The 60,948-nt window shown below is 48.1% G+C and overlaps 2 protein-coding genes across 2 annotated transcripts in view; both read right to left on the bottom strand.

The window, feature by feature from the left end:
* Positions 1-442: 442 nt before the first annotated feature.
* On the bottom strand, positions 443-34,085 carry CFAP251 (cilia and flagella associated protein 251). Its single transcript, XM_056859095.1, has 21 exons — positions 33,822-34,085; positions 31,628-32,311; positions 30,000-30,140; positions 28,555-28,664; positions 26,761-26,869; positions 24,415-24,495; positions 23,350-23,427; positions 22,463-22,507; positions 19,872-20,089; positions 17,270-17,461; positions 16,150-16,397; positions 14,974-15,125; positions 13,783-13,956; positions 13,097-13,281; positions 11,681-11,795; positions 10,940-11,103; positions 6,875-6,965; positions 5,797-5,940; positions 1,901-2,129; positions 1,715-1,816; positions 443-597 (listed from the first exon to the last, which is right to left on the bottom strand). The coding sequence occupies exons 1-21, from the start codon at positions 34,083-34,085 to the stop codon at positions 443-445; spliced, it is 3,681 nt and encodes a 1,226-aa protein (XP_056715073.1).
* Positions 34,086-55,664: 21,579 nt separating this feature from the next.
* PSMD9 (proteasome 26S subunit, non-ATPase 9) overlaps positions 55,665-60,948 on the bottom strand; it is a 5,554-nt gene continuing 270 nt past the window's right edge. The window contains exons 2-6 of the mRNA XM_056859644.1: positions 59,619-59,721; positions 58,800-58,999; positions 58,568-58,669; positions 57,230-57,318; positions 55,665-55,732 (exon numbers count right to left, since the gene is read on the bottom strand). Of these exons, the coding sequence (XP_056715622.1) occupies positions 55,705-55,732; positions 57,230-57,318; positions 58,568-58,669; positions 58,800-58,999; positions 59,619-59,721 (522 nt within the window). The 3' untranslated portion in view covers positions 55,665-55,704. The remainder of the gene's footprint in view (positions 55,733-57,229; positions 57,319-58,567; positions 58,670-58,799; positions 59,000-59,618; positions 59,722-60,948) is intronic.

Below are 60,948 nucleotides of genomic sequence, written 5' to 3'. Positions count from 1 at the left end.
ATGGCTTCTTGAAATACACTAAAGCAAGTCCTAGAAACTCCAAATGCCCATTCCAGCCCCTTCCATTAGGAGAACTGTGTTCTTTCTGAGAACTGGAGTTTGTGGGAGTGCATACCAGAAATAGCCCCACTGGTCTGAACAAGAACCCAAATCCTCATCCAGAAGCAAGTTGCCTAACTGTTTAAATATCTGAAAGTATTCTGCATCTTGTGCCAACTGCCCTCGGGCTTCATGAGCAAAGACAGACAATGCAACCCAAAACAGACCCCCAGGGGTTCTTGGGTTGGACTAATCCACGAATCCTTTCTTGAGCATTAAGTACCATTAAGAGCTCATTATGGCTAAAGCATCACCTTTAATAAGACAATATAAGTTCTGAAGATGCTTCAGAGAAAATAGGTCATTAGAGCAAATATAAAGGCACGAGATGAGTCAGGAGCCATTAAGACTCGGATGTCAGGTCAGAGCTGCCGGTTTCGGATGTCTTTTCCACCCCTGCTAATGCTGATTCAGGAACGGGTAAGCCCAGAATTTCTGCCACAAAATGCATTGCCGTAATTTCCTCGGGAATTTCTTCCTCAATAAAGGCTTCTGCACCTGGAGCGGAAGGGAGGAGAAAAGCCAAAAGTAATTTATCTTAGAATTTGGTACAGCTTGGAAACAGTGGGGTGTGGAATGGAACGTCCACAAAGCAAAGTAGTTCCTTCAGTAGGAAGTTGGGTGGGTGTTCTTGACCCCTTCAGAACGGGCTGGGTCAGTGATGCAACACCTGCTTTGCATGCGGAAGGTCCCAGGTTCAGTTCCTGGTATCTTCAGTTCAATTATCTCATATAGCAGGTGCTGGGAAAGATCTTTCTCTGCCTGAAACTCAGTGAGACAACATGGTGTCTCTGGGCTCCAAGGTGCCCTCCAACACCTTTCCTGCTACCTGCCAAATGTTTTTACAAAGTATGTGTGGCCAGGTGGGGCTTTTGCCCATCAAGGCTTCTGATTAGCTGTGCAGATTTTTTAAAACATTACTTTGGCAACAGCTGCCACCACAGCAGAAGGATCTTCACTGTGTGACTGGAGGTAAGCTGTAGGGTTGCCAACATCCAGGTACTAGCTGGACATCTCCTGCTATTACAGCTGATCTCCAGCCAAGAGAGATCAGTTCACCTGGAGAAAATGGCTGCTTTGGCAACTGGACTCTATAGTACTGAAGTCCATCCCCTTCGTAAACCCTGCCCTCCTCAGGCTCCACCCCCAAAATCTCCCACCAGTGACAAAGAGGGACCTGGCAACCCTAGTAAGCTGAGGTAATAATTTTGTAGCTGGCTCCACCTCCTGCAGCAGCCATTTTATGTAGGGTTGCCAACCTCCAGGTACTAGCTGGAGATCTCCTGCTATTACAACTGGTCTCCAGCCTATAGAGATCAGTTGACCTGGAGAAAACAGCCGCTTTGTCAATTGGACTCTATGGCATTGAAGTCCCTCCCCTCCCCAAACCCTGCCCTCCTCAGGCTCCACCCAAAACCTCCGGCTGGTGGCAAAGAGGGTCCTGGAAACCCTATTTTTTTATGGCAGCCATTTTGTGGCTGTGCCCACCCCGCTATGCCAGAATTCCAAAGGTGCCTGCAGGCTTAAAAAGGTTTGGGACCTCTGGAGTGACCCCTGGAGTTTTCTGTACATGCTGGTTCCCTCTTTTCCTTTTTGTAAAACACTGCCAAGGTACCTGTGGAGTCGTAGGTGCCCACCTCCGAGCGCCCTCCCTCGGGGTTCATGCCCAGCAGCGTGGTGAGGCACTCTGCCATCTCCTCTTCTGTGAAATGCTCTCCTGTGACGAGGAAGATGGAGAGATGTTGGAGACTGGCTGTGTTGCCCTGCCCCCACCCTCCACCTGTTCTCAGGGCTCACCCACCTTTGTGCTGCAGCAAGAGCAGCAGGTCGCTCCTGTTCAAGCTGGCCTCTTGGTTCTCATTCTCATAACCCAGCACTTGGAAGGCAGCCTCGATTTCTTTGATGGACAGCCCAAAGGCTGGGCGGTGATTGATGTAGAGTTTGATGAAGTCCCCCAAGTTGATCTCAGTCGTTTGCTTTCCGGTCTCGAGATAGTCACCGAACTTGACTTCATTGAGCATGTTTTCAATCTGAAGGAATGAAGACGCAGCATCATAAACACAGCGGCCGAGACAACGGAACGCCCAGCAGTTCTGTTCTGTGCCAAGGCAATTCAGCAGCCACTCCGTGGCCATCAAAGGACACTTGATCAACAGAGATCGGAAAAAAATCTGGGGTAAAAGCTGGGTCAGAAGCTCTCTTAAAGAAAGAAGCAGGCTGAACATAGATTATTTCAACTCTCCAGGGCAGGGAAAAAATACAGTTATTTCACAAACCTAAAAAAAAGCAAGTGGGAGGGGCCTTCCACACATGGGTGGTTGCCAAACTCCATGTGGGGCCTGGAGATCTCCCAGACTTACAACACATCTCCAGAGATCCCCTGGAGAAAACGGCTGTTTGGAGGGTGAACCCTCTGGCATAATGCCCCACTGACTTTCCCCCCTCCCCCAGCTCCACCCATCCCAGGTTCTACCTCCTAAATCTCCAGGGATTTCCCAACCCAGAGTTGGCAACCCTACACACATGGGAGTTTTCTGTGCGAAGTGCATCTTTTTTCCTGACTTTTCCTTTCCACACTGACTCTTCATTTGCTCTCATGCGTCCGGGCATCAGGGTTGCCGTCATAACATCCCACCCGCTTTATTTTTTTGTACTTCATGCATGCATACAACAGTTTAACAATTCTATTGGCATTTGAAATAGATAAGTGGCAATCAGTGTTTACAGCACTGTAGCACTATAACACTATAGCAGTTATCTTCTTTTTTTTAATCCAAAAGCCATGCAACAGTATAACAATTCTGTTGGCATTTGAAATAGATAAGTGGCAATCAGTGTTTATAGGACTGTAGCACTATAACACTATAGCAGTTATCTTCTTTTCTTTTCTTTTTAATCCAAAAGCCATCTGGTGGCACAGCAGGAAAATGGTGCCGAGATCAGTGGGACCTTGGCAGGGCAGGAATATCATGCCTCAAAACTTTCAAGATGGCAGCTTGGACTGAGTTCTTCCCAAACAGCTTGGAGTGAAGCAGTTTCAGGGGGGAAATGTTCAGAAGAAGGGAAAACTGAACCAGGATAATTGCAGCATAATGTATGTGGGAGCTCCCCCCCCAAAAAAAGTGCTCCAGTTAGGAATCCAAGGTGAAGAGAAACATGCTGGTAGTAGGGTTGCCAACTTCCAGGTGGTAACTGAAGATCTCATGCTATTACAACTGATCTCCAGCTGATAGAGATCAGTTCACCTGGAGAAAATGGCCGCTTTGGCAATTGGATTCTATGGCATTGAAGTCCCTCCCCTCCTCAGGCTCCGCCCCCAAAACCTCCCGCCAGTGGCAAAGAGGGACCTGGCAACCCTAGCAGAGAAGTTATGTGGCTGGCTCGCCCAACATAGCCCACGAGGCTGTCGTCTTTTGCTGGTTTAACACATTTAGGGTGCGAATACAAAGCCAGGCCTATCTGGTTCCTTTCCTCCTGCTGGAGATGGATGGATGGCAAACAAGGAGATGAAGAGGGCACAGATCTCCCTCTCTCTCCCTCCTCGGTCCTCTTCTCACCCCCTCTGGCTCTTTCCTGCAAGGGGAACTGCGCTGACCCCCTGCTCCCCACTGTGTCTGCGCATCTCTGCTCAGTGGAGGAAACTAGGCCACGAATCTGCCCCGCTGCACAAGACTGAGCAGGGAACTGGGCTGCATATTCAGTCATCCTTGAAGAGCGGCTGGTGTTCTTCACACCAACCAGCACCTCCTCTCTAGTCTTTCTCTCACTCACTCACTCACACGCACACACAAACAAACACACACAGACAAACCCCTTAGGAGAAGGAAGGGGTTGTTTTAGCTGAGCTCTTGCAGTAACTCTCCATGACTCCCAAGTGCAAAGCCAAATGCTGCTAGTTTCTAGGCCCCGCACGCTCTTCCTCCACCCTCCCCACTGTGTGCCTGCCTTTCCCTCTCATTCCTTGGGTCATCGTTGGGTGTAGGATTGCCAACCTCCAGGTAGTAGCTGGAGATCTCCTGCTATTAAAACTGATCTCCAGCTGATAGAGATCAGTACAGCTGGAGAAAATGGCCGCTTTGGCAATTGGACTCTATGGCATTGAAGTCCCTCCCTTCCCCAAGCCCCGCCGTCCTCAGGCTCCGCCCCAAAAACCTCCTGCCGGTGGCAAAGAGGGACCTGGCAACCCTAACTGGGTGCCCTTGGGTGGCCAGTGCAGGCCAAACACGGCTGTCCCAGGGTAGCAGAATGCACGGACTTTAGAGGAAGTCAACGAGGGAACTTTGGGGACTCCCTTTACACTTTCTATCATAAACGTGATAATACCTGGCCCTATTTTACTGGCATTTTTGCTTCAGCTGCTTTCTAAGCGAAGAACCTAAACCAGCAAATTGTGCATTTCCAAACGCCGGCACAAGGTGAGACTGCATTCGCATAGGTCTTAATTGAAACCAGGATTTTCTCACCTATTACAGGCACTAAAATTAGCTTAGCGAAGCTAGGCAAATTGTGCTGTTAGCAATTACTGCTATTGGGAACAGCCACTGTGCTAATTTACAGAGAAATGTCACGGTCTGTGCACCTTTTGCATTTCATAGCTTGCATTCGGACATCACAAACAAACTTTGGCTTCTTCGTGATGAGAACGACTTGTTCCTTGGTTGAGAATCTTGTTTTGTGGGTAAGGGGGAAAAAGCAGTTTGTTAAAGTGGCAATTAGTTTTGAACCAGGAGATCTTTGTGCACCGGCACAAAAGGGAGAGATAGAAGATAGAGCGTGCAAACACGAGAATAAACCAAAATTGTTTTCTGAATGCAGCAATTGCTGTCCGACCACAACTTTCCCCCATTTCGCTATCTGCAGACACACACACATACATTTTATATGGGTATATATGGGCATGCCAACTGAGGATACACTTTATGAATCTGAGCAAACGGGCTCCACAAAAACTCACGCTGCAGCAAGCCTGCTAGGTCATTTATGCATGGGAGTTTTACCTGGGGTTCATTGCTCGCTGGACCCACACTTCCTGTTGGGAATCTATGCACCAGCAGTCTCCAAGTTCAAATCAAGACCCGCCCCTTTAAATGCTGCTTTGTGATAGGCTTACTTGTAGCGCTTACTGTGAGAGAAAAGTCCCCCCCAACCCAACTGCCCCATAAAAAAATTTTTTAAGAACAACAGTAACAAAAACGGAGCAATCTGATGGGAAAGGAGGTGGGGGAGAAATCCAAGCCTTGGTTTTAAAAACTTTTCTTTTGCTCAGAAAGATCTCTGAGGAAGCAGGAAGTATTTGAATCCCCGCCTCTGTCCATGCTGCTTTGTGACTGGCTGTGTGTAAAACTAAGCTTGTGTGCCCCGCACTTTGCCTTATGCATGGGGATTTCACCCGGGGTTTGCTCAGGGGAGAGGGAAGAGTCGGGTTAACAGAGGAATGGGAAGACCCGGACATTGCGAGGGCTGGCAGCAAGGTCATCTTTAATGGATGGAAAACTCATGCATAACTCCAAGGAACAACCGAGACAGACTGGGGGCGAACATGAGTGAAAGTACCCATGCATAAATGACGTTAGTCTCCTCTTCTTTGTTTTTTCCAGACTTAAATCAGCGTGGTTGCTCTACTTCGGTCATAGTGTGAGCGAGATCAGAATGTGTGAGCTTTGAACACATGCCGTTCGTGCTTTTTCTGCCTCTGACCTGCTCTTCCGATGGGTAGAATCCCATCGCTCGCATGACAAAAGGAATCTGCTCCAGGGGAATATGTGTCGACACCTTTCGTGGCTCCATAGTATCGATGCCTTGATGACGCAGCTGTGCATAGTAAAAATAGTCTTCCAATTCCTGGAAATACAATATACGGTAATACAAAACAGAAGTTTTGGGTTGAGAATGCAAACCTTTTGATGTGGAAAATCAGATTATTAGATACATTAGACAATTGATAGTAATTTCTTCAGCAGTTTGCATTCTGGCCCTAAAAACTTATTTATTTACGTCATTTGGTAGTCTGCCTTTTTCACTAAGACTCAGGTAGGGTTGCCAGCTCTTGACTGGGAAATACCTGGAGATTTTAGAGGTGGAGCCCAGAAACAACAGGGTTTAGGGAGGAGAGGGACGTCAGCAGGATATAATGCCAGAGTCCACCTTCCAAAGCGGCCATTTTCTCCAGGGGAACTGATCTTGGTCATCTGGAGATCGAGTATAATAAAGGGAGATCTCCAGGTGCCACCTAGGGGTTGGCAACCATAGACTCAAGGCAGATTTCACTTCCACTTCAGAGGTGAAATCCAATCCTGAGATCCAGCTTGCACCTTAGCTTTTAAATCTGGGAGACAAAAATTGCCCGAGTGTAAACAGTAAAATGTACAAGCAATGCAATCCCTTGTGCAGATTTAGTTGGTTGGGATTCCTATGGTGTCAGCTCCAGGATTTTAGGGACCTTAAAGGACCCAGTGGGACCTTTGACTCCCGAAAAAGTGAGATGTGGCAACCGAGAGTGCTTTTCTCTTTCTGACTTTGTACAGTGTAAGAATGACAAGTTGGGAGGAGGCAGAAAATGACTGACCTCACCACTCTGCACCTTCCTCCACAACTGAAGGTGAGGTATACATATTTCAATCAATAAATTCCCTGGCTTACAAACTGCCACTTGTCTCTGATGAGTCCAGTTCTCTTTGGGGCAAGTCAGGCAAGAAAATCTCCGTAAGCTGAAAGTCCATTTAGTATCTTCTTGTGGACGGATTTCATAAGCTGACAGAGCGCGGTCTGAACATACCCTGAAGAATTCGCCCTCTCTGCCACCATCCAGCAGGTTGTAGAATGGGACCAATTCCTTCCCTCCCAGGGAAACGGCCGCTTCCAAAACGCTAGAAGAAGTGGCAACACAAACAACACTCTTGTAAGGTGGGGTTACAGAGGTCCCTGAAATTCATTTCCTCATCATTGAAATTCTGAACCTCTGTACAAAGGCAGAGGGGTAGAATTCTAAACACTAAGATCGGAGATAAAAACAAGGGGAGGAGAAGATGTAAGAACACACATCCTGAATTCTTGATGCCACCAGCAGTACCTTCAGATCAACTTAATTTAAAATTAAGTGAATTAAATCCTTCAGCCTCCAACCCTGCCCCCGCATGAGCTGAGAGACACTTGCTTGGCTTGGCTTTGTTTCAGAGAGCAGCCGTGTTGGTCTACAGTAGAAAGCTAGATTTGTGTCCAGTAGCGCCTCAGAGACCAACAAGATTTTTGGGGTATGAGCTTTCGAGAATCAATGAGTGCTTTGACTCTTGAAAGCTTGTACACTTAAAATCTTGTTGGTCTCTAAGGCGCTACTGGACTCAAATCTAACTTGTTTGGCTTTGTTTCAGTTCCAGAGTTCACCCAATGAGTGAAAAGGTCATAAGCGGTCATTAGAGGCGCAGCCTGTGAAGTCTGAAAAGTGATTCTCACCTGACAAGGGCATCTGTGTAATTGGAAAGCTGGCATTCTTAACCTGGACGAAAGGGGATTGAATAAAAGATACTGGGAGTGTTACAAAGGTTTGACTACTAGAGCCTTCCATGGACGCACAAAGCTCCGTATATGCAGAGGCTTCTGTTCACAGGCTCCGGAATCTGCATATGAAGATCTGGGTGCACACTGGGTGGATTCTCTTCATGTGCACCAAAGTCGCAGAATAACAGTTCTACCTATTTCAGTATCAAATCAATTCTCAGGTGAGACAGCACCATTCTTGGGCTACCAATGTCACATGCTGAGAAGCCATTTTCTTTAGGAATTGTATTTATTTCCTTTTTACTCTGCCCTTCCTCCAAGGAGTCTGGGCACTCCACACGGTTCATCCTTCCTCTACTTTGTCCTTAAAACAACCCTGTGAAGTAGGGCTAAGCTGAGAGAGCACAAGTGGTCCAAGATCACCCCATGAGCTTCAAGGCAGGGGTCAGACATCTAGTCCATTACAGCCAAATGGCTCTCCGGTGCATATCAAGGGAAAGCAGGCGTCAAAGGACTCCTGTGGTTTCAAAAGGGAATTATCTCTGCAATCTGAAAGGCTACACGGTTTAAACTCTTTCAAGCCTCATTAACAGTGTGTGGGGGGGTTGTGCCTCAAGGGATCTTGGGAACTGCGTTTCTGTCAAACAGCTAAGGAGTCCTGAGCAACCTAGGGTACTTTTGAGGGAATATGCTGCAGCTGAATAGGGAGGGGGTAGAGGCTCAGTGATAAAGTGTCTAGTTTGCACCTCCAGTTATGATGATCAGGTAGGAGGAGATGTGAAAGATTCTCTGCTGGAGACCCCGGAGAACTGCTGTCAGTCAGAGTAGACAATACTGACCTTGCTAGACCAAGGGTCAGAATTGGCAGAAGCAAGCTTCATGCATGTTCATCTGCCTGTGTGTGTAAACGGATTTCAAACCAAACTAAATGTGTAGTGGAGATGCAGGATGTCACAGTGGCACTAGCCAATGGTAAGACATGGGTTATCCTACTCCCTCAAAAGACTACTGAAGCATGGTCAGTTAAAGGGATTTTATCGCTTCAAGCAAAGTCACCCATTCCTTCCTGAGGCCGCAGCACCACTGGGCTGATCTAAGCCAAGCCTATTGCTGCAAAGGGTTGCCAGCTCCAGGTTGGGAAATACTTGGAGATTTTGGGGGTGGAGCCTGAAGAGGGTGGGGTTTGGGGAGGGGAGGGACTTCAATGCCATAGAGTCCAATTGCCAAAGCGGCTGTTCTCTCCAGGGAAACTGATCTCTATTGGCTGGAGATCAGTTTTAATAGCGGGAGATCTCCAGCTACCACCTGGAGGTTGGAAACTCTACGTGACAATGCTGCAGGAACTTAGCTTTGGCCCCACCGGTGCAGACCCAGGAGGGGATGCCGGACCCCTTCCATGCCAGCGATGGCTGGGAGCAAGCCAGACTCTTGTGGTGCGTCAGCAGTGCCCTCCTCATTGTGCGACCCCCAACGGCCACTTCTGTGGCAAACCAGCCCTGCACAGGTCTGGGCACATGAGATTCTGTCCCCTCCCCAAACACTACATGCTTTTGTATATAATTAAGTTAGTCTTGGATGTTAAATATTGTGGAGACGCAGAGGCCACGGTGAAGTGCTAATTAGCTCATAAGGAGTCTTCCTTCATAAACAAATTACAGAGGCATTCGGTGCTGCCTGGACCCTGGCCAACAATTATGAAGAAAGGATTGTTTATATTCTACTGCTTTCATTTAAAGCTTGTGCAAACCAGACCTCCGACTGATTAAGCTGCATAAATCAAGGTGTGTGTCTGCGTGTGCATGAGAGAGAGACAGAGACAAAGAATTAACAAAATCAGGACTCTCCCACCGCACTCTCTTTTCCTCTGGAGGCATGGGGCTAGTTAGCTGGCGCCCTCACCGATACCCCACAAGTGGCAGGCCTTGTTAGGAAAACCCCAGGGAATGAGTGTGCCCATTTCAAACAGTGTCTGAAGCATCACAAAGTAGCCACCAAGGACACTACGGGGGGGGGGAGCAGACACCCCCCCCCCGCCATAAAATACGCAGTTCTGACAACCTTATTGGCCGCAGACGTCAGTAAGCCAGCAAAAGATTTCTTCTCTCCTAGGAAATGCAGAAAATCTGGTATGTTCCTTTTAACAGCAGAACACAAATATTTCAGCTTCTCCAAAATGCCGCAGCCAGCATTTCGCAAAAACAACAAGGGCACATTGTGCAATTTCTGTTCGACAACAAAAGAACTTCGAAGGGAGCTTTCTCTTCCCTTTCCGCACAATTAGAACCAAAGAGGCCAGCCCAGAGGATATAGGTTTCAGTCCTCAAAGACTGGCTGGGCAATTTTCCCTACCAGCAAAGAGAAGATGTTCAGGACTGATCCTCACGTTACAGAGTCACCGCATAAGAATATAAGAAAAGCCCTGCTGGATCAGACCAAGGTCCATCAAGTCCAGCAGTCTGTTCATGCAGTGGCCAACCAGGTGCCTCTAGGAAGCCCACAAACAAGACGACTGCAGCAGCACCATCCTGCCTGTGTTCCACACCACCTGATATAATGGGCATGCTCCTCTAATACTGGAGAGAATAAGTATGCATCATGACTAGTATCCACTTTAACTAGTAGCCATGGATAGCTCTCTCCTCCATGAACATGTCCACTCCCCTCTTAAAGCCTTCCAAGTTGGCAGCCATCACCACATCCTGGGGCAGCGAGTTCCATTATTTAACTACGGTATGCGATGTGTGAAGAAATACTTCCTTTTATCAGTTTTGAGTCTCTCACCCTCCAGCTTCAGCAGATGACCCTGTGTTCTAGTATTATGAGAGAGGGAGAAAAACTCTCTCCACACCATGCATAGTTTTATAGACCTCTATCATGTCTCCCCTTAGCCGCCTTCTTTCCAAGCTAAACAGCCCTAAGCGTCCTAACCGCTCCTCATAGGGCAGTTGCTCTAGTCCCCTGTCCATTTTGGTTGGGGTGGGGACACAAGGACAAGGAGTTTTGTGGCCCCCCTCAGATGCATAGCCCAGGGCTGACAGGGAGCAGCAGCTTCAGCCTTTCCCTCTGTGCTATCTTTGTGCCCATAATCAGTCCAGGGCAGCTGCTGTTTGTTCTGGCGCAACGATTACATTCCTTATATGGCTGCATGTAATTCTCATAATAATTTTACTCCGGCGTGCTAGCCAAGCTATCACCCCACACTAAAGAGGCTCTGCACCCACAAGAACCTGAGCCGTCGGGGTCTGGCTTTCTCTGCAGACCGGGATGGTGTCAGGCGAGGCTTGGCTTGGCAAGACGCCCTCAGCTGGCACGCCACCATTGCGGAGAAAGCTCTGCCATCACTTACTTTAAATTAACGTCCCATTTCATTACGCTGAAGTCGTCGCCCCCTGATGTGAAGATGTGGCAGCCGTCGCAGGAACAGACGAAGTCAGAGACGCCCGCTGGGTGGCAAATGAAGGCGGAGGATTTGTGAGGGTTCCCATCAATAGGCAAAATCTGCAGCCCGACCTAGGGAGAAAGATGGGGAGGGTGTCTCAGTCCACAGAGAGATTAATCTAAACCTGCTCCACAACCTGCAACGAGCCGGTCTCATCTCTGGAAGGCAAATCTCAGCTCCCGTTTCCTCTTGAAGATAAGACGAAGGAGAAATCACACAAGGCCTCTCTGAATAGGGTTGCCAGGTCCCTCTTCGCCACTGTCGGGAGGTTTTTTGGGGCGGAGCTTGAGGAGGGAGGGGTTTGGGGAGGGAAGGGACTTCAATGCCATAGAGTCCAATTGCCAAAGCGGCCACCTTCTCCAGGGCAACTGATCTCTAGCGGCTGGAGATCAGTAGTAATAACAGGAGATCTCCAGCTAGTACCTGGCAGTTGGCAACCCTATCTCTGAAGGATGTAACTGAGGCTAGTTCAGAGGCTTAGTGAGGGCAGTAGGCCAGGCAGAGTGACTCCCTTGCAGCTTCTCACGGCCCGATGTCTGTAGCCACCAAAGGCTAGTACCTGGAGGTTGGCAACTCTACCTTCCTCTCGGTCTTTGGGCCACGTGGCAGAAATTACTCCTCATGTCACCTTGGAGGGTCACCACCTACCTTGTCTGTGGTGATGTAGGCCAGATACCATTTCTCGGGATCACAGCCCTCTGCATGTGGAAGGACTTGAATCTTCTCCAGGGGGGAGCCGTACGTAGGTCCTAGAACAGTCTTTCTGAAAAGAGAGAGGGAGGAACAGACTGGCAGAGGAACTATATTAACACTGTCTTAGGATATAGAGATGGCCAGGGCTTCGATGACTTTAAACGGGGATTAGGCAAACCCCTGGAAGAGGACAGATCCATCAGTGGTTCTTAGCCACACTAGCTAAATAAACTTCCAGGTTCAGAGGCAGTATACCTTAGGCAGTTCATGAGAGAGAGGGCATCTTGGCATGGAGGGCATGGAGTAGCGGTCACAAGTTGTTAAGACTAGGATCAAAGTTTAAATCATTTTTATATGGGAAATGTATGGATTGAGGATTCTTGTGTACCATCTATGCTATATTTCTAAGAATATGCCGATAAAGGTCGATTGATTGATTGACTGACTGACTGATTGATTTAGCAGGGGTCACTAGGGGTGTAGGGGGGGAAATAGTTGTGAATTTCCTACATTGTGCAGGGGGTTGGACTTAGATGACCCTGGTGGTCCCTTCCAACTCTATGATTCTATACCTCAGAAAATGAGAAGCTGGGAGCAACACCAGGAGAGGCCTTGGCCTTCGTGCCCGGGGTTTTAAGCCTTTCAGGCACATCTGGTTGGCCACCGTGGGAAAACAGGATGCAGGACAAGATGCACGTTTGGCCCAGTTCCTCCAGTACCAAGGCAATGACAGCACTAGATAGGGTGGCCAACCTCCAGGTAGCAGCTGGAGATCTCCCGCTATTACAACTGATCTCCAGGCGACAGAGATCAGTCCTCCTGAAGAAAATGGCCGCTTTGGGCATTGGACTCTATGGCATTGAAGTCCCTCCCCTCCCCAAATTCCGCCCTCCTCAGGCTCCGCCCCAGAAAACTCCCACCGGTGGCGAAGAGGGACCTGGCAACCCTACCACTAGAGAGTGAGAAGCTGGGCTGCGATTGTTGCTCGTGCAAAGAAGAAGAGTTGGTTTTTATATGCCAACTTTCTCTACCACTTAAGGGAGACTCAAACAGGCTTACAATCGCCTTCCCTTCCCTTCCCCTCCCAGCAAAAGACACCCTGTGAGGGAACTAGGGCTGAGAGACCTGTGACTAGCCCAAGGTCACCCAGCTGGCTTTGTGTGGAGGAGTGGGGAAACAAATCCAGTTAACCAGATTAGCCTCTGCCACTCATGTGGAGGAGTGGGGGAATCAAACCCGGTTCTCCAGATCAGACTCCACTGCTCCACACCACCGCTGCTAACCACCACACCACGCTGGCACCTCCAACCCAAGGCCGCAGGGCCTCAGCCGCTGCCCAACAATGCCTGCTGCTCAAGCCTGCCCTGTTACCTGCACATCTTTGTGGTCACATTATAAAGCTTCATTTTGTATTGATCGTTGGCAGTCAGGAAAAAATATTCTGTCGTGACAGGAGGGTACTGGGTGATATATTTGGGGACCGCGCTCTGCTCAATGCGGTCCCTGCGGATAACCACCAGTTCATCTGTGACACTATTTTCCAAGTCATATTCCACCTGCAAAAAGACCAGCATTAACCCGACCACTGAACCATTTCACACAGGCTCGCAGCTCACCTGATTTCACTCCAGCTGAATGTGTGAATTGATTCCATTGCAAATAAACTGCATTACAGGTGATATGAAAGTTTTGTGTGTGGCTCTAGCTCCCCAGTGGCCCATTCACACAAGCAAATCATTCCTGTGTTTTGAATTCATCAGGTCATGATGAGCTTGGCTGGGTGACCCAGCCTGGTAACCACCAAAACACCAGCAAAGACCAGTTGATTTCTCCCCATTTACCTCTAACTGGCAATCTTCAACACAAAAATCTCCCTCTCCTTATGCCAAGAGCCATTGGTGTTACTAGAAACTTTCTTTGTTGGCCCTCCAGGAGAACTGGTTGGCCACTGCATGAAACATGATGGTGAATCATATGTTCCCCCTGGACTGACTTCCACATACTTTACTTTAACCAGTAAGTGCTCCAGTCCTTTGCATTTTGGACAAGTGACCTACCAAAAGCCGATCTTCTCCCAGAGTTAACAGCCGGGGCTTATCGCTGTCTATGTGCACTGCAAAGAGGATGGTGCGGATGGCCTTGTAGTGGGAGTGGAGCGCTGCTAGGCGCCCCCAGACTTCCTTCTCATCTTCAATTATTTTTTTATAAAGGGCTACTGACATGTTGTCATCCTGAAAGGGGAAAAAAATAAAAGTAACTTGGGCCATTTATGCAGGGTCAATTTTGAAACTCGCTTAAAGCTCTTTTTTAAAATGAGATCTTTAAAATGACTATTCACGGTCCTGACGCAAAAGGAGAAATTCCACACACACGCACCACTCGCCTGCTCCTTGTTTGCATAGCCAGCAATTGCCAGTTGCATAGCTAACGTGCAGCTGTGATTTTGCATGTTTCCTTGAGGGGATTCTTCGCCGCCACAGCCACAGAACAAACACAAAAGGTCGCATTAAAGGGGCTCTTAAGTAATGTGAAGCAGTATGCGCCAGCTTCGCAGTCGCTTCCCGAACGATAGTTAACCGTGAAAAACTCAAAAAAATATGTGGGGCAATTCAGCCTGGAATGCATTGCTAATTACCAAGTATAAATGGCCTTGGGGTCAATTAATTTGAGCCTTACTTCCAAACAAGTCCAGGGTATTCGTAATAGAAAAGAGCAAGAGTCCACTGGCACCTTAAAGACTTACAAAATTTCTGGCAGGAAATTTTGTGAGTCTTGCAAGGAAATCTGTGGGAAAATAGGATTTGAACATTGCCATCCTTCAGCCTCACCTCTGTTCATCTCTTGCCTTGAGAATAATGGGTTTAAATTGCGGGAGGAGAGGTACCGGCTGGATATCTGGAAACAGTTTTTTACAGTAAGAGTTGTTTGACAGAGGAATCAGCTACCTAGGGAGGCGTTGAGCTCCCCTTCACTGGTGGTCTTTAAGCAGAGGCTGGACAAGCACTTGTCAGGGATGCTCTAGGCTGATCCTGCATTGAGCAGGAGGTTGGACTAGACGGCCTGCGTGGCCACTTCCAGCTCTATGATTCTATGATTCTAGAAACCTACAGGATTGCCATAACTCAGCTGTAACCTCGCGTCGCTTTCCACCACTACACAATACCCACTGTCCTGCAGCAACAAAGAGCAGTGATTTACGTAGAATGGAAGGGACAGAAAAACAACAGCCACAAAAAACAGCCACTTACTGCAGTTGCAAGGTACTGGGAATCATGGGAGAAGCACATATGAATGACTTGGCCTTTTGAGTATCTGTAAGGTTCCAGAGTGTCGTCTTCCAAGGATATTGAATCCAGGATATAAACAGTTCCATCGGTAAACCCAACGGCCAGCAAGGATCCTAAAACGCACATAGGACGATAGTAGTTTTTCAAGCCTCCCTTCTTTGCAAGTTTTCATCATGCCATGTGTAGAAGCTGGAACAAACAAAATGACTGAAGGGGGGGGGGTCTTTTCTAGAATTATGCTGCTTTGGAACCCATGCCTCTTATGAACACGAGTCAGCAGTGTGATGCAGTAGCTAAAAAGGCAAATGCGGTCTTGGCCTGCATCAACAGAAGTATAGTGTCCAGATCACGTGAAGTGATGGTATTGCTTTACTCTGCTCGTTAGACCTCACCTAGGGTATTGTGTTCAGTTTTGGGCACTGCAATTTAAGAAGGATATAGACAAGCTGGAACGTGTCCAGAGGAGGGCAACAAAGATGGTGAGGGGTCTGGAGACCAAGTCCTATGAGGAAAGGTTGAAGGAGCTGGGTATGTTTAGCCTGGAGAGGAGAAGACTTCAGAGGTGATATGACAACAACCATCTTCAAGTACTTGAAGGGCTGTCATAGAGAGGATTGTGCCAAATTGTTTTCTGTTGCCCCAGAAGGTCGGACCAGAACCAATGGGTTGAAATTAAATCAAAACACTTTCTGTCTAGACATTAGGAAGAACTTTCTAACAGTTAGAGCGGTTCCTCAGTGGAACAGGCTTCCTTGGGAGGTGGCGAGAGCTCCTTCCCTGGGGTTTTTTAAGCGGTGGCTAGATGGCCATCTGTCAGCAATGCTGATTCTGTTACCTTAGGCAATTCATGAGAGGGGGGCATCTTGGCCATCTTCTGGGCATGGAGTGGGGGTCACTGGGGGTGTGAGGGGGAGGTAGTTGTGAATTTCCTGCATTACGCAGGGGGTTGGACTAGATGACCCTGGTGGTCCCTTCCAACTCTGATTCTATGTGTTTGCTGCTGCCCCCAAATTATGTCTGCTGGACCTGCACATGGCTACTGCAATGGAGCCAGTCAACCCCAGTGCTCTCTTTGCTCCAGTTGTTGCAGAAGAACCCCCTGAACTCCCCACAGTGAGGAGCAGTACGAGTCCATACCATCGTGGTTGTAGCAGATGCTCCGGATACTCTGTCCCTTAAAGATCCGGCTAACGAGGTACTTATCGATCTTGTAGTCCCACACTTTCAGGAGTCCGCAGATACTCCCCTTGGCCAGGAGAGGCTTGGTCGGGTGGCAGGCGATGGCGTGGACTGCACCATTGGGCTCCTCTAAGCACTTGGTCACTTTCATCCCCTCTGTCATGACGTGGACCACCACCCCGTCGGATGTAGAGAGGATAAAGTTCCTGCACCGTGGGGAGGAATCAGAATAGTCATGGTTCCGTGCAGAACTGGGCCTCTGCAAGCATGATAAATGCGTTTTCTAAAAAGTCTCATCTGGTTCAACCCATACCTGGAGATAGGGTTGCCAGCTCCAGGTTGGGAAATACCTGGAGATTTGGGGGTGGAGCCTGAGGAGGGCGGAGTTTGGAAAAGGGCAGGACTTCAATGCCATAGAGGCCAATTGCCAAAGCGGCCATTTTTCTCCAGGTGAACTGATTGCTATCGGCTGGAGATCAGTTGTAATAGTGGGAGATCTCCAGCCACCACCTGGAGGTTGGCAACCCTACCTGGAGATCTTATAGGGGGATCTTATATGAACCAATTTATCAGGTTGATACCAGCATGCACACTGTGTATGGGAGACTAATATAGCCCAACGTAGAACAACTAGCAGGTATTCCACCTTAGCGGGCTTTCAAATTTAAAAATTGATATACACCCCTACACACATACCTGGGCTTTTATAATTCTGTTTATATGTTGTGATACATTTGTATATTGTTTGTGTGTGCATTATATGGGGTTTTATCTGACCACTGATGAAGGCCAGTTGGCCGAAATGCATATGGTGTGTGGTTTAGGTTTATCGACCTTAATAGTTGCTATTGTGCTTTGTTTTATAATTTTTAATGGTTTTTACCCTGATATAAACACCTTACAATAAATATATTTCTACATAACATTATTTTACCTACCCTTTCTCCTCCCAACCTTTGGGTACCCAGCCAGTATTAGGTGTGCCAAATACCTGTCAAAAATACACCTTTGCATTTTGAAAACTATTTTTGGAAAGGCAAGAGTTACCCGCAATACTGGTGTTTTCATCAATTCTCACCTGACAATTAATGGCTGGCCTGTTAAGGTGGAAGAACTGGGGAACTGGGAGGCATTCAAAGGACACACTGGTTTCTTGGAGAAGGAAATGGACTGAATGGGCCCCAGTTTAAACTGGCTGTACCAATGCAGAAGCTGAAGGGATCCATCGTAGAATTTGATGTGGCCTTTGACGTCACACGTTACAATCTTTCTGGAAAAGAAGAACAAGCTCTTGTGGAGATCTAGTACAACGCTGGGCCCAAAGAATACTAATACCAAGTAACACAATGTTAGCATTGGGCCAAATTTCACCATGGAAAGTGTTTGCAAGCCTTTGGCTCCAACAGAGCTCTTCATCAAACAGATCAGAAAAATAGCTAAATAACTCCTCAGTATATATTAAGGTTGATGCAGATTCTTCAGGATGTTCCTGCCCTCTCTGTCTCTCTCTGACACTAGAGCGAGTAGCCCTTGCAGGAGGCTTCCTCTGGAAAGGGCATGCTACACACGTCTCCACATCAGAACAAAATTTTGGTCTTACAAATGTAAAAAGCCGCCTTACTGAGTCACATGACTGGTCCATCCAGCTCAGTATTGTCTACTCTGTCCAGCAACAGCTCTCCAGGGCCTCAGGCAGAGGGTTTTCCAGCACCTGCAGTCACAAAGCAGGGGCTCCATCTTTTCTCCCCCCCCTTCTTAGGCCGAGGTCTTGAACAATAAAACCATAAAACTTAAATAAGACCCATCTCTAAAAACACCTCCCTTCGTCTCTCCTCTGCAGCCTCCATAAAACGAGCAATAAAATAAGTACGCTGAGGGTTCAGAGTCCTCTAAGTAAGAGGAACTGAACCTTTTACTCCAAAGTTGCTCGAGAAGATGTTGTCCATTTGTTAAAACATGGTATAATCCATTTTAGCCTGAGTTGATATACGTAAGGACAGTGCAAAAGGATATGTACCAAGGAGTCCACTGACTGAAGAGGGCAGGGACACAGCCAGTCTGAAAAAGGGATCTTTAGCATACGGCTCAGCAAAACCATTGAAAAGGGGCAATTAAATCTTGAACGCATAAAGATTCTACATAACTTTGGACTAACCAGAGAATCCATATAGGACAGGGGCTCCATCACTGAACCATGCAAGGTAGGGATCTTGGCCAAGGAAATCCCATCCCTTTAAACACACACACACACACAATTCCCAGGGTAGAGGGTCTTATAGTACTTCCAAGCTAAATTTGTACTATAATCTCTATGAGAAGCACATTCAGTGGCTATTTTCCTGGCCCTGGAGGTGGGGGCCCAGTTCTGTGACACAGGATTTGCACAAGAGCAGTGCAACACTGGGGCACCCCGCTGCGATACCATCACCAGCAGTGTTGCCCCAACTTTACATTGAAAATGCAGCATGGGCCTGCTGCAATGCAAGATTAACCTTGTTACGGGATGCAAGCCATCAGATAGCGGTGCTCCCTTAATCCGTACAGTGGTGCCCTCTGCTGGTTTAAATGGGGAGAAATTATCTCAACATTTGCAAGGCGACAGCATGATTGATGGGGCTGACATGGGAGACCCTAGCATGACTCCCTGTGGTTCTTATTTTTGCTTTAATGACACCATGGGAGAGGGGAGGATTGGGAGAATACAGGTAGCCGTACCGGCTCACAGAAAAATTCCAAAAATGAAAATCACGTAGTACCTTTTATGGGGACCAACCAAAATATCCTAAAAGAGTGAGGGGGAGTGATCTCACCAAATGTAATCAGAGCAGCAGCACAGAGGGAGACGTGACTGAATCCTTTTCCCACAGGCTGGATTCCCAGTCAAAACTGAACATGACACATATCTGTGGGCACCACATTGGGGACCCCTGCATTAAGGTATTCAGTCACATCTCTTGCGTGGAACGTGTCATTTCATCCTCAAAATCCCCAGGTGACCTTAAAGCTGGTCACTCTCTCTCCTGCCATATTGAGATGTCATGACAAGTTGCAGCTGAAGTCTGATTGGCAAAAATTCAGCTTGTTTCATTTAATTAATTACTTGTTCACTTGCTTATTTTACAAACCGCATTTCTTGCTGAGTCTCAAAGCGGATAACAAAATTAGAAAACAAGGCAATAAGGGTTTAAGACACACTGTGATCCAATTGTTTATAAGAGTTATAAGACAACGCAGTAAAATCAAGACAACACATACAATAAACTACAACCCTATTAGACTTATAAAAAATGTCCTCCCAGACAATTTTATTTTACTCATTCTGCATCATGAAAAAGGCATGGAAGCCTTCCTAGCTCAGGCAGACCATTCCACCAGGTGGGAGCCACAACCCAACATGCTCATGCCCACCCTTCATTTGTCTCACCTCTTTTCAGGTACAAAGCCTGATGCAAAACATACAGGTTGGATCAAGCGCCCATACACCAAGACGTCTGAACGCAAATGCCCTGGTGACTTGGAGTTCATTTATTCCACACAAAGTGGGACTCTAGATTAGGATTAAGCCCAGGTGTAGAAGCAGGCCTCCAAGTTACCCTTCCAGGGCAGGAAACTACCCGCTCCTTAACCCCAAGGAATCCAGAAGTGGGAAAAGGGATGGTTCGGTAGGACCAACATCTTACTTGTCTATGACAGCCAGAGCCGTGATCCCGTCTTTCTGCAGGTGCACAAGTTTGATGGCTTTCATGTTGTAGGGCTTGACGTATGAGACAGCAGACTTGGAGGATGGGTTTATGGCATCCCAAACTACCAGTTTCCCTTCCAGTGTTCCTGTGACAGCTTGTTCAGTGCTAAAGTGGAAAAGGGATTGGCTAAAGAGTCCCACAACCTTGTTGAATGTCTGGAGAAGAACATAAAACAAAAGAACACAGCACGTTGTGATATCTAACGGTCAAGTGCCAGTCAGAAGCAGCAACACCAGGCCTTTAAGGCTTTAAGAGGGGAGTGGACATGTTTGTGGAGAAGAGGGGTAGTCATGGCTACTAGTCAAAATGGATACCAGTCATGATGCATACATATTATCTCCAGGATCAGAGGAGCATGCCGAATATATTAGGTGCTGTGAAACACAGGCAGGATGGTGCTGCTGCAGTCGCCTTGTTTGTGGGCTTCCTAGAGGCACCTGGTTGGCCACTGTGTGAACAGACTGCTGGACTTGATGGACTTTGGTCTGATCCAGCATGGCCTTTACGTTCTTATGTTCTCCTGCAGAGGATTTTGTATGCACAGGGATTTCCTCCGGCAGTCAGAAAAACATGGCCTTGTAACAGGGTTGCCAACTCAGGTTGGGAAATTCCTGGAGATTTGGAGGTGGGGCCGGGGAGAGCAAGCTGTGGGGAGAGAAGGGACCTCAGCAGGGTATAATGCCATACAGCCCACCCTCCACAGCAGCCGTTTTCTCCAGAGGACCTGATCTCTGTCGCCTGGGGATCGGCTGTAATACCAGAAGATCGGCAACCCAACTAAGCTGGTCAAAATAAATCCAAAGCGGCCTACTGAGGGCTGACTGTGCTCCAAGAGGTGTGGGATGCTGAAAGGAGCTGAGAGTCACTTAAAGAGAGAGAAATATACAGAGGGAGGTGGGGAAATCTGGCACTCTGCATTCTGGAGGAAGAGTTTGGGGTCTGGAACCACCACTCTGTTCTTCGCAGGCTCCCAGCTAAAGTTGACAACTGACCAGGGGGAAAAAAGTGTCCTCTTGAGCTTTTAATAGAGGTTGGATATGTGGAAATGAGCAGTTGCAGGCAGCCAGCATGGAGTAGTGGTTAAGAGCGGTGGTTTGGAGCGGTGGACTCTAATCTGGAGAACCGGGTTTGATTCCCCCACTCCTCCATGTGAGTGGCAGACTCTAATCTGGTGAACTGGGTTGGTTTCTCCACTCCTACACGTGAAGCCAGCTGGGTGACCTTGAGCTAGTCACAGCTCTCTTAGAGCTCTCTCAGCCCACCTACCTCACAAGGTGTCTGTTGTGGGGAGGGGAAGGGAAGGTGACTGTCAGCTGGTTTGAATCTCCCTTAAGGGGTAGAGAAAGTCGGCATATAAAAACCAACTCTTCTTCTTCTCATGGCATGGAGATCAAATTATTTAATTCCTGCAGATCAAACTGATGCTAGAGGGACAGCTATAGGGATTAGATTAAAAGTTGGCGACATTACTTCCAGCTGAAGAACGCTGGAGGGAAAACAACACAGAGAGGGGCATTAACCTGCCGGAGTAGAAGCTGCATCATTTTATGCATTTATTATTTATTGCTTCACTTACAGTCTGCCGTTCACACAAAGACTCGGGGGCTGGGATGAGGTGTGTCGCTACATCTAACTGTAAAGTGGCTGTCCCCAAAACAGCACAACCTGGCCAGCTGCACAGAAGCCAGGGGTCTGCACATGCTTGGGGGCCTCCCCACATACAGAAAGAAACCAGCTTTGTAAATTAACCATCTGCCATCCCCCTCCCCATCCGAAAATGGCCTGACGAGAACAGAATGTGCTCCAGGAAGTGTGGAATATTAAGAGCTGCCGACAGTTGATCAAGGGATACAAAGTGAGGGAGGGCAACTTCCACACAGAATCTTGAAGGAGGTTGGGGGGCAATGGGGTGGGATTTCCCAATTGCCCCCCCCTTTCCTGCGATTCCTTGTGTGCCCCCCAGCTTGTTTATATAACACAGAAATGAAAAAAAGAAAGAAAATGTTTCTTTCATGAGTCAGGAGATTTATGCATGGGGCAGGAGCATGGACGGGACGTCAGGTTACAAGTGTGAACTGGGCTCAGAAAAGTGGCGTCGGAGCTCCGGAGGGCGGCTGGCAGTGGGTGTGCCTCACCTGGGCCAGCAAAACTCCTCGATCCACCAGCTCTGCCTGCATGAGAAGTCTTTGCTAGCTCATGTCAGGGTTTTTTTTAATCAAGCACCACAGATTCCTGCTAGGGTTGCGAACCTCCAGGTACTAGCTGGAGATCTTCAGCTATTACAACTGATCTCCAGCCGACAGAGATCAGTTCCCCTGGAGAAAATGGCCGCTTTGGCCATTGGACTCTATGGCATTGAAGCCCCTCCTCTCCCCAAACCCCTCCCTCCTCAGGCTTCGCCCCAAAAACCTCCCCGCCGGTGGCAAAGAGGGTCCTGGCAACCCTAATTCCCGCACGGCAGAATCTCAGTACAAGGGAAGGATGTGCGATTCGGCCAGTCCCTACCCATGTTCCATGTTCATACTCACTCTGTCCGTCAGGAGGGGAGCGTGGCACTGCAAACTGCCGCCTTCCTAAGGAGCAATGGAGAAAAAGGTGTGACCGAAAGAGACACGGCCCCGAACACCTGTGCATGGTGCCACTCCCTCTTTTGGTAAGGGAGCAGAGAGAGAATTTGTGAACAATTATGAAAACGAATGATGAACAGAACTGAGGAAGAACAAGGATTACCATTGAACAGGGGTCCCCATCGTGGTGCCTGCGGGCTCCGTGGTGCCTGCTGACACAAGTATTTTTTAGAAAGGGGGCAGGTGGGGCTCTTGCCCACAGGGCTTCTGATTTGCCACTGGATATCTGATTGGCTCTGCAGGTTAAAATAACACTGTTTCAGTAGCAGCCGCCACCACAGTGTCAGTTATAATCTCATACCTCTTCCCGGTGAATTTTCAATTGTCCCTCTTCTCCCCTACACTTGGGCTTCCCCTGTGTGGTTGGCTCTGCCTCCTGCAATGGCCATTTTGAAGTTGCAGCCACCAACCCGTGTCAGAGTTTCAAAGGTCCCCACAGGCTCAAAACGCTCGGGGACCCTTGCCACAGAAGCATTTTGTTCCAGAGCAAAACCTAGCCCCCCTCCTGCTCTTTACTTTGCTGCGTCCTCTTGCTTGAAAGGAGTTTTCTCCCTGCCAGGCTCCAATGCCGGAAGCCATCCAGGGCTGGAAGGAAACACTGGACGCCCCAGAGCACAGGGAGGCACGCAAGGCAAGAAGCAGGACGGAGCCTCCCCTCACCTGCATCTTCCTACACAAAGAAACCCCCCCCCCCCGCCACTGTCCGGCCCTGCCTGCCTCTCTTCTGGATACACTATTGCGTAAAATTACCCTGCCAAATATCCCGGAGGTCATTCGTCTCAACTTACCCACATGTAGAATATGACTTGCGTGGTGCTGTTGCTGACCAACTCACAGTGGTTTCGGCAATTAAATGCAATGTAGTCCTGGAAGAACAACAAACAAAATGGTAGACACCATTAGCAATATACAAGCTTCATAGTCAGCTAAGATTTGCAATGGAGGCCCTGTTCTGTGGCAGTAAGGTGGGTAGAAACCACAGACGGGGACTTGCCTGTGGTGGTGCCCCAGCGGTTGGGCAAAACCCAACAGATCAGGTCTGCTAAAAGTGGCAGCTTCCCCCAGTGCAGGGAACTCTTTGAGCCCCAGGATGTGGTGATGGCTGCCAACTTGGAAGGCTTTAAGAGGGGAGTGGACATGTTCATGGAGGAGAGGGCTATCCATGGCTACTAGTCAAAATGGATACTGGTCATGATGCATACTTATTCTCTTCAGTATCAGAGGAGCATGCCTATTATCTTAGGTGCTATGGAACACAGGCAGGATAATGCTGCTGATGTGGTCTTGCTTGTGGGCTTCCTAGAGGCACCTGGTTGGCCACCATGTGAACAGACTGCTGGTCTTGATGGGCCTTGGTCTGATCCAGCATGGCTTTTCTTATGTTCTTATGTTGTGCAGGAGGAAAGGATCAACAGGAATGCCCTCCATTCAGTGATTTAACCTGGCAACATTGGCTTCATGGCAAAAATCATGTCATTTATGTGACCACACGCAAGTTTCCCAATGGAACCAAAAGCATCTCCATGGAGCAATCTGAGCATGTGAAAAGAGCAGGGGAATGGAGGCTACAGCCACTTCTCCCTGTGTGCTGTGGTTGCAAATGCAAAAACACTGGATTGTGCATGGGAGGCATAAAAATCCATTGTGTGCGTGATACAAAGTCCTTGTGTTGTTCCCCAACAGACTTTGTAATGTGTAATGTGTACAGGGACCCTGAGAGGCTGATCCCAGACAGAAAATAGGGAATCTCGTGACAATGTGAGGAGTGAGCTTTCACAGCGCAGGGCCCTCTGCCTTATCCCCAGCAGGGAGGTACACAATTGTCTCCCGTATAAATGATCGGAACGGCTCACCTGAAAACCATACTGAGGCAGGAGTTCTATGCTGCAAACAGGCTTTGTTTCAGATGAGGTCCACTTCCAAATGCCAACTTTCTGGTGTGAAGGAAAAACACTATTAAGGCTGTAAAATCGCACTCCCTTTTAAGCCTCCCAGACTTCCCACCTGCACTGCGCCCTGACATTTTATTAGGTGATTCCCCAGGGGTGTTTATCCCTGGTTCACAGATATCCCCGCATAAATGTACCTTCAGTCTCTCCCCGTCTCTTGCATCTCTGTGGCCATTTATGCATGGGAGTTTTACCTGAGGTTCGTTGCTGGCTGGACCCACACTTTCCTGTTGGGAATCTCTGCACCAGCAGTCTCCAAACTCAAATCAAGTCCCGCCCCTTTAAATGTTGCTTTGCAATTGGTTTTCTTTGTCATGCTCACTGTGAGAGAAAATTCCTCGCTCCCCCAAACCCAATTGCTGCATAAAATAGCATTTTAAGAACAAAAAAACAAAATTAGAGCAATCTAAGCCTTGGTTTTAAAAAGCTTAATGTCTGTTCTGGGTAAATTAGTGGAAAGCATTATTAAAGATAGAATTGTCAAGCATATAGAAGGGCAAGGTCTGCTGGGCAAAACCCAACATGGCTTCTGTAAAGGTAGGTCCTGTCTCACTAACCTATTAAAGTTTTTTGAAAGCGTCAATAAGCATGTGGACAGGAATGAGCCTGTGGATATTGTGTATTTGGATTTCCAAAAAGCTTTTGACAAAGTCCCCCACCAAAGACTGCTAAGCAAACTTCATAGTCATGGGATAAGAGGACAAGTCCTCTTATTGATTGAGAGCTGGCTGAAAAATAGGAAGCAGTGAGTAGGAATCAATGGTCAGTTCTCACAATGGCAGGATGTGAGCAGTGGGGTGCCTCAGGGATCTGTGTTGGGACCGGTGCTTTTCCACCTGTTCATCAATGACCTGGAGTTGGGGTTAAACAGTGAAGTAGCCAAGTTTGCAGATGACACCAAATTATTTAGGGTGGTTAAAACAAAATCGGACTGTGAAGAGCTCTAGAAGGATCTCTGCATACTGGAAGAATGGGCATTAAAATGGCAAATGAGATTCAATGTGAGTAAGTGTAAAGTGATGCATATTGGGACAAAAAATCCCAACTTCACATATACACTGATGGGATCTGTGCTGGCAGCAACAGACCAAGAAAGGGATCTTGGGGTGGTAGTGAATAGCTCAATGAAGATGTCAACCCAGTGTGCGGCTGCTGTAAAAAAGCCAAATTCCATGCTGGCCATAATTAGACGAGGAATAGAAAATAAAACTGCTGATATCATACTGCCCTTGTACAAATCTATGGTGAGACCACACTTGGAATACTGTGTACAGTTCTGGTCACCACACCTAAAATAGGATATTACAGAGCTTGAGAAGGTGCAGAAAAGAGCGACCAAAATTATTAGGGGACTAGAGCAACTGTCCTATGGAGAGCAGTTAAGACGCTTAGGGCTGTTTAGCTTGGAAAGAAGGCGGCTGAGGGGAGATATGATAGAGGTCTATAAAATTATGCATGGTTTGGAGAGAGTGGACAGGGAGAAGTTTTTCTCCCTGTCCCATAATACTAGAACATGGGGTCATCTGCTAAAGCTGGAGGATGAGAGATTCAAAACAGATAAAAGGAAGTATTTTTTCATACAACGCATAGTTACATTGTGGAACTCCCTGCCCCAGGATGTTGTGATGGCTGCCAGCTTGGAGGGCTTTAAGAGGGGAGTGGACATATTCATGGAGGAGAGGGGTATTCATGGCTGTTAGTTAGAATGGATACTAGTCATGTTGCATACCTATTCTCTCTAGTATCAGAGGAGCATGCACCGCATTTTGGGTGCGGTGGAACACAGGCAGGATGGTGCTGCTGCACTCGTCTTGTTAGTGGGCTTCCTAGAGGCACCTGGTTGGCCACTGTGTGAACAGACTGCTGGACTTGATGGGCCTTTGTCTGATCCAGCAGGGCCTTTCTTATGTTCTTAAGAGTCGGGTTAACAGAGGAATGGGAAGACCCAGAGATGGCGAGGGCTGGCGAGGTCATTTCTAATGGACGAAAAACTCATGCAGAACTCCAAGAAACAACCGAGTCAGATGGGGCGAGCATGAGTCCAAGCACCCATGCATAAATGACCAGTGTGTTTTTCTTGCACCCCTACTTTTGCAATGCACACTCTTCTGGTGTTACTTCACCTCCAGCCTGAGCCATCATTGTTTAGCCTGGAAGATGGCTTCCTACCTTGACTCAGCTGATCTGGCCACACTCATGTGCCCCTCCCCTAACTGAGAAACACTGATGTAGAATAAAAGATTCCTCTACCTGGACTTCCCCAGCACCAACGGTAGCCAAAAACCTGGAATCGTGGGAAAACGCAACGGCACAGACTCCACCTTCTGGGTGACTGTCAAATATTGTGTGCACGGGAACACTGAAGAAACAAGCCAATGAGAGTAGAAGTTATCCATTTAAGCACGTCTCCCGATGCGTCCCTGCAGAGAATGAACAGCAGTTACAGGTAAGTGCAACCCTGTTTTCTACTTAGGGCAAAGAGAAAAGTCTGGGACCCTCTCTGGCTTGGCAGATACCAAACATCCAGTTAACCAAAATAAAGGAGGGAATTCTACAGAACCAACCTAGAACAATTTATTCAGAGAGATGGAAGCAGAAACATTTGCAAATTAATTGTTCGGCTGTGTGCTATCTTTGTAGAAAATGTAACGATGACACAATATATTGAAGGAACTGGCACTAATCAAAATGGAACAAAAGAACATCGGAGAAGCTCCTTTAGAACTAGTCTTCCTAGTCTACCATTCTGTTTTAAACAGTGGCCAACCCGGTGCTTCTGGAAGGCCATGAGCAAGGCTTGTTGCTCCTCCCCTAGCAGGTAGCATTCCGAGATACAGTGCCTCTGGACAGGGAGGCTTCATGGCGCTAGTAGTACTAATTTATCTAATATAGAGTGTACTAATATATATATATAATTATAGTGCTAATGTATAATATATAGAGCCAGCCTGGTAAAATGGTTAAGAGTGTCAGACGAGGGTCTGGAAGAAAGAACTGGGTTCAAATCCCCAATCTGCCGTGGAAGTGTGATGAGTGCTCTTGGGCCAGTTATTATCTCTCAGCCTAATCTATCTCACAGGGTTGATGTGAAGATAAAACGGAGAAGGGGGGGAATGTTGTAAGCTATTTTGGTGCCCCACTGGGGAGAAAAGTGCAGTATAAATGAACAAATTAATTAAATAAATATTTAGTAGTAAACTGGCTGGCCCCACTGTAGATGACAAAATGGATTGCCAACCTCCAGGTGGTAGCTGGAGATCTCCCGCTATTACAACTGATCTCCAGGCAACAGAGATCAGTTCACCTGGAGAAAACAACCACTTTGGAAGGTGGACTCTATGGCTTTATACCACATTGAAATCCCTCCCCAAACCCTGCCCTCCTCAGGCTCCACTAGGGTTGCCAGGTCCCTCTTCGCCATAGGTGGGAGGTTTTTGGGGCGGAGCCTGAGGAGGGTGGGGTTTGGGGAGGGGAGGGACTTCAATGCCATAGAGTCCAATTGGCAAATTGGCCATTTTCTCCAGGTGAACTGATCTCTATTGGCTGGAGATCAGTTGTAATAGCAGGAGATCTTCTGCTATTACCTAGAGGTCGGCAACCCTAGGCTCCACCCCCAAAATCTCCAGGTATTTCCCAACTCGGAGCCAGCAGCCCTAACGGCAAAAGCAGCAAAACTAGGTAGGGGTCTCTGCCTACTTGGGAAACTTCACAGGTATGTAAAAAAAAAAATGACTTAACAAATTGACAACAACAACAAAAATAAATAGCCTAAGATGGACTGAGCATCCTCCAGGAGGGGAGGGGATATTGAGAGCGGGTGAATATCAATTCGAGGGGGAAAGGTAGATGGGGGGAAATGCCTGTTTCAGCCCCTGAGAGCTTAGAGAACACCAGAGGGAGATGTTTTAGAGAGTGGACGGGTGGGTTTTCTGGTGGTTTCTGCCCTCCCGGTGCCTCTTTGTGGGCCGCAGCTTACCCTTAAACGGGCAGACCTGTATTGCGTGAGCATTCCTGAATGAAAACAGCAGTGGCCCAAGTGCTTACGCAGAGTAGCCGTCCCAGACAATCACCAAGCTCTCGGGACCTCGGTCAGCTGTCGCTATCCATCTTCGGTCTTCACTCACACAGACACAAGATATGCAACTTGAGTGTCCCTAAGGAAAGAGGCCTTGCTGTGAATATCTGGGGTCATTTGATCAGAAATCGTCAGCAGGCCTCTGAGTCACACACTCTGCCAAGCATGGTCCCTCCTCCACCCCACCTTCAGGGGCAATCTGGTTGTATATTCTGTGCCAGACACTCCAGGGAAAGCTCACGAGCAGGGCCATCCCCAGTTCCTTGTCTCTGGGTTCAGGTACTTTGGGGTAAGGTTACCAACTTCCAGGTAGGGTCAGGAATCGTCCTAGAATTAGAAAAGAGCAAGAGTCCAGTAGCACCTTAAAGAGAACAAAATTTCTGGCCGGGTATGAGCTTTCGTGAGTCACAGCTCACTTCTTCAGATACCGCTAGAAGCACATTCTAGCTGTATCTGAAGAAGTGAGCTGTAGCTCACGGAAGCTCAAACCCTGCCAGAAATTTTGTTAGACTTTAAGGTGCTACTGGACTCTTGCTTGTTTCTACTGCTACAGACAGACTAATACGGCTACCCATCATGATATATGTCCTAGAATTACCATTGATCTCCATACTACAGAGTTTCATTCCCCAGGAGGGAATGATGATTTCAGAAGTTAGGCTGCATGGTATACCGGGGAGTCTAGGAGAAATGGTGACCTAGGGTGACATCAAATTCCCACTGCGCGACCTCCTATCCAGGCACCACCCCCAAATCTCCAGGAATTTCTCAATCCATCATTGGTGGCTGCCCTAGTACTGACTCTAAAAATTTGGCCTTCAGGTCTACCAACAGATTGATCCACCATAACTGTCTTGTCAAAGCTGTCTTGTCAAAGCTACCACCAAGATCTTGAAGCACTGAATCCCACAGGTTAACAATGCAGTGGGTGAAGAAGTATCTCCAGTGGGCTGTGGAGTCGGCACCTCCTTTTCCCAGGCTCTACTTAGTGTTGGAAGGCCAGTTTGGCTCAATGGCCATGGGCTATGAAAATGGAGCAGGTGTCTCGCCTCTTTATCTCTTCCTTCCCTTCAGGATCTCCTCTCCTTTAGGTTTTAGACTGTGAATTTCTAATGGCAGAGACCTGATCCTGTTGTTACTCTACAAAACACAGAAGATTCTGATGGTACCGTGCATTGGTCAGGATTCGCACTCTCCTTTGGGGTGTCTTCCCATATTACATTTTTAGGTTTACACCAGAGACCAGGAACGAAGAGGTCTCTGATTGGACCTCTGGAACATTTTGCAAATTGGCAATTCGTCGCTAGATGGGGTGCGGAGGGCTGTGATCAGGACCCCAGCAGAGGGAGCTCTTCACACCATTTTCCTGACCTCATATAGCTCCCCACAACCTTCTATTTATCGCACTGCATACCTGGAGGTGATACTGCTTATTCCTTTGGAGGTCATGGATCACAGCCGTGTGAGAGGAGACGTACAAAATAACCCTACATTCTTCATCCATTAGGTTGAAAACTGGGAGTCTGCTGTTATAGCCAAAGACCCACGATAAATTCTAAAAGGAGAACATTATTTTCAGAGTTGTGTATGCCCAGTGGTATTTTAAAAATAACCAAAACAGAAATTCTGTACTATGGCAAACTTTATGACTTGTAAAAATTATACTTTTTGAGCCAAACTGCATTATTTCTCTCATTCTGGATCATTTATCCTGCTTCTCTAGCAAGAGTGCCCCTATTTATGGCTCACCCCCTCTCCAAATTTATCCTTGCACCGGCAGCCTCTCTCTATTATTTAGAGATAAACAAATATAGGAGGGCTTTTACCTTGGCTAGGTGTGCAGCCTTCCCCTCTGCTATGTTAGAGGGGAAATTCAAGAAGATACCCAGGGCAGAGAGAATATGCTCCTGCAAATCCAGGAATTTAGAAATCACTGAACATGTTCTCCTGAACTGTAACTATTACACTATACCCCGTTCTAAGTTTATTGAGCCCCTCATACTGAGAATGGGACCTGTCAGGGAAAGAGAAAAGATAGAAAAGCTCCTACAAGGAGATAATCCCTCAATCACCTCTCAGGTAGCAAAATTTTGTATGGCTGCAATAACAATTCGTTGCCACAGAGTAGTCTCTTAGTCCAAATGGCAGATGTAACTTGGATGTTATTTATTTTATTATTTTTATTTTTTAAGTGACTTAAGACTCGGACTGTAAACCTTTGTCGGTAAAACCATTTTAGTCCATGTATCTTGTTTTATCTGGCCAAGGGCCACAAATAAACTATCTGAATCTAAATCTTATCCTGCTTCTACTAGTCATAGGAGGGGAGAAATTACAGGCTTTTCCTCGCAGCTGCGGGCGAAACGTCAGGAAAGAAAATACCAAGACCACGGTTACACAGCCCGGATAACCTACAAGAACCAGTATAAGGTATGTTTGTGTGTTTCTGGAGAGAGGTCCTTTTTTTCACCCTCTACCCCTTCGTTTGTTTTCAGCGTCTTGCAGTGTTTTGTTGTCCTTCTTGTGGCACCCAGATTGCCATTTTGCAGTATTTTAATTCCGATTTGGATAACAGGTTTGTTTGGTTCTTTTTTTTCCTGGATTGATTGAATTTTACTTGTGTGTTGGGTTTTATTGCTTTTTACATTCTGCCTTGGAAATGCAAGATGTGGCAAAAAATATTTTAAATAAATAAGGTGTGTGCATGCATTTTAAACAAAATCCTACTTTCCCTGACTTGTTTCTCTGCCCAGGGTTCCCATTTCTATGGGCACATGTTCTTTCTGAGTCAGGTTGCCAACCTCCAGGTGGACCCTGGAGATCTCCTAGAATTACAACTGATCTCCAGGTAAAGGAGATCAGTACACCTGGAAAAAAACCAGTCGCTTTGGAGGGTAGACTCTATGGCATTTTATCTGACTGAGGTCCTTCCCTTCTCCACACCCCACCCTCTGCAGACCCCACCCCCAAATCTCCAGGAATTTCCAAATCTTGAGCTGGCAACCCTAATTTCTGAGTCACAACAATCTACGCAATACTCACAAGTGGGTGTGTACAGACCTCCTTGCCCTTCTCTTCAAACATCATGCCTGGGAGGGCAGAAAACAGGACAGACCCTTTCTCATCAATTGGAGAGAGACCCTGGACAGGGGTGAGTGAGCTGGAGGGTTCTCCCTCCTGGGGGGACATTTCCACAATCATTGGCTTACTGAGGCTTTCTTCCTTGGCTGAGACAGCAAGGTCAGCTGCCCTGGCAGCATCTTCCGGATCAGTTCTGCTAATGGTGCCGTCTTTATGCGGAGAAGCCACCACTTCTTGTCTCGTTCCAGCAGGTTCCTGGCTTGCCTCACTCTCTAAAGGCTGCTCTAAAAGCCAATGGACCGTGGCTTCTGCTGGTCTCTCATCTTGGCTTAGTCCAGTGCCTGGTTTTTCAGTGAGGCCTCGCTCTTCATCAGGCCTTCTGTCCTCCACACTCTCTTCCTTAAGTTCTCTGGCTTCCTTTCCAGAGGTTTCTACTTTCACCACTTTTTCGTGGGAGTACCGCTGGTCTTTCACCCTTGAAGGTTTGCTTGTAACATCCTTTGACGTTTGACCCTCTTGCTTAACTTTCTGAGCTCTGCTGGTGGATTTTGACATTTTAACTGAGGACCTCTTTTTGGCCTGCAAGCCTGAGGAGACCCTCTGCTGCTTTCCTTCTTGTACTGGTCCTTCACCGACTGCAGTTTCCTTAGAGACAAACAAAGCCGTCAGGGGAGGGGCCATGGTAGAGCATCTGCTTGCATGCAGAAGGTTCCAAATTCAATCTGCAGCACCTCCAGTTAAAGGGACTAGGCAAGTAGGTGATGTGAAAGACCCCTGCCTGAGACCCTGGACAGCTGCTGCTGGTCTGAGTACACAATATGGATTTTGATGGACCAAGGGGCTGAGTCAGTATAAGGCAGAGTCATGCGTTCATATGTTCGGGTTCTCTAACAAGTTTCAACTTCTGGCCAATAGGGTTGGGGTGGGGGCAAATTTTGGGTGTTAATTGCCGGGGATGGGAATCACCACCCTACAACCTGTAGATCTGGGACAGGAGGAAATAAGTGTCACTCTGCCATGACTTTTCTGATTGTACCCCCTTCTCTTATTCCGCATACCGTATGTCAAAGGAGTAAATGCAGACAAGAGAAAAGACCAGGGTCTGTGGTAAGGCTGAGATGTCCTCTAAGGGAGGATGAAATATGCCTTAGAATAACACAGGCTTGTTTGAAAGATTGGGGGGGGGGGGAAATGAAATCCCAAAACTCATCCACGAAGGGGAAGAGGGACATGATGACAGATAGGCTAGGAATGGAACAGATTGTTGGGCTCATATTCCCACCATTTGGCTCACCGGCCAAAGGAGCCAACATGGACAAGTGTTAATTTCCCAACATGGTGCCCTAAAATCCTTATCCAAATTTTTTAGGTGGTTGGCCAAGAGCAGACTTGAGCAAAACTTTCAGCCTGCCCATCCCAAATCGGGTTGAGTTAATAAAGATCCTCCTAGGATGCAAGACAATTGATAAAACTTGTCAGACTGGAATTAGAGTCTGCATAGAGAGGGGATGGGGTGGGGGGGAGAGCGTGTCCACGCTTGGAGCTAGAAAGATTGTCTGCGTCCAGATTCTAACTCTTGTACCCATTCCTGGGAGAGGAATAATGAGGTTTCTTTTCGTAAGTATAGAATTCACTAGTAATACATCTTTTAGTTATTTTGCCTAGTGTTCTGTCTTCTGATTGTTCCGAGTTAACTGTGTTTTGCTAGGATTTATGCTTACCTATTAAAGATCTGTTCACCTTTGGAATACCTTTAATTAAGGCTCACCTGGCACCTACCTTACTCTCCTTTAGGTCAAAATGTTTCTTTTGACTTAGGCTTTTAACAGAAGGGCTCCACCTTTTTTAGCTTTTATGGTCTACTTCTAGCCCAAGGACTATTCGAATAAAATTTATTCTGCTCATTGTTTATTTTATGCTATTTTTATATTAAAAACCTTGTATTGAGACCCCTGGCTAGTTTTTAATAGCTTGTTGGACTCAAGCTGTAACTAAAGAGCTGGTTACTAAAGAGACGGAGATGGAATGCAAGTTTTCAAAACAAGATAGATGTTGGATTCTGTGGCTGGTTACAGAGAACCGAGCCATGGCTCTGATTTTGGGCTACTGGGACACTTTTATTGACCTCTGAGCACAGTTTTGTGCTAATACTTACAGTGGGTAAGCTGGTGTCTTTAGGAGGGCTCGTTGGCATCAGGGTATCTTTTGCTGGAAAGCGTTTATCTTCAGTTGCTTGTGTGAGCTCAGAAGTTCCCTGACTCGGTTCACTTGGCTCCTCGCCAGCCTGGCTGGGCAATTCTGTCTCATCGGGCACAATTTCTACACCCAGCACCTCTTCACTAGGCATTTCAGCATCACCTTCTGATAACGTCACCTCCTGAGAGGTTTCCATGGGAATATCACTGGGTTCATCTGACATCTTCTCTGTGAGTTTTTATAAATATATATCTGTAATCTGAGAAATAGAGTTTCCATAATATTGGTCAGAGGGCTGTCACGACATTTCCATGATGTGAGGAGAGGCCACAAGCCCCGTTTGCAGAGAGACCCGTATGCATGAGAGCTCAGCCTCAGTCCGTGGCATCTCAAAGAATCTCAGGAGGCTGAGCAAGGGAAAGACCTTGACTTAACAGGATCCTTTTTGCCAAAAAAAAGTCTGAAGTCCTAAGCAAGTTACTGGTGGTGGTGAAAAGTAGAACAATATACTTCATGAAAGATCTGTGACTGGATATAATTTAAAGTTAAAATATAGTTGGGGGGGGGCTTGAAACAGAGCCTTGGTGGCAGGGCAGGGGTAGGGTGTAGCTCTTTCCCCTTATACCATTTCTCCGTAATATAATAACCCGTCTGCCTTAGCTGCCATTGGCTCTAGTAGAGATCAAAGGTGAGTGTGTGATTTTTTGCTGTCAAGCAGCATCCAACTTAATGGCAACCCTGTAGAGTTGTAAAGGCAAGAGACAAACAGGTGGTTTGCATTGCCTGCCTCTGCAGTAGCAACCCAGGACTTCCTTGGCTGTCTTCATCTAAGTACTAACCAGGGGCAGCCCTGCTTAGCTTCCTCAGTTTGATGAGATCAGTCTGGCCAGTGGCATTCAGCTGCAAGCATGTTTGCTAGGGAGAAATAAATTGGTGGGACTTATTTCTGAGTAAAGGTCCTTATCAGGGTGTGAATGTAATCTCACCTTTTGATACTACTGCTCTCTCTACAACAAAGCCAGAAATAAGACCACCATCTGAACATCAAAATATTGGAAGAGTGACCATGCTAGCAAGGTCAAGGTCCATGTTTGCCTATGACCCTTCTCAAGTGTCTCAAAAATTTGTAAATGAAAGCTTCAAATCTAGAAGAGGTTAGGCATCATTCTCAAAAAACTAGGTCACCTTCTGGACTTTGCAGCTTGGTACCTCCATTCTAATCAGAAAATAAACTGATTATGTTCTGGTGAGATTGTTGTATCTTAAAAAAAAGGCAGACTTACAATTTCCCAAATGTCTTGGTTTCAACAGCAGTCTGCTATGCAGCATGGTGTGGGGGGGGTGAGAAACACATCCAGAACCCCACTGATGGCATGAAAATTATTCTTTGGACCTGGGGAGGCTTGCCAGCTTATCAGCCCCCCACTCCTTTGCCTTTAACATCAGACGTCAAGAGGTGATTGTGCTCATCTTTATGCTATGAAAACTTCACCTTCTGGTTTTGCTACTGTCGCTGCACTTAGGCACAGAAGTAGAGCAAGCCATTTCCCCGTCAGTTGGCGACCCAATACCTTAGCCTGACAGGCTAGCCAGTTACGTAGAAGACGCGACACATTAAAACAAAATAAAACCTCCCTGCCTGAAAAAAATTCAGGACTGAGTTGATTACTTTTTGGCTGTGCGTGATTTGCAGAGTTTGCTTCCGCAGAAATTAAGCCAGAACACTTTTATAATTTGGCAATGATGAAAATAGCCCCTTCCTGACTTTATTATTCTTGGTATGTTTTAATGAGTTAGATATTGCCTTTAGCAAAGAATTTTAATTTCGGTATTTGAAAAGGGGGCCATGCAGGCCTTGGTACCACATGTACTGTGGCAAACAATGGTGGCAGTGGGATGGGCAGCCACGCAGGAACTGGCCACGTAGACCCCTTTCCTCAGGCCTTGCCTCACTCCGTTCAACCTCTGGTATTTCTAAGGCCTGGCTGGGTTGCCAGCCTCCAGGTGGGGCCTAGCGATCGCCCAGAATTACAACAAATCTCCAGACTACAGAGGTTGGTCCCTGTGGAGAAAATGGCTGCTTTGGGGGGCAGACTCAATGGCATTATACCCTGCTGAGGTCTCTTTCCTCCCCAGACTCCACCCCCAGATATCCAGGAATTTCCCAACCTGGCGTTGGCAACCCTAGCTGCCCTCCGAGCCTCTTCCCGACCGGCCTTTTCCTTTTCCGTCTCCCCAAACTCACCTGGCCGGCTGCAGCCGAACCGCCCGGGAAGCCCTGGAGACTGTTTGCATCCCGACTCCCGTTCCCATAGCAACCTGCAGCTGCTAGAGAAGGCTGCAAAGAAACCGTGGCGGAGCGTCTAGACAGGACAGGCCTTTTCCTCCTAGGGATGACTTGGCTGCCCTGGCTGGTTTCCAGACAGCCCGTTTTCTTCCGTGGGTCTCTGGTGCCGTACTTGTATGGGCAATGCCCCACAACTGGGTGAAGAACAGCCAACTCCCACCCTCGCGTCTGTGCCCCGTGAAGTGCCCTTGCGCACTCGGTCCTGAAGACATGGACCCCTTCGCTCTTCTGCCCGTCATGCCCCTTCTCAGGACTCCCCCCCTTAAATGCCCTTTTCACTGTTTGGCAGCTCCTCGGTCGACAGGCCTGTGATGCCTGAGGTAGGGGGTCCCTGCTTTTCTGGCCCCTCCTCACATTGAGGTTCATTTTGCCTCCCCTGCGGTAAACGCAAATCCTCCCTCAGGTGCCCTTTTTATTCCCTGCATCACTTTTCATCACAGACAGGCCCAGTAATGACTTCTTTTTGGAAACGTGGACATGTTTAAACACCAGTTCCAGATTTCTTGACGTTGAACACATGAACACACGAAGCTGCCTTATACTGAATCAGACCCTTGGTCCATCCAAGTCAGTATTGCCTATTCAGACCGGCAGCTGCTCTCCAGGGTCTCAGGCTGAGGTATTTCACATCACCTACTTGCCTGGTCACTTTAACTGGAGATGCCAGGGATTGAACCGGGGACCTTCTGCATGCCAAGCGAAAACTTTACAAACTGAGCCACAGCCTGTTACTATTTACTATTACAAAGCATTGCTCATGAGACTGCCTTATGGTATGAAATGAAGCTCAGAAGTACCTCTTTGCTTGGTTGAAAGGAGTCATGGTGACTATACTTCTCTCCATTCCCCCTTCCCCAAGTGAAAATTCCTTTTTTTTTAAACTGTGAGGGCAGCAGGGCTCACGCCCTTTTCATAACTAAATACAGGAAGGAATTTCAGCCTCTACAGCTGTATACAAAGGTTGCTTCTGCCCAGGGTTGTCAAAAGCCTACAGAAAACACAACATGCCCCTTTAATAGAGGTTTAATGGGATGTTATTTACCAAGTGATATTATTTTCTCAGTGCCATGAAAAGCTTCAGCTGCCCACTTCTACCACATTAAGCCTTTATTGAAAAGACAGGGCATTTTTCTCCAGGTCTGTTGGCAACCCAACTTTTTACCTCCCCTGTGGCCCTCAGTCACTTAGGCCAAGGCATAGACAATGACCTTCCTTCTCTCTCCCCAAAACAGATGTCAGATGCCTGCCTACACACACAGCAGAATGGGCTAAAATGTGGCTGCTAATGGCAATATCCCATTTTTTCTATAAAACCTCCCTGCATATAGAAAAGTAGCACAGCAAGGACTTTTCTTCCTGAGGTGCTAGTTCTTTACTTGTGGGGAGTTTTTCATGGGAATATGGATCAAAGCACCATCTGCCACCCACATCCTAAAGCAATACAGGCTACCCAACCCCTTCAGGCTTCTATCACTTCCTTCTGCAGGCCAGAGTTAATTCCTTACATAGCTTAGCTCAAGGGTCTCTAACCTTTTTGAGCTTGTGGGCACCATTGGAATTCTGACATAATTATGGTGGGCACAGCACAAACTGGCTGCCGCGGCTAACCTTCAGTAGCACAGAGAACATCCTTGTGTTGTGGTGGCAGCTGCCGTCAAAGCAACATTTTTAGAAAACTGCACAACCAATCAAATCTCCAATGGCTAATCAGAAGCCTTGCTGGAAAAACCCAACCTGGCCGCACCCACTTTCTAAAAGCACTTGGACCATTTATGCATGGGACGTTTTGCCTTGGATTTGCCGCTCTCTAGATGCACATTTCCCCCATCCATGGACAAACGAAGGTTCCTTCTACTGAATCAGACCACTGGTCCATCACAGTCAGTATTGTCTATTCAGACCAACAGCAGCTCTCCAGGGTCTCAGGCAGAGGTCTTTCACATCACCTACTTGCCTAGTCCCTTCAACTGGAGATGCCGGGGATTGAATCTGGGACCTTCTGCATTCCAAGCAGATGCTCTACCACTGAGCCACAGCCCCTCCCTGAATGATCAGAACTCTGCATGGGGGCTTATTGTTGAATTTTGAGAATTTGGATGGGGAAAACGTGCATCTAGAGAGAGGCAAATCCAAGACAAAACCTCCCATGCATAAATTGCTTTTGTGTGCACCAGGAAAGTTATTGGTGGGTGTCACGGTGCCCACAGGCACGGCATTGGGGACCCCTGGCTTAGCGGGTCACTCCAATTTGCCTGGGGTCTTGGGGAGGCCTCTGAGGCTGTGCTGCAATTCATGTAAAGGTGGACATAGTTCTAGAGTTCTTGGCCCTGCCTTTGTGTGAGAGGACAGTAGATAAGGTACACCCTGAGAAATATGGGGCAAATTAGGGTCACATTGAGCCGCTGGATCAATAGTCACTATTCCAAATGGATAGCAGATTTGACAGTGTCCCTGATCCCATTTATTCATTTACAGTCCACCTATCTTTCTGGGACTCGAGGAGAGTTACACAGAAAAGGTCGACACTATCAGTAGGATGGCAACAGGATTTGACTCGCAGAAATCTGGAACCAACCAGATATCAAAAACAATGGTGAAGCAAAGCATGAGTATTCACATGACACATTAAACAATGCAAAAAAATTACACCGTAGGAAGCTATTGGTATATTCTATATATGGTGGAGTCCCCGTCTTTGGAGGTCTTTAAGCAGAGGCTTGATGGCCATCTGTCGGGAGTGCTTTGATTGTGGGATCCTGCATGGTGGGGGGAGGGTTGGGGTCACTGGGGATGTGGGGGGGAGGTAGTTGTTAATTTCCTGCTGATAGCATACGAGCCTGCCTACATCTCCAGGACTGGACCTGGCAACCCGGTATGCAAGCGCACAGACTGCTTTCTAGCCGCACGCCTGCCTCAAACGCTACTGGGCAGTCGCAGCGCGGCTCATTTGAAACTGACACAGCCGCTCTTGCCAGCCCGGGCAACCAGCTACTAGGAACCAGATGCAAAGGGCTGTCTCTTGTGAACCTGAGAGGAGCCATGTTCCTGTACATCTCTGTTTTAGAAGCAGCCATTTCGCAGAGAGCTGACAGCCACGTACCCACTGCGAGCTGCTCCCCCTCCCAACTTCCTCCGTTGCTCAATGAGTCGTTAGCAGTAATCCTGATATCCAGATGAGTCATCCCTCCTGTCCAGCTGCAGAGACCCCAGGACATTTGCACAGATCGCACCTATTGTTCCGGAATGTAAATCCCATCAGCAGAAAGATTCTTGACCATCTCGGGTTGTGAAAGCCATTGGAATTATAATAGATTTCCAAATTCTCACTACCCTGCCCCGGTAGACACAGCTTAATCCTTTTGTCCACCTTTTTGCCACCTGGGAACCTGGGAGGGGTCAAACCCCCTCTTCCCGCCCCCAGAAAACAGTATAAGTAGGATACCCCTGGCCCATTCAGGTCACCTTAGGTCTTTCCTGGCACCTTTGCCGTTACTCTGTTGGTTTGGTTTCGCGAGCCTTACCACGCTCCCTCCCGCCTTGCTGGTCAAGCCCACGGGAACCCCTACCCCCATCTCGGTTTTCCTTTTCAATCTGTTCATAGTCTGCGTGAGTTGGACAACACCTCATCTAGATAAGGTAAATATATTGAATCTACGATATCCTGCCAAATTGGCAACTGTCCCTGTACTACTGCCTTTAATTTACTAGCTTCTTGTATGCTTGTGATGCACCATTTGAATGCCTGAATACATAAACACTGTTTAATTTGGAACTCCTAGTCTCTGTCCTTATTCAAACGTCTCATTAAACGGATTCTGGTATAGTTGAGTGCGAGATCGCTATAAAAATACATAGTTACCGATTGCTCAGCTAATTTCCCCATATAAAGGAGCAATTCGGCTAACAGATTACTGGTGGAGAAGGCGGGCACTCCTGCACGTCTGAATACATGCGAGTCGACACGTGTGTATTTAGCGTGTTGACGTAGGAAAAAGTTTTTGAGACGCTTTGAATTTTGACCAGTTTTTCACAAAAAAATCAATTGTCACGTAAAACGACAGTGTGTGTGTGCCTGAGTGTGTGGCTCTAGTGAGCGCTATCTTGTGGGTTGGCTTCTCCCCCCTTCATTCTTTCAGCCCTAAGTCTAGCCGCCAGCTGAGCTATCTTCTCAGCAAAGCAAGGAGACTGAAAGGCTTTGCCCTGGGAACCACCTCTCTTCGGAGACTCCCCATTTGAACGGCTGTCTGGGTTGGGTGTTGCAGAGTAGGGTTGCACGTAGACATCTGCACCTACACGTAGGCCAATATAATATTCCCCCCCCCCTCGAGAAATCCCTCGAGAGGAAACGATCTCTCCTCTCCTCTCCCACATCACCATTACCAGGCTTTGCCTGCTGAATATTATTTCACTCACCCCGGACGCGGAGTGAGGTTATTGGGCGAGTAGAAGCGCCCCAGCATAGGGTTGAAATCACCCAGAAAGACCTAGGACGGAGGAGTGGCCACTCCCGCTAGGCTGGGATACGCAGTTTTCCCTTAGGAGTTCTGCCAGGAGTATCCCCAAGTGGAACGCGCACCAGTCCCTTAGGAGCGTGCCAGGAGCGTTGCCACTAATACAGGGTCCCCAAGTGGAACGTGCACCCGTCCTTTAGGAGTGTGCCAAGAGCGTTCCCACGACAGAAGGGTTCCCGAGTGGAGCGTGCACTCGTCCCTTAGGAGAGTGCCAGGAGCGCTGCCGCGACTGAAGGACATTCCTCTGATAAAGGTTGTCCCCATGTGCTGAGACGAGCCCGTTTCCCTTAGGAGCGAGCCTGAACCGTCTCCCGCAAGCACCAAGCAAATGTGCTGAGGCGAGCCCGCTTCCCTTGTGAAGCGAGCCGGAACCGTCTCCTGTAAGCACAGAAACGTGCTCTCCTTCCTTAAAGGAGCAGCCAAGAGCGTTTCCCGGTTCTAAAACAAGCAGGTTCCCTTAGGATACCTGCCAAGAGGTTAGGGTTAGGCCCACTATGACCACATTAGAAACAAGGTACAAGAAGCAGTCCGACCTTCCCAAACTTGAGAAGTGGCTGGCGAAGAAAGGGGAGTGTCCTTGGGAGGACGGAGCCTTTCAGGGAACCTCTGACCCCCTAACAATGCTCAGAGAATCAATCGAGGAGCATTGCCAGAAAAAGAAACCGTCATCCAAGCAAAAAGACCGCCACATAGCCTGGGGTCTATACTCCGCCATTAAAGATAGCCTTTCCCTTCAGAAAAAGGCACTAGAAAAGGTAGAAGACCTCAATAATAAATTAGCAGCCACCGAGGAAGCATATCTAGGCAGGATAAGGGAAGCAGAGGAAGACGTGCATTTCCTGGAGACGAGAACAACCGAACTCGCTCTGGAAAAAACGGATCTGACTCTGGAAAAGCGAGGTTTAGCCTCCTCCCTAGAAGAAGTAACAAGAAAAAATGAAGCCCTAGTGCTTCAAATAAAACATTTGGAAAAACAATTAGAGGCGGCAGTGGCACAATCCTCTAAGGCAACCCAAGCTGCACAGTACCTAGCTGAAAAGACTAAGAAAGAAATGGAAGCTGCATCCCATGATGCATGTCAGGCAGAAATTAACTCTTTAAAGCAACAGTTGGGGCTGCAACACGCACTCATCTCTACAGTCCACCCAGAGGCTGCAATTGAGTTGCCAGCTACCCCCGCCCCACTGTACCCAATATTAACCCAAGGGACCACTAAATGCCAAGAGACTGTAAATCAACCAGTTAACCCAGTCCTGGCTAAGGTTATAAACACCAGTGCTCGAGAAGGCACCGCCGACCCGGTGCTCACTCGGAAGGTGGTCAGTGAAAGCAGGAGCTGGCACCCAGATGAACTTAAAGCTATAGCGTCCCAAGTAGGTCCTTTTACAAGGGACACCGCTGTGTCCTGGATGGCCACTGTAGCTTTAACCCATCCCACGGCCACCGGAGCCGACCTAACAGCACTAGCCCTCCGCTGCGCTCCCCCAAGCGAGCAACTCAGTTTGAATGCCATTATGGCTTCAAGGAGACTTGCATATAAAACATGCAAGGATTGGATGGTGGAAATGCTGCAATACTTATGGGGAGGCCAGAGCGTCCAGACACTTTTTGTGCTGGAACAGCAAGGTCCAGGGGACGACCCCGACACCTATGTATCAAGGAAACAACTCCTAGCCCTGCTAGCAGGCATTGTCCAAGCAGGTGCTGTGACTCCCGAGGGAGTAGACCAGACCGACTATAATATCAGGGACTTTAAGGAACCTTTAGTGCGGGGACTCAACTCCCAAACAAAACTCGCTGCAGGGTTGATGGCTGCAGGCGACACCGAATGGGAAGACATTGAGCGGCGTATAAGAGAGGCGGCTAATGTCATGAGAGAAACCTTAGATGCAGGGCGAAACTCAAAGATGGGTAACAGAAAGGAGAGGGTCACACGGGAGCCAATTCAGCCGGTGACTTACTCTAACAATGGACCCCATTCCAAGCATGCACCTTACCAGGAGGGCACGCACTCCTCTAAGCAGGGGAATGGAAATGACTATCAACCCCGAGGCCATGACCGAGGTGGATTCCGAGGCTCGTTTAGGGGGCGAGGAGGGAGAGACACCATGCAAAGAAGTGGTTCCTTCTCTCAGCGACCTCTGAACGACCGACTGGAACACCACACGGCCCCCTCTGCCCCCCCCTTCTCCGAGATGGGACTCTCAGGCTCGAAAAACCACACGCCTCCCCCTCCACCAGGACAAGATCCTTTGAGATGGTACACCTGGGGAAAACTCAAGGAACTGGGAGCCAATATGGAGGAATTCCATAGGCAACCCACAAAGTTCCTAATGCAAGCCCTGGCAAACTGGGAAGCCCCGCAAGGGAAAGACCCACAGCCAAACTCCGCAAGCGCCATTTCCAAGGTGCAGCCCAAAGAAAGCCCAGCGGGCACCGGTGATCCGTCACCAGACCTGTGTTAGAGGTGCCCGGAGTCCATAGCACCCCCAGGGCAGATCATAGCCAAGTTGACTCCTGACTCATGGGGGAGGCCCACTGTAAAGGCGGACATTGGGACTCCGGGACACACAGAATCCGCCAAACTCCTTATAGACACGGGAGCAGCCCTTAACGTGCTGCATCCCAAGCTCGCCAGACAGGGACATAGCACTCCCCACGAGGTCTGCCTTGCAGGCTTTGCAGGAGGCAATCAGACTGCAAAAACTTGGACAGACATCCCCTGCCAAGTAGGATCCACTCGCTCTCTCCTCACTGCATGTGAGAACAGGGGGGAAGACGACGGGATCCTGGGGGTGCCTTTTCTGAAGGGGCTACAGATCACCATTGACCTCGCCAATGGCTTCCTGTGGCGTATCCCAGGAGGACCCGATTTTGTGAACGCAGTACACAGATGCGCTGCGCTGAAGGCTCCCTTGCCTCTGGCCCCTCTTAAGGAAGATTCCTGGGTTCAGGAGTTTCCCGAGGTGTGGGTCACAGACAAGGCAGAATGCGGCTTGGTCCATGGAGCCTGTGTGCTCATAGAAGGAAAAGACCCCCCACCCCAGAGACAATACAAATACCCCGCGGATGCGGAGGAAGGTATAGGGAAAACCATTAAGGGACTTTTGGAGTGGGATGTCATTCTCCCAATGCAGTCCATCTGCAATGCCCCCTTGTGGCCAGTCTTAAAAGCAGATGGAGTCACATGGAGAATGACGGTCGACTTCAGAGCCCTTAATGCAGTCACTCCCCCGGTAGCCCCAGTAGTGGCCAAATATAATGAGATCCTTGCCGCCATCGCGGCTGGATCAAAGTTCTACTCTGTTATTGACTTGGCCAATGCTTTTCACAGCATTGAGCTCCACCCGTCCTGTTGGTACAAGTTCGCTTTTACCTTCAGGGGCCAACAGTATGCGTTTAAACGCACGCCCCAAGGATTTCATTCTTCCCCGAGCATCTGCCATGCACACGTGGTTCAGATGTGGGAAAGACTCCAGCCTGACTCGCGTCCACACGTGCTGAGTTACGTGGACGACATCCTCGTACATTCTGAGTCAGCAGAAAAGACTGCCGACATCACAAAAGAAGTTCTGAGACTTATCGGAGAAACCGGCTTCAAGGCGAGCCGCGAGAAAGCTCAGCTAGTCAAAACCAGCGTCAAATACCTAGGACTAGCACTAGGACCTGACGGGAGAACACCAGACGGTCAGCGGGTGGAAGCAATTTCAAAACTCCCCGCTCCCACTGATGTTCCCTCCCTCAGAGCCTTGCTAGGGACCTTTAATTTCTCGCGCGACTTTATTGAGTCGTTCTCCGATAAGGCCAGACCCCTGTATGCCTTACTGAAAAAGAACGCCCCTTGGAAGTGGGACTCGGAACAACAGGAAGCCTTTGCTGCCCTGAAAACCAGTCTCATGCAAGCCCCTGCGCTGGCTCACCCAGACCCAGCAAAGCCTTTTCAAATTCAGCTTGCCACCTCAGAACGTAGCTTAGGTGCCACGCTGTCCCAAGAACATGCGGGTGCTCCCCGAGTAGTGGCTTATGCCTCCAGAAACCTGACCCCCGTAGAGATGCGCTTCAGCCCATGTGAAAAGATATGCCTGGCGCTGATTTGGAGCCTGACCCACTGGGAGTTTATAATCGGAGGATCCCGAGTGGTAGTTCACACCACCCATACTCCGCTTAAATACATCCTCTCTGGAAAGATCCAAGATGGACAAGTGTCCAACGCTCGGATCGCTCAATGGACCCTAGCCCTGGTAAACAAGGGAGTGGAGTTTCAGAGAGCATCCAGTGAGCCATCTTCCCCTTACGGCCTCATAGTTACAGGAGAGGAACATGAGTGCCCCCTCCCAGTAATTGATCACGATCCCTGGCCAGCAAGAGAGGGAGTCCCCCTAGCAGAAGCAGAAGCACTTGGCTTCGAGTGCTGGTTCTGCGACGGGTCCTCCTTCTACGTTGATGGCTCTCCTCGCACCGGTTTTGCGGCCGTCAGAGTTAGGGATCACCATGTCCTGAAAGGAATAACTCGCCCCCACTCCAGCCAAGCGGCGGAAATAGATGCGCTCCTAGCCGTATTAGACTGGGAAGACCCCAGGACCCCAATTGCCATATATTCAGACTCAGATTGGGCAGTCAGAGCTGCCACCATCTGGCTCCCAGTGTGGCAAAAGAACGACTGGAAAACGCAGGATGGCAAGGCAGTCACATACCAGCAACGCTGGATGGATGCTGCAGCCTTAATTCAGAGGCGCATAGCCATAACCCAGATAACACACGTAAAAGGGCATCAAAAAGATGACTCTGCCACTGCCTACTGGAATAATGCAGCAGACCAGGAAGCAAAAGCAGCAGCCGCTTATGACAAACCCTCCCCACCCCACTACATCAATGAGATCAGATCAGTAACTACCCGAAGGGCTGCTGCCCAAATGAAAACCTCAGAAGTCTTAGACTTGGCCACAATGCAAAGTTCAGACCAGACTATTCAAGAGCTGGCCCGAGCAGGCAAAGATGCCACAGGCAGATTCTCCATCCAAGAGAAAGACTCGATAATCTGGGCAGTAGACTCAGAGGGCGAGTTCCATTGGATTGTGCCCACTGATGTCAGAGGGGATCTTATTCAGTTTGTCCATGAACAGGGGCACCGGGGCAAAGAGCACACGCTCTCCCGGGTCCAGGAAGTTGGGTGGTGGCCACACATGCGCCAGGAAGTAGCTCAGTGGGTAGACAACTGTCTCTCCTGCGCTATGGTGAATGCGGACTCATCCGGCCCCAAAGCCCCCCTCCAGCACCAAAGAGTTAAAGGTCCCTGGGCACAAATCCAAATCGATTTTATCGGTCCTCTCCCAACCACTACCAGAGGAAATAAGCACTGCCTGACTGTCATAGACCCGTTCAGCAAGTGGGTCGAGGCTTTTCCATGTAAAAGGAACGATGCAGCCACCACAGCCCGCCTTTTATTTAATAATATTTTTAGCCGCTTTGGAATATGCGCAGTAGACAGCGACCTCGGGACACATTTCACTGGGCAGATCACCCAGGAGCTGTGCAAGGCGCTGGGCATAAAACAGAGATTCCACATCGCTGGCCACCCCCAGTCAGCGGGGACCATTGAAAGGACAAACCGAACCCTCAAGGAAGCACTTCGCAAAATGGTGAAGTCCTCAGGGAGAGATTGGGACGAGAAACTTCCTATCATACTAATGGCCCTCAGAGGCACCGTTGCCACCCACGGCTATACTCCCCATATGGTCATGACAGGCAGGAAAATGCGCCTCCCTGAATCCCTCTGGATTGACTCACAGCTACCCAATGACATGGAGACTGTAGTTATTAACGAGGAATGGGTCCGCAGCCTGGTCAAAACCATCTCAGAAGTACACCTTCAAGTGGCACGGAACCTAGGAGTCACCCAGCAAAAGATAGACAAAAAGCTAGGCTGGGTCAAAAACCCCCAACAGTGGGAAGAAGGACAGTTGGTCCTTTACAGAAAATTTTCCAAAGACGGACATCCCCTGTCCGTTAAATGGCAGGGACCTGTGTCCATCACTAAAAGAGTGAGCCCTGCCGTCTATCAGGTCGCCATCCCCCGACAGAAGGGAGACACCTGGTACAAATTCTTCCACTGCTCCCAGCTAAAGGAGTGGAAAGGCAAGCCGCCAGAAGTCCAGCCACAAATTCAACCAGCCGCGAGACCCCCCTCGCTGCCCCCAATCTCAGAAGTCAGAACTAAGCAGATCTCAGTCATGAGTATATCACACCTTCCAACAGTCTCTCTGGAAGGCACCTTCATGGAGATCTGAAACAGACTGTATATAGTTTCTATTAGTTTGCTTCTTCTGGGTTAAAAGCCCCAGAATAAGCAAGGGGAGGAAAGAGAAAGACAACCTCCTCACAAATTTTTTCTGTTGAAAACCCCCCCGCATATCCTGAATCCGATCCCTCTCTGTACTTGCAGGGTCCCCAAAATGGAATGGAAAATATGGATCAGGACCTTGTGCTTCCTCGTTACCCTGCAACTTAACAATGGCCAATCTTTGCACAATGCAATTCGCAGCATATCGGGAAAACCGCACTGGACATGTAAGGGCACAAGAGCAGAACATGAGCCCATGGTCTGTGACATTCTTAAGAGTGGTTATACACGCACAGAATATCCCTACTTTTCCCCAAGTAACAGATTTAGAAGTTGCGAAGAACAATGGGATGAAACCCCAAACTTGATTCTCATGTGTATAGAAGTTAAGACCAGCGCTCAGGTCCTCATGTGCTATTCCCATGAAGACAGACAAATTCCACTGGTTGAAGCTACTTGCATTTGGAAACAAGAGGGAGACCCCAATCTCAAAGACTGGTCCCAAGTAACTCTACCACAACCTAAGCTCAAAACCCAGTGTAAAAAGAAAACTACCCCAAAGCCAGTGACCACCTCTGTCCGTACCCCCACTCCTCCTCCTGTTACCGAGGATTGGGCTCCAGCTTGCGCAGTTTGCATGTTGTCGGCCGCAAGTTGGAAGGCAGGGGAACCCCTAAAAATTATTATCCTAATAGGCACCAGGACCAAAATGGAAGTGTCCACTAAATTAACCACCCCTACCGGGGAGGTCATCACAAACCAAGTGGGAAACTGGACAAATACCCCTTGGACAGTTAGCAACGAGGACTTGGCAAAGCAAGGACCTCCAGACTGGCTCATAAGGTCCACGGACCCCAAATGCCCCAGTCAAGCCCACTCTATCAGGTTTCACCACCTGGGAGTGATAGAAATCCGTTTGACTCATTCAGTGGGTCAATATCACTTAGAAGTGGAAGCAGGGGATTCCTTTAATTTAACATTTGACCCCCTAATTTCGGACCCACAAAAACTCATGGACAATTTTACTAAAGTCGCTGGCTCCCATGTGATCAAAACAGATATAAGGGAAACCGTTCTGATCCAGCCCCAAATGTCTCTAAAGGAAATCCGAGTTCAGCTCTCGGGTCTCAACACCACGAATAGATTACCCCAATGCGCCCCCTATCTAAAACCGGGCCAGGAAGGATGGAAAGCTTGGCTCAGGTTGTGGACAGACGCCTCTCCCTCTCCCAACAGAAGGAAAAGAGCAGCAGCCGATTGGATTGCCCCCGCAGCGGGAGGAGCAGCCCTTATAGATGCGGCAAATATAGAGGTCCTGGCTAATAAGTTTGCTTATGCCACTGCCACGATCTCAGACCTAGGCAAGCCCATCTCCAACTCCATGCAGTCCATGTCTGAAGTACAGCACTCCATCAGTGAAATCTTAGTGAATTGGGAAAGCCAAATTGAAAGAGACTTTGCTCTCCTCTTAAAAGGGACCCAGTCTCTACAAGCCAATCTGTCCATTGCCATAGCTTGTACCCAAGCCCATAGTTTAAACACAGCCGTGGCCATGGGAATAATTAAAGAAGCTTCAGCGGGGCACCTCCCCCTGGAAATCAGACACCTCATAGCCCCAAAATTAACAGCCACCGAGCTGCAGTTAGAATCATGGTGGACCTTAATGAATTCCACCTTCCACCCCCAATCTCAGGAACTTTTACTGTATTTACTAACGGCTAGCAGCCGAGAATCTTTTCCCATTTTTCCTATCGTTCCCCTAGGCTTGCAAGCAGGAGAGTCAGACGTGCTCTACGCTAACAACCCCTCCCACTGGGCACGACTCTCCTCTCAAGGCATAATTTTTCTGAATACCAAGGGTTGTGTTCACAGAGACCGCCTCGGTTTCATTTGTGAGGACTATGCGTTAGAACCTCACCACCCCTGTTTAACCCCCCAAATAGATCAGGTCAGCATCTGTAAATATGACCTGAAGCAGGAGAATGGATCTGCGCTGGTATATCTGGGGAAAGGATGTGCCTGTGTAAGATCCCCCTGCCCTTTTCTCATCCTGAATTCCTTTTTATTACAACCAATGCTCCCGTTTATGAACAGATGCTTTTGCAACCTCACATCTGTACAGGGGTGTGATTTCCAATACACCATCCCTGTATGGACCCGAGAAGAAATGATTTTGTCCCCAGAACTCTTCACCTACATTCAACCCCTCTTTTTAGGGATGGGCTTAGAAGCCATAAGTCAGCTGTTTAAACATCCCAAACTCCATTCAACCCTCCAGAAAATAAAGCAGTCCGGAGACACCAGCTCTCTAGTCGTCTCCCATAATAACAAGGAGATTGCAGATATCTCTGCCAAAATAAAGAAAGCAGGAGAGCACTCATGGTGGGAAACCCTTTTGGGATGGAGCCCCTCCGCCACCGGATTTTTGAATTTGATTCTCCACCCCATAGTTGTGATCCTGGCAGCACAAGCCTGCTTAACTGTGCTGATTATTTTTCTTGGGTGCTGGGTAAAACGGCAGCTCAGCAAGCTGGAGATTGTCAATCGCACCACCCAACTAGCCTATAAGCCCCTCTAAAAGAAAGGGAGGAGATGGAACCCTCCATTTCTCCACTCCCTCTCTCTCTCTCTCTCTCTCTCTCTCTCTCTCTCTCTTCTCTCTCTCTCTGGCTTGTCTAGCAATTTTATTATTATTATTGTGGCAAGTAAAAGTGTGTAACACAGATAAGCCACTCAAATGGAAAAAGGGATGAACTAGTTGTAGAGATTTTATTGTGGAAAGGCATAAATATGAATGACCATAATGCCTAGTGCCAAGTGCAGAGGCCTCTCCACCCCCAGCGGCATGCCACGATCAATGCAGGCTGCGCGCGCACACCTAAATGAATTTCATATTGTTGTATGCATTATGTGTATTTTTATGAATTGTTCTTAAGGTCAGAAAACCCCCCCAGCATTCCATAGCCCCCTCTAGTTGGGAAGGAGGGAACACTCCCCCTTCCATGAATTCAATATTTTTTTTTCTTTAACATCCAAAGTGGGGTTGTTATTGACCAAACCCCGGGCACAAAAATTAGAAGGTTTTTTTTTTCCTTCTCTCCGGAATTGAGTCCGCTGGTGGCGCGTCCTCACACCCACCGTAAAGGCGGGAGCCTCGGTGCAACGACCGATTTCAAGCTAATGAAGGACGCCCGTGCAAAGCGGACATATTGATTGCCGGAGAAGAAGGCCTTGCGGCGGTGGGGTGTGCAAACACTCGGGCCATCCTGGTTTTGGACGGCCCACCCACCAATGCAGGAGGGCCTCCACTGCCGCCGCATGGTCTCCTAAAGACACCCGCCTTGAAATCACAGGGGCCCCCTCCCACCGAAAAACAAACATTCCCCTGGAAAGCCAGCACCCTTCTCTGTGTCAAAAATCTGCAGCTGTCTCTTTAACGGACAGCACCTAGGCTGAATACCTGTCTGAACACCAGGAGCAGTCAGTTACCCATCAAGCCCCTGGTCTCAAAAATTTGCATAAGCCGGACCCTTTGGTGCAGACCGAGTCTGCGCAGTTTTAGCATGAAGTCCCCTCGCCCCCTCCCCTTGGAGCATACCAAGTCAAGTATAGGAAATGTTGTTGTATATGCTGCTTTGTTTAGTTGGAATTCTATCTTTTACCAGTATAGGAGAGGTCTCCCCCCGAGAAGGCGATTCCGGCTCCTGTAGAATCGCCCTGTTAGGAAGAAACCCCAAGGTCCTGGTTACATAGTTAGCCCGCTCAGTGGGCTGACTATCCAAAACCAGAATGATCCGCGTGCAATCCAGAAGGCCCACCTGGGCCTAGTGGGGTAGGACCGCATTTACTGGTGGGTGTGGGGACATGCCACCAGGGAAAATTAGCTTAGAGCTAATGGATTGCGCCTCGGTCTAACTTGGTCCCCTAGCCCCGGTTACCTTCTGCAGACTGTGTCCAACTAAACCTCTCATCTAGTATTTTTCCCATATGTATAAGAATAGGAAACCAGGAAAGGCCTTACAGACACCTGGATATAGAAATGTTATTGCAAAGGTTTTATTAGGAAATGTGTAAATGTATTGTGTACCATAATACCCTGCGCCTTATGCAAAATGCCTCTCCTCCCCCAAAATCGCCTCCAACGTGATATCAGTAAAGCGAAGGTCCGCAGCTCGAAAGGCCGCGAGACTAGGAATGATTGACACCTTTCCCTTACGGAGAAATCCGAGAAAGGCCGGCCTTTGCCGATAGGACCGCATCCGGGCTCTTTCCCCCATCTGTTAAGTCTGTTCTTTGACCTTCATAGGCGGGGCTACCCCTTTTCGGCTTGCCCCTTTGGAAAAATTGACTGGGAACAGTCAGGAATTTGATGGCAGTTTCGCTGTGGTACTCGCGGGAATGGAGCTGTCTGACCTGGCCTGTGCCTTGGAGGCCAATGCCAGTTGTTGTCGGGCCGGTTTTGGACCGCCAGCCCACGGCCAGCACTAGGCCGGCTCGATAAAGAGTAGAGGCTAGAAAGTCCTCCGGGTCCACGACAGCTGTAGACGCACCTAGCATGGCGACCGACTCAAAATTGCAAAAAGCCCATACTAGGAAGGTCAAAGACAGACCTAATCCCCCACAGGTGCCCCTACCCAACATGCCAGTATGCCCGCCATTTGCATACGACCGCCCCTCCAACCCTAAGGCTCTAGTTATGCATATATGTTTTAATGCGTGTGTTGTGTATATATTTTGTTTGATCTATCTTTTACCAAGAGTATTGAGGCCCTTCCCGAGGAAGCGATTCCAGCCTGACCAAATGGAATCGCTTCATTAGTCAGAGCCTCGACGGTTCGCCCGGCGGGATCATCCGGCCGAAACCAGAATGGCGCGAGTGTAAGCCAACGAGGTCACCTTTGGTGACCCGCAAGATAGGCGCCACCCCCGAGAGGTACCATAGTGAAGACCGCGCAAGCGCGAGTCTTCATGATTGATGGATGGCTATGGAAGGCGAGGGCATCCACTACAATAGATCAACCCTAAAAGGATATAGTGGGCACAAAACCAGTGCGCAGGAAGGGTCCCAGACCACTTGACCCCTTGATGACAGGCAGAGGTGCCAGAGTGAAATGGTATAGTAATCTTATTGTGCCCCTAGCATGGCCCTAGATCTAACCAGAATGCCTTGCAAGGCTGTATGTAAATCACCCCACGCCCCCTTAGTCAGGCCATCCCATACCAACCCCCGAGACAGGCGAGGCCCCGAAGAGTGCTACCGAAGAAGCACGAAGATAGCCGAGCCCAGCCGATTGCCAACGGAAGAGGCAAAGAAGATTTTTTTTTTTAATTAGCTCCCCCCCCTCTCTTTACCATGGGGAGGAGCGAACTGGAAACCATTGTGTTTACGTGTACCTTCACCCTTCTACTAGGAGGGGAACGAGATTTTCCAGATCCTAAAACGAATGCTTGTAAACCAGCGGTATGTCTTTCTATCTTTGTCTATCTGTAACTTTAAAAAGGGTACAAAGTTTTTCCTTTTTACATCCGGCAGTTTTGCCTAAGGTTTTTTCTTTGTATCCTATGTATACTGTTATGACTCAATGTATATGTTTTCAGTTTGTTAGTTTAGCAATGTAAGCTTGAGTTTAGAAAACAATGTTTTATTTTGTACTGTAAGATGAACCGGATGCTTTGATACATGCAATGCATCCGCCCTGAAATATGCTTGCAAATTTAACAATGCACACTTCTTGAGAGGTTGTCCAACTTCACTAGGCGGCCCCGTTTTTAATCTAAGGTTTTAGTATAGGACAAATGGTTCCCAAACCTCCATTGGCCAATGCAACCCGACCCCGGTGTCTCCAATCAAGACTTCAATCAACACGTGTTAGGTGTGCCGCCATTTCAGACGTTGTCTTCAGGCGGCAAGGAGGGGAATTGATAGCATACGAGCCTGCCTACATCTCCAGGACTGGACCTGGCAACCCGGTATGCAAGCGCACAGACTGCTTTCTAGCCGCACGCCTGCCTCAAACGCTACTGGGCAGTCGCAGCGCGGCTCATTTGAAACTGACACAGCCGCTCTTGCCAGCCCGGGCAACCAGCTACTAGGAACCAGATGCAAAGGGCTGTCTCTTGTGAACCTGAGAGGAGCCATGTTCCTGTACATCTCTGTTTTAGAAGCAGCCATTTCGCAGAGAGCTGACAGCCACGTACCCACTGCGAGCTGCTCCCCCTCCCAACTTCCTCCGTTGCTCAATGAGTCGTTAGCAGTAATCCTGATATCCAGATGAGTCATCCCTCCTGTCCAGCTGCAGAGACCCCAGGACATTTGCACAGATCGCACCTATTGTTCCGGAATGTAAATCCCATCAGCAGAAAGATTCTTGACCATCTCGGGTTGTGAAAGCCATTGGAATTATAATAGATTTCCAAATTCTCACTACCCTGCCCCGGTAGACACAGCTTAATCCTTTTGTCCACCTTTTTGCCACCTGGGAACCTGGGAGGGGTCAAACCCCCTCTTCCCGCCCCCAGAAAACAGTATAAGTAGGATACCCCTGGCCCATTCAGGTCACCTTAGGTCTTTCCTGGCACCTTTGCCGTTACTCTGTTGGTTTGGTTTCGCGAGCCTTACCACGCTCCCTCCCGCCTTGCTGGTCAAGCCCACGGGAACCCCTACCCCCATCTCGGTTTTCCTTTTCAATCTGTTCATAGTCTGCGTGAGTTGGACAACACCTCATCTAGATAAGGTAAATATATTGAATCTACGATATCCTGCCAAATTGGCAACTGTCCCTGTACTACTGCCTTTAATTTACTAGCTTCTTGTATGCTTGTGATGCACCATTTGAATGCCTGAATACATAAACACTGTTTAATTTGGAACTCCTAGTCTCTGTCCTTATTCAAACGTCTCATTAAACGGATTCTGGTATAGTTGAGTGCGAGATCGCTATAAAAATACATAGTTACCGATTGCTCAGCTAATTTCCCCATATAAAGGAGCAATTCGGCTAACACTGCATTGGCATGGGTTTGGACTAGATGACCCTGGTGGTCCCTTCCAACTCTATGATTCTATAGTCCCTAACCCTTTACCCCAACTTTCTTTCTGAATCATTTTGTTTCAGTATAGCCCTATTTTCTGTGAAAAAAATCCCTCTTGAATAATTCAGTTTTGCATAGTTTGCAGAAAGCCAGGAGGTTGGGAGCCTTGCTGGCCTCAGCAGGCAGACAGTTCCATAAGGTGGGGGCCACAACAGAGAATGCACATGCATAGGCAGTTGTCGGTTTTGCCCATTTGCAGGGTGGCACCCACAGATGATTCCTTACAGGCAGAAGAACTGTAGGGTACACACAGAAGGCATTTCCATTCGCTTCAATAGCTCTGCATTTACAGAGAACTTTACAAAATCTGCACTCTAATCTGCCAATTGCAAAGGAAAGAATCATAAATTGTACAGCACATACTTCAGGTAGCTAGTGCTGGGGAAAACCTTGCTTGGACTGAGACCCAACCAAGAAGATATGACCCTGGATTCAAGGCAACAAGAGTTTGACTTGTATATGGCAGCATCTGATGTTTAAGGTAAAGGTCCCCTGTGCAAGAACCAGGTCATTCCTGACCCACAGGGTGATGTCACATCACAATGTTTACTAAGCAGACTATGTTTACGGGGTTGGTTTGCCATTGCCTTCCCCAGTCATCTTCCCTTTACCCCCAACAAGCTGGGTACCGACCATGGAAGGATGGAAGGCTGAGTCAACCTTGAGCCGGCTACTTGAAACCGACTTTCGTCAGGATCGAACTCAGGTCATGAGCAGAGCTTTTGACTGCAGTACTGCAGCTTACCACTCTGTGCCACGGGGCTTCTTGTGTGTGTGTGTAAAGTGCCGTCAAGTCGCAGCCGACTTATGGCGACCCCTTTTTGGGGTTTTCATGGCAAGAGACTAACAGAGGTGGTTTGCCAGTGCCTTCCTCTGCACAGCAACCCTGATATTCCTTGGTGGTCTCCCATCCAAATACTAACCAGGGCTGACCCTGCTTAGCTTCTGAGATCTGATGAGATCAGGCTAGCCTGGGCCATCCAGGTCACGGCACTTCTGATGTTTAATACCAGAAAAAAGCAAGAATAAGCCATCTGTCCAAAGCATGTAAAATGTAACATAGTTAAATATTTTTAATTCATATTTAATAAGTTGCACAAATGCATGGTTCTAAGTTTTGAATTTTATTCAGATCACTTATACTAGTGGAAATACAAAATACAATTCTGCTTTGGCAACTTCAGAAATCTGAAAATTAATCCAACCCAACTGCCAAAACTGAAGAAAGAAAAGCAGAGGGAAAAAACCATGGGCGCTAGCATTGCCTTACTGAATAAATAGGAAAGGACAATGAAGATGCCCAATGAGTTGCCTAAAATAAAACCCACAAGATCTAATTTTCTCATGTGATTTACACCTGAGGGGTAAAACACTCAAGGCCAACGCAAACTCATCCTGTGGATCAGCAAACCACATCTGTGCGAAAATTCCTCAGCAGTCGACACCAGCATCTCAGGATTCGTTTCCAATATTCCAGCTTCTTTGTAAAGATGTACGGTTGCCGCGTTGAAATATGAAATTCCAACAGACTTGAGAGCTTTGCCCTTGGAAATCATCTTTGCAAAGGAACTATGTTGCAACTTGAGAAGAAGAGAAAAGAGAATGAGGGGGGTTGTTTTAAATTTACTGTCCACCTTTCATTCTTGAGGAAAACCAAAAGTATTAAGAACCAGTAAAATAGAAATGCTACACAACATGCATGGGGCGGGGGGGGGGGGGAAGGGACTTCCAAGAATGTCAGGCCCCTCCAGATTAATTTGTTGTTTACTTAACAATATAATTTCTTTCTGCCACACTCAATCCTATTTTACATTTTGATCCTATCCTTCCTTCGAGGAACCCAGACTAGTATACCTCTTTCTACTCCATTTTCTCCTCACAGCAGTCCTGTGTGGTAGGCTAGACTGGTAGAGAGTGACTATCCCAAGATAAACCAGAGAATTTCAAGGCAGAGTGAAAATTTGTGCTTAGAAGAAGAAGAGTTAGTTTTTATATGCCAACTTTCTCTACCACTTAAGGAAGAATCAAACTGGCTTACAATAACCTTCCCTTCCCCTCCCCACAACAGACACCCTGTGAGGTAGGTGGGGCTGAGAGAGCTCTAAGAGAGCTGTGACTAGCCCAAGGTCATCCAGCTGGCTTCATGTGGAGGAGAGGGGAAACCAACCCGATTCACCAGATCAGAGTCCACCGCTCCAAACCACCGCTCTTAACCACTACACCACGCTGGCTTTCTTAGGTCCTCATCTGACCCTCTAAATTTCCCAGTCCTCATCTGACCCTCTAAATGCTTTACCACACTGGGTTTTACAATGGCCCCAGGTTCAAATCCCCAACTCTGCCTTGAAGTTCACTGGGTGATCCTGGGCCAGTCACGGTTACTCAGCCTAGCCTACCTCGCAGGGATGCTGTTAGGATAAAATGAAGAGAATTGGGTTGTGAGAGGCTTTTGGTCCACACTGGGGAGAAAAGCAGGGTGTAAATATCTAAAAAAAAAAAACAACTCATAACTAATAGTTATCCCAGCACACTTCACGTTTTATCCTACACAGAGTAGCCAATGCACGCAGCTGCCTGTCTTGTGGCCGGGAAGCCAGTACTATTAGTTGCTGGTCTCACCAAAGAGCCCTTGGTAAGAAACAGGAGAAGGACAGCCAAGTGTAACTGTATGTGGAGCCCCGTACGTGGTACTTAAGAAGTGCTGCATATTTCCCACTTGTTCCTGCTTACGACATACAGCATTCAGTGCATATTGAAGGGCGTTATGTGGATCCCAAGCCCAGAAATTCAGGATTGTTCACTTATGTGGTGTACAATATCGTCAGCCCGTGTAAGAGTAGAGCTAGATTGGAGTCCAGCAGCACCTTAGAGACCAACAAGATTTTCAGGGGATAAGCTTTCCAGAGTCAAAGCTCCCTTCATCAGGTACCTGACGTATTTGAACAATTAAAAACAACGCAAGACCAACTCTTGTTGGTGTCTAACCTGCTACTGGATTCTAATCTAGCTCTTCAACTGCAGACCAACACATCTACCCCCTGACACTGGTTAGGAGAGAACATTTTTGGAACACTTACCCCAAAAGCCCTTTGCCAGTCCAGCGTTTAGGTGTGAGCCCCAGGTGCATTCTTTCCCCTCCACGGAGCACCGTCACACTTAATGCTTTCTGGTGGGGGGAAAGTTATAAATGTACAGAAAGACCTTATTTTTTTGCCAGGTTTTATTCGGTTGCTCAGTATTTGGAGAATTGATATCTTGTCTTTCTGTTATTAAAGAACACCTAAAGAGTCTTAGAAGGGAATTTTTACAAAGAAAATCCAAGACAATAGGTAGCCAACACCAGCAAACAAGCACCATAGGACTGTTACCCAACCCCCTCCCCCATTAAGCCTTCTCCCACCCATCTGGATTGGGTCCAGAACACAAAATGGGGAGGAAAGGAAAATTGCGTCCAGTATCCCAAATGGCCATGCCATCTAGCTCTGTCAATTGCTTTCCCACCCCCTGCCATCAGCTTCAATCTATGTATATTTTATCGACAAAATGGGATAAACCGAATTTGCAAACAAAACACACACACAAAACATCAGCAAACACGCACAAAGCACTAATAGGAAAAATTAAAATCAGCAATCAATAAGAAATCATAGCATCAGAAAGCCACTAGAACAGATCAATACAGCAAGTCAGGGCATAAAACCAGCCTCTGGAACAAAATAGTTTGAGCCAGGCTCCAGAAGGCAAACTATGAGGGTAGGGAAAACGTTCCAGGGGAGGAATTCTAGAGGCCACAACTGGATTTTGTCCTGCAGACTCGCCAACCTCAACTATGTCAATCACACGAGGCTCACACAGGTAGAGCTGGTACCCGGTCTCAAAACAGTGAGAGTTTTAGAATTCTATCAGTACTTTGAATTGGGGAGCAGAAACTAACTGGCAACCAGCAGACTGAATATAGCATTGGTGCATCTCCGCAGGTTCTACCTACAACTGTTGTAGCCACATTTTGGGCTAGATGAAGTTTCTGGGCATTCTTCCATGGCAGCCCCAAGTACAGCATTTTAAAATAATCCAGCTGGGACATACCCAAGGCAGGTTTGACCGTAGCCAGATCACGTGAAGCAACCAAGATGCCTTCAGATGCCAAGGGCCATCAGCTTCTTGCTCTGCTTGCGAGCATTCTAGGAGACCTGGTTGGTCACTTCTGAAAGCGGAACATCACACTAGATTTACCCTTGGTCTGAGCCAGCAGGATAAAGTTCACACTATTCGTGTAAGTACGTGATTGGCCAGGGGACTGCTACACATGCCAGGTGGGCCTCGTGTATTTCCAACAGCAGGCTTATTCCTTTTCCAAGAGAACTGCAGCCAAACCACACAACAAACAAACCAATGGTCACCAGGAAGATGCTCACCCCTTCGCTGTGCTGCACAACGGTGGCGATATTCTGGAGGGACTGGAAGTTGCGTGAATTCACAGAGCCAAACTCAACTACCTCATCGTCCACTTGCAACCCCTTGAAGAGAGAAGGAGAAACGGCATTTGTTTTGGTTGGCTCTAGGACAGCGAGACAATCATTGGGGCTTCGGTAGCAAAAGGAGAGACACATCCCAGGACCTGCCAAGCACACAAGGGGAAGAACTTGCCGACATGCTCGCTGGAGAGCCTGGGGTGACGGCGTTCACTCTGGCAAAAGGAAGAGGTAGGGCCTCACTCTGGCTCCAGCTCCTGGCCTCAGTGTGAGCTTCCGCCTCATCTTTCTCACGCTTCTCCTTCTCACGGCCGTGCAGCTGGTGGAGGGCCTGTTCGACCTCCCGCATCAAGGCCTTGTGATCATTCTGCAAACCTGCGGGCAAAAAGGCATCTGTAGCCTTAAAAGCTCCCATGCCAGCAGAACCCAACTGAAGACAATGGCACAGCAGGTACAACTCTGCAGGCCTTTCCTGTACCCGAACCCTTCCTGGTCACTCCACCAAAGCCATCTCTGGTGGATACTTCCTGCCGGGTACCCAAAGGTTGGGTGGAGAAAGGTAAAATAATGTTATGTAGAAATATATTTATTTTAAGGCGCTTATATCAGAGTTAAAAACATTAAAAATGATAAAAGCTAAGCACAATAGCAACTATTAAGGTTGATAAACTTAAACCACACACCATATGCGTTTCGGCCAATGGCCTTCATCAGTGGTCAGATAAAATCTCAAATAATGCACACACAAACAATATACAAATTATCACAATATATAAATAGAATTATAAAAGTCCAGGTATGTATGTAGGGGTGTATATCAATTTTCAAATCTGAAATCCCACTGAGGTGGAATACCAGCAAGTTCTTCTACTCTGGCCTGTATTAGTCTCCCATTGAGAGCGCCCAGGCCAGTCTCCTAACTACTTTAATTCCTCCTCCCCCGGTTCAATTTTAACCCCCTCCCCTCGGGTCAACCTGAGGACTGTCTGCTCACAGATGATGTTGTGTCTTGCTGTCCGGACTTGGTAGACGTCGATATCGGCACGTGGATACCCTTCAACGTCCACTAGCGGTTCGTTCATCCCAACTCCTCTTTGCTGCAGAAAAAATATCTACATAACCATTTGGAGACCTTTTCAAAGAGAAGAAGCATTTTGTTTTAAAAGGAGATGGACTGGAAAAGAGCAGTGGAGGGGCTGTGGCTCAGTTTGTAGAGCATCTGCTAGGCATGCAGAAGGTCCCAGATTCAATCCCCGGCATCTCCAGTTAAAGGGACTAGGCGAGTAGGTGATGTGAAAGACCTTCGCCTGAGACCCTGGAGATCCGCTGCCAGTGCGAATAGACAATACTGACTTTGATGGACCAAGGGTCTGATTCAGTATAGGGCAGCTTCCTGTGTTCATGAAGGAAAGGGTTACAAGAACACTGCCCCCACAACCTTTTGATAATGAAGTTCAGTAGCTTTCCGCTGTGTCTCAACCCTAAAAGTTCAGAAGCAGCCTTCTACTGAATCAGGCAATCGGTCCTCTGGCCTACCATTGCCTGCCCTGAGCGGTAGGGCTTTTTCTCAGTTCCTATACTTGAGATTCTTTAACCGGCGACGCTGACAATTAAGCATGGGACCTTCCGTGTGCACACCACTAAATTATGGCACCTCCCCAACCCCCCTCATTGAAACACACATGGGGTTCACAGACTGCGCACCAAGTTTTCTGCAGGGGCCTGACTAGCAACTGCACACTCAACATCACAATCCCATTCCATGCATGCAATCTCACGAGTCATGAAAGAAAAGACCCTGTTATATTTTCTATATTTGTGTCATTACATCATGGCCCACACTGGAGTTTCTCTGCCATGTGCATCCTCCCCCCCCCCCCGCCCCCAATTCTGTTGTCGCTGAGCTTAATATCTGGCCTCTACAAAACTTGCTGGCTGTTTTGTAACAGCCTTGCATTCAACAGTCATCTCAACCAACCGACCAAGGAACCTTGTGCGAAACCACAGGTCAAAGACTGCACATCCCACCCTGCAATCCCACGCCCGCCAACAACCCGGGAGTAAGTCTAATTTAATTCAATGGCACTTCCTTGCCAGTAAAAGTGCTCAGGATTGCACTGCAAGTCAGGCCCTTTCCCACAGCGTAACACAGAGAAGAAAATACTGTAAGAGGAAAACCCCCCCCCCAAAAAAACTCTTCAAATAAGGTGACAGGAAAATAAGCTGACAGGAGACACACGTAGGAGGAATTTAGTCGCATTTTTGCTTTGCTTCTGCAAAGGCAACGCTACAGTATTGTCTTTCCTTCCTAGCTCCCATGACCC

Source organism: Euleptes europaea, chromosome 13, assembly GCF_029931775.1.
Source record: "Euleptes europaea isolate rEulEur1 chromosome 13, rEulEur1.hap1, whole genome shotgun sequence".
Lineage (NCBI taxonomy): Eukaryota > Metazoa > Chordata > Lepidosauria > Squamata > Sphaerodactylidae > Euleptes > Euleptes europaea.
The sequence above is the reverse complement of the archived record's forward strand: the minus strand, read 5'-3'. Positions and strand labels throughout refer to the sequence as shown.

Coding starts and splice junctions, on each gene's coding strand:
- CFAP251 (XM_056859095.1), bottom strand. CDS start 34,085: ATGTCAGATGAACCCAGTGATATTCCCATGGAAACCTCTCAGGAGGTG. Junction 20,090..22,462: donor CTCCCCTCCTGACGGACAGA/GTGAGTATGAAC, acceptor GTTCTTCTCCAG/ACATTCAACAAGGTTGTGGG. Junction 2,130..5,796: donor TCTACCCATCGGAAGAGCAG/GTCAGAGGCAGA, acceptor TCATTCCTTCAG/ATTGAAAACATGCTCAATGA.